The sequence below is a fragment of the Coturnix japonica genome, chromosome 1 (assembly GCF_001577835.2).
Source record: "Coturnix japonica isolate 7356 chromosome 1, Coturnix japonica 2.1, whole genome shotgun sequence".
Lineage (NCBI taxonomy): Eukaryota > Metazoa > Chordata > Aves > Galliformes > Phasianidae > Coturnix > Coturnix japonica.
Window position 1 is genome coordinate 20286556 of NC_029516.1, and position 72089 is coordinate 20358644.

Consider the following 72089-nt stretch of genomic DNA (forward strand, 5'->3'; position numbering starts at 1 on the left):
CCCTGTGAGCACAGTCTCCTTGGATTTGGTGTGATGACTCACATGAGAAGGTGTTTGCAGAACAAGGTTTTTGATGGAATTATTGCTCCATTCATAACTCCCAAGTATTCTTTCTGTTTCCTCTGTGTGCAAAATCACATTGCAGACACGCTATAACTGACTATACACACTAGGAAGGAGAAATACGTATTTAATTAAGAATTAAATATGTTACCCCTTTAAGTTGTCTTCTATTTGACCTTCTAAAAGAATGCATGAGTTTTCTGAATTTGTTAGTGGTGTTTGATACACAACAACCCTCATTGCTCAGCTCTCATTGCATGAACCCTAAATGAGAAATTGACGTTGCTGTATTAGCAGTGCAACATAAATTAGGAATGCTGCATACCTGCTTGTTTATCTCGGCAATTGTAGAACACCAGTCTTAGGAAGCACTGGCAGACTGAGTAGGATCTTGATCTGCAACGCTTTGCTGTTTAATCCTTAAATGCTCTGAAGATAAGAGTTGATCCCTGATTTCTTCATATTTTACTTTTTAATTACAACGTGTGCATGTTAATGAGGCCCTGCCGTTTGTGCTTTCCAGTCTGTCACCAAAAGTATAAGCCAGAAACTAGACTGTGCCGTGGAAAAGTTTCAGAAGTTGATGCTTTCATTTGGCCACAGCTTCCTCTAGGTTTAGCATCCCCAGCCTTCCTCACCTGTGTGCTGAACTTGCTGTATATCAACATTCAGCATACCAGGCAATTTCTTCACCTAATCAGTTGGCATGAATGCATATTAAAGAAACTACTTTTTAGGCCTTTTTTTAATGCTGCTACAGGCACTGGCAGTTTCTCTTCAGTGCACCTAAGTTGTTTGTCCGCCACTGGCTCAGGACTGCATATTCCCTAATTAGTATCCTATCCCAGGCCTTTATCTCTCACTGTAGCCTCAAGGACACGTGGGGTTTCAGAGCAGTACACTGCAGAATGTCTTATTTCACCAAATCTTGAATTCCCTTCCTTCTTTGAAAGTAATAATAATAGTAAAGCAACAGTGATATCATTTAGAAATGATATATTATGAGACTAATTACTTCACTTAGAGAATGTCTATCATCACAAAAAAACCTTTCAGAGTAATTTTGAAGAAGGAAACAAAACTGTGATATGTCTACAGAAATATATATTTAAATTTCTGGAAAAAATGAAATGTGGAAATGATTTCTCTCAGTAATGGGAGAGTGCTGGGGTAAATTAAGAAGAAAAAAAAAAAAAAGATTGCATATCTAAATCAGCAATGAATAAACTGCATTCACCCTCAGAAAACTTCTACTTGATATACATGTAAGAAAGTGCCAGATCACTGTAGATGTGCATAAAGCTTATTTCAGTGGATTTTGTTTTTTAAAATCTTTATCTGGACTGATTAGGGTGAGCACTAATGTACAGAATCTGTGGGGATATTTGGCTGTGTAAGTTTTCTGATTTATTTTCACGTAGATCATTCTTAAAATCCTTTTCCTGCTTCAGTAAGTGTAGGATGAGGGCTATCATCGGCAAAATAAAAGTAATCATTATAAAAAAGATTGTGTAGGAACAGTCTCTACGTTATTGAAATCTTTCAAAGTGAAACTATGCTGAAAAAAAGCTTTGGCACTGCCAGATACAACACGTGATGATACAACAAACTAGTCTAAGTGTAGCAAAAAGGAGCATACGAAGGAATAGTACGATAGCTTCAGTACACAAAGTTATCTTAGTACTGTTTGTTCTCACACAAAGTTTTAGTATATCAGGTCTGCTTTACTTCATTCTTCATTGAATTTTTCTGTATGACTGTGTAAAAAATCAGCTCTGATTAAAGGAAATGACCCTCAGTTTTGGCAGTGAAAACTCTGGTCTACATCAAATGAATGTAGACAGGTTAAAACTCTCAGATTTGCAAAGTCTCAGAGAAAAGTCAAGAAAGAATTACCTGATACTTTTGAAATAAATCCTATCTTTAGTTGTTTCTATTTTGGCAATCTGTATGTTGAAAGGAAAATGAAAGACAGACCATGAAGGGTGAGCAGAAATGCAGAAATAGGATTCCTCCTACTAGTTTTTTTTTGTTTTGTTTTTTTTTTTAATTTTCACATCTGCTGTTCAAAATGTTGAGATTCATCTCATCAGATGTAGACAATGGAGCTGTCTGTCGCTAAGCTAATTATGCAAAAATTCCTACGAAGACCTTAGCTCCACTGGGAAAGAGACAGATTTTGTGATGAAATGAATCTCCTTAAAGTAGGTGTCCTGTCTAGGCCGGATGAATCACTCATTTTGTCAGTGCAAGCAACACCGAAGGCTCTTATGATTTCAGCAGCAGACTGTTTGCCTTTTGTCATGGTTTTTACTAAGAGAATTCCAAGTGTTGGCTTAGTCATTCTCCTCTTTCTGAGAAGTTCACTAACGACACCACATAATTTACACACTCAGAAAAGTAAATGTCTGGCTAAACTCACTGGGACATGTGCAACCCTGGATTTTGTCACCAGCGCAAACTTTTCACAGTTGCTACTGTAGCAGGGTAATGATGCCTAATGAAAACTGGAAAGAAGACCAGAGCAGTGGAGGACTCCAAAATTATATTAGAGAGATTTCTCAGCTCCTATAGTCGAGACCTAGCACCTTGCATTATAAAAGGCCATGAAAGGCCACAGGTGCATTATCACCATTACAAATCTGTGCTTCAATAATTGCAAACCAGTTATCAAAGCAACAGAATTATGTGACTGAAAGGATCATCCTGCTGTGGCTGCCTTCCTAGCCAGCTTCTTCATCCTAACACAAGCCACCCCTACCCTATCCAGTCCTATGCTGTGTGGTTACACCTTGGTTGTGTCAAATTAAACAAAAGGAAAAACTGAAATTATCAAGAGTCATATACAGAAAGAAGAACATTCAGTGGCATTAATCTTGCACTGGAAAAGCTCTCTCATTACAAGACAGGAGTTCTTTGTCCATGTCTGTGAATAAGCGGCAATATTTTTCCATCCCAATAAACATCAGAAGATATTGCTCTAATGATAACATGGCTCCTCTTACCCCTTTTTGGTAGCTTCTTCACTGTTTGGTCACATGAATCAAGGTCATGTCCATTCATGTTAGGATTGCTTTCAAAATGCGTAAATTCATTCACTGCTTTCTCAAAGGTGCTTCTTCATGAAGACTTCCAGTCTTGGAGGCCACATGAATTATGGTACATGCATTCACCCCAAATCTTCATTCATTAATGAATTATTCCAATGAAGAATCAATGAATGTCAGTGAAGTAAAAGCAAGTTGCTTGTTTGGATTAAGCTACTATGTGTTATTCAGTGTGAAGAGATCAGATGAGTCTTTTCAGTTAATATTATTCTGTTCTTGTGACTATTTCTCTCCACATTTTTATTGCATAGGCAAGTTCTAACTCTGAATATTAGAAATATTTTTGTAATGGCAAGGCCTTAATTAGCTCTCCAAATGCTCTTGAGGATATTATCACTAATACTGGTTATAGTTAAATAAGCTTTACTGTCAGTGTGTACACTATGCTTGCCACCAAATAATGAGGGAAATATATCCTCTCTTCTTGGTGGAGGTCACTGAATTCATGCAATACCTTATTACTGTTAGCAGACACAAATAGCCTGAAAATTTCTGAAGAGTAACTAGAGTCGTTTTCATTCCCTCCAGCTCACCTTGGATAACATCTGAGGTCCAGGAGTTTCTTCCTTTCTGTTTCTCCCTTTGGCCATGCCACAGGATGTGTTCAAGTTGCTCATATTAATTTTCAAGAAGTTTTACCTTTCCTAAATTTTATGTGAAAAATGTGGTTTAGGCAATTTACTTATTCTAATTTATTTTCTAATCTAAGGAAAAATTAACCTTAAAATCTTTCATATTGCTGCCACCCTAGAAGAACATTTATTCCCTTCGCTATAAGTTTAAATCATTTTGGAAGGGTGCAAAAATTTATCCATGTATTTTTTTGTGGTTCAGTAATTTACACTGGGATTTTCTTCAAGGTAACTGTTTCTCCTATGAACTCCAGGTAGTCCTAATTCTGCTTGATATTTCCTGTGCTAAGCACACACTGCTTCCATGATATGCAGTCTACTTGAGGTGGGAAAGACTTCTCCCTCTTGCCCTATTTGTATTGAATTCACCCCTGAGACTCCTGACTGCTAATAGTGACATATGAGAGCACATAGACTTGAAAGGCAATTCTGCATGAATATTACAGTGCTGGAGAGTAGAAGAAAAGCCTTAAAATCTGCTTCAATCCCTTCCACTTCTGGTATCATTTCATTTAATTCTAAAGAGTATGTACAGATGCTTTCTTTCTGTATTCAGGTCTCAAGGTGTTGTGTAATGTCTGTATTAGTCATCCCATATAATCCTTGAAATTAATGTTCATTTGTGTCAAAATTTCTGGTGTATATGTTCTTATACTTTAGCTGATTCATTTCCTAAACCACACTGAGACAGTATGCATACGAGATAAAATTTTTAGAAATGGTGTTTGGAGTGTTTGAGCAACAAAAGTGCTGCATGTGGTCCATGCTGCCCTTCCACACTCAAAGGAGAGGACTCTTATTTACTTCACAAAGCTTGAGGATAACAGGCCTCAATTAATTAAAGTACAACACAGCTTCATCCTGGGAAACTGTGGAGCAATTTTCCACATTATGTTTAGACAGATTCATGGTGAGAAAATCCACAATGGGAACAATCACAAAAATAGAATTTTTACTCAGGAGTTTCCTTAGCCACAAATCACTGGATGGAGGGGAAAGACTCTGAAGAGGAGTGAGCATATTTTATTCCCACATTTCTCTCTTGGAGTCTACTAGGAAGATGAGGTAAGGTGTTAGCTGAAGGGTATTTTCACATATGGTGAGCCTAAGAGTTCTCTCTTGATTCTGTGTGAAATCATAGCTTCTGTTGAAACTGGACATTTTGCAGGTGATTCAGTAAACCTGACGGGCTGAGAGAAGCATCAGCTCCAGTGTCACTGGTCCTGTTGAGCTCAGTGTGAATCAGATGCCTTACATTATCTACAAATATTTTACTTCTAATTTTGGAATGAATAATCCTTGAAATATTTCCATCGTTCCCTTGCAAAATAGTATTTCTGGTTCTTCGTTTTAATTCCTTCTGCATTGCTTTGGATCAGTTTCATAGCAAAGTAGGTATTTTTATTGTGCCATGACAGCTGGTGGCCCAGCTAGTATTGTGTACCAGCCCTCGCTGCGGTGTGCCATATTGGAATTTGAATGTAACCCATAAGCAGACAGAATGACATACTCTGGAAAAGCACGTCCCTGGCTTCTCCTCTTTGTTTTCAATATGGCTATCCCTGAAATAGGAGTATTTGATCCCCCATCAAAATAGTTGTTTATGTTTTATTGCTTTGATTGTAAGCTGTGCGTCTCTGTTAGCTATGTATTTAGACCAGCTTTCAGATTTTACTGAGAGCTTATATTTCTATTGTTTTCTCTTCCCTTCTTGTCTCTTTTAATCTATTCTGGAATGTTTGCTTTTCTTCTGTTGAATGGCAATATCTACCTCATTCTTTTTCTCTTTAATTTGCCTCATCCCTTCCAAGAAAGTGCTTGCATTAACAAAACAGAGATATTAGATATTAGAGCTGATATTAGAAATGATGCTTAAGGGAAAATCTTTCAAGTGAAGAAGTATACCACCATTAACCCCAAATTGTCCTCAAGTGGAGAACCATGGGAGCAGCCTGAACCATGCAATATTATTCATGGAAAAGACATTTTTTCCAACTTCTGTGGAATTATTGCTTAAAAAATACAAATCTCCTTGAAATAAGATTTCTACATTAGTGAGATATTTTATAGAGAGACTTGAAAACAAAATTTCATTTCATTTTATTATAAAACATTTCTAAGACTAAAGAACTTTCTTTTTGCACAATATTTTTCTCCATTTACTAAACAGAAATCAGTCTCCTGAACAGGCTCTCAGATGCATTTTTTTAAATAGCGACATTGTTTCACACAATGTGTAGCTCACATTAGAATTCATAGGTATTATCCATGCAAATGCTCACTGCAGGGGGAAGAGACTATGGCATATTGATCCTATTTTTCTTTCCTGGAAAAAAAAAAAAAAAAGAAAAAAGGACTAGATGGAAGAGTTAGAAATAGTTATTCATTGGTCAATGTCACTACGTCTCAAACTAGAAAACCTAAAGGGGCAGATCAGAGAGGTAATAAATTTATTCATACTGTTGAAGCTTTTGAGAAAGCATAAAATGGGAGGAAATCAGGCACAGAGCTTGATTTGCTCAGAAACAGGATCAAAGTTATACCTTATTAACTTAATAATACACTTGCTAAGAATGCGCTCAAGGAACAGAAAGATCCAGGACTGTGCAGACATGAGATTTACTCGCTAAGATGATGAAGATAAGGGAAAATGAAAATGAGAAAATGTTCAGAATGAACCCAAAAGAAGAAAGCCTATTGATGAGTTTATAAGTGATCAAAGCATGTGTTCAGAAACACTGAGAAGTACCTTCTCTCCAAGAGAGAACTCACTCATTCAACTTCTCAGTGCCATCATCTGTCCTAAACATTGAAACCATTTTATTAAGCATATGAATAACATAATCTTCAGTTGGGTGATTATGTCTTAAAATCAAAATGTGAGTTAGTGTAGATGTTGACTGTGGCTTATAAATCGCTCTGCTCCATGCATCCCAATCACTGACTCTTCTAAATATAGCAAACATATATTTTATTATGCAATGGAATAACATTTCCTAGCTGGGTGCCTATGTCTTAAAACTGAAATCTGCATTTTCACATTTAAAGGTTGACAGCTGCAGAGGCTCTAGGAACTCTTAGACTTGTATCCTTGATACGGAGGCTTTGCAGTAAATGCTGCTACTGGCAGGCTCTCGTGTTTGTGCTCTATCTATAATTCTGTCAGTTCAGTCAGCTGTTGTAGGAAAGCAGAAGCAGCAGTCTGCTGCAAAGCTTTTTTTAAAACCACTCCACATTCCTGGGGTGAAGATAAAGGGGGGTGGAAGGAAAATGCTGTGTGTGTATATGTATAATATATATATACATATATGTAGTAAGTAGTGGGTAATTTTGAAAGGACCTTGCTGAACAGCCGGTGTAAACTGCATGTGAGCTGCTTCTGTATAACTGATGCAGTTGAAAATCTGCAAGGTAAAAAAACTTAATGAAGCAACATGTAATTCCATCCTCAATTTGCAGCAGAAATGAATGTGGTTCCAAGGAAGTGAAGCACCATCCTCATGAATGCCTGTCTCTGCAACTCTGATGGGTGAAAATTTGAGAACGTGAAGTAATAACTTTTTTGATTTAAGGGATTAGGAGGCTCTGTAAGAGCCCCCTTGTAAGATCAGGATGAAATGCAACAGTGCCTGGGACATTCTGGTTTGAACTTGTTGTTTCCAATTTGCCCAGCAGCCTGCTGAAAGAAAAATGAACAGCTCCCCCACCTTCTGCATTAGCCTTCTCTCACCATGTTCATTAATTTACATTTGTCATGAGGACTCATGCTAGCTGTAGCTCTGGGTTATTCTACATCACCACCTAGGTCTGGCTGGTTTCCTGGCATCACACCATTATTTCTATAAATGTACTTTCCATTTGTCCTTAGAAGGCAGATCCCATGTGCAAATCAGTATAGGTTTGATCAGTTAATTATAAGCCATTTCGTGTGGGTTTCCTTTGAGAATGCTGGAGTCTGCTAATTGGTTTGTTTAAAGAGTAATGTAGTAATTATTTGTCCTACTAGTTTGAAGGGCTGACAACTCTATAAAGGACATTGTTTCTTGTTTAACACTCTTTTTTGCATTAACAGTGAATTTGAAGCAGCTAGAAAAGGGCTGGCTGGCTTACTGATACCTGCAGCAAGATTCTTAAGCCCTAATACAAAGGGGCTTCCAACTAAAAAAGCACTTTTGCTTCTATTTTGTGTAAATCTTTCTTTTAAGTAATATTTTCATCCTCTGAATTTTATGCTTTTATTTTTTCTCAACTTACATCTTTATTATCGTCTCTTTAACTTCCCTCCAGGTTCGTTACTCATAACATCCTCCTGACAGCACATTTCACAAGTTCCCAGGCTGGCTTGTGTGATTTCTCACCCAAATTCTTTTTGTAAGGCATTCTGCCATTCAGATACAGTAGTTCTGCACTTTTCCTTTGTTTCATTCACTTTTTTTTTGGTTGAACTGACCTAAACCATTGAAATGCTAAGTGATATTTTAAAAGTCAGTCAGCTGTGATCTTCTGAGCAAATATTATTTATTTATTTATTTATTTATTTTTGTACTATCACATATTTGGTAATATATTTTCAAGTAATGAGAAGCTATTGTGCTAAAAATTTCATAGGAAACCACTAAAGATCTTAAGTAAACAAATAACTGTTACTTGAAACACACTTCATCCAAAGAGATTGTCTAAATTGGGTCACTTTGAATAACTGGAGTTGTGCAGACTATTGGATTTTGCAATATGATGCCCATATAAATTTCTGCACTGAAAAAATCACGTTCTGTGATTTAATGTGTGCAGACAAGCCTTGAGCAACAGAAGTGTTTGTCACGTGTGCTGCCTTATCACCTGACATAAATATCCATGACAACTAACTACTAACTGCTTTTATTATGTTTTCCAAAACTAGAGTGGAGGCAGCGTCTGTGGAAGTTATTGGTCTGTTTTGCAGAGTTCTGAACTTTCTGGCATGATGGAGTAGTTTTTTTGCAATTCGTTGCTTTCCCTGACTGAAGATTTTCAGAGCCATCGATTTCCATCTTCCATCAGGATTAATTTACACTGAAAGAAACCTCTGAGACTTCATCCTCATCCTCATTTTTGCATTCAGTGTGCTTGTGTTTATCTCATGAGGAGCTATGTTCATTCTGCATGCAGCTCCATGGACTGGGCATTGCTCTGTAGTGCCGTTCATGGTAGAGATTCCTCTGTTACAAAGTAGTTACTCTGGAGAAGGAGGCATCATACTGTCATTTCCCTGTGGCTGCCAATACATTTTTCTCTTTATTGATGTCTCCAGTGGATTGAAATCTGTGTCTTCCCTAGCACTTGAACAGCATACCATAATAACAACAAAAAACCTGAAAAAAAATCATCCTGGAGTCTTTAGAAAATGTATCTGGAAAGCATTTCAATCAGGCTAGTCACCCTGTCCATGACCTTTGTTCAAGGAGACTGTCTTAGTCTAAGTGTGGAAAATATGTATCTAATTTATCCTTAAGATTGTCCTTTGAAATTTAAATTTGGGTGATATGATGAGTACAAAAATAGGAAGTGCAGAATCATCTACTTTATCGATAGCCTTCAGTAGTAACATTTGTTATTGCCAGGATTTCTCTACTCATATAAAGGATCTGAGCAGTTGTATAGACTCTCCCTGAACACCTTTTTCCTTTGTGGTTTCAATTAGCTATACTTGAATTGTAGCTCCTCTTCTTCCTTTGCATGCAAACAGTGTTCAGCTGCAGATCATTATTAGACCAATTTTATAAGTCCAAAACCTATCCATACCAAACTGCAGTGCTTGACTTCTCTATAAGTCTTGTATTCTTTAATTTGAGTAAAGACTACAGGTTCACTGATGGCATACAGGGAATAGACGTATGTACATCTTGACAAAGACCAGTCAGAAAGTTAGGAGCAGAGATAATAACTGGTGTCTTTGACATGATAGAACATTATATGGTTGTATAAGCATCTGACTGAAATATTCAATACTACTCATTTGTTGAGATGCATTTCTTGGATATTGTACATTTCTACAAACAAACTTGGAAACTGGCTACGTGTGCATAAAAAATTGCAAAGCAGATCCAAATACCTCATTTCAAGGAGTCTTTCTGTCTGCCCCTTTGTGGCATTCAACCAACCAATATCAGCAGATAGTTTCTCCATTATTGTGATGTAAAACCTGCTTTGTGCTGCTCAACTTGTAGGTCAAAAAGGACTGGAAATAATCCAATAGAACTGGGGATTTCTAGGGAAGATGTAATGTATGAAAAAAGTTATTAAATTATGTTTAGAAATACCTGGTTTTACTTTCTGTGTTCCCTTCAAAAAGTGCTTTTGTCAGAGTTTTATACTTGTTATTTTGAAGGGATTAAAATATTTTTATTAGGATGTTTCATTCTGAGATTTTTCCTCACTAGGATGAGACCTTTGAGGCATTGCACTGGGATATTGATCAGACTGTTATTACCATTCTGTGTTATTTGCATCATCTAGGGAGTGCACTTTTTCTGAAAGCTAAGATAAAATTAAAAATGAATTTGGTTCAGTGATGAGCTGTGTGTGGTCTGCATTGAAATGGAAGAAGTCCCAGACAGGTTTCCCAAACGTTTCTGGTATTAGCATTAGGCTACTCAGCACATTCCAAGACAGAAGTGCCCACCTGAATTATAAAAGAAAAGAAATATAAAATTCTTGAAATATAATTACAAAAATGGGATGATATTAATAATAAACAATAATGATAAAGTACGACATTTATTTGGAAAATATTACCGATGGTTAAAATTGAACAAATGCAAGGAGATTCAAACTGTGATTTTCATGGCCATGTTAAACAGTTTTTCATTCTGAAATCTCACTAATTACATATTATTTCATTTCTATTATAAAAGAGATGTAGCTATTCTGTCATTCCAGCTAGATATTTATTTTTAACAAATCTCAATGAACTCAGCAAAAGTTAAAGCAGGAAGCACATCAGGGGATTACTCCTGCAAATTCAGTGCCAGCTGTGATACGCTTTCTCTTATATCATGTGAGAACAACATGATTGATCACTTTTAGCGGCTTTTTATTTTAGAAGATCTACATTTTTCATTAATCAGTGTTAGAGCAAGACACTAATCACTGAGCATCTGAGACTAATATAAGAAAAATGGAAATAAGCATCTCTGTGTTAAAGACCTCAAAATGTCTTGGGATGCAAATAAAACAAATACAGGAAGAATCTGCATAATCTCCTGAAAGTATTATCTAGGCAGAGAAATCCAACTGTTCTCACACATTCTGACATGATGAATTTTAAAATAGTTTGAGAGACTGCAGGATAGCTGGACATTAAAAAAAAAAAAAAAATGGGTTCCAGAATCTACGTATGATTGTGCTTATTTTATATCAGTGTTTGTCAAGTGTCTGAATGAAAAGATCATTACCTTCATTAGAAGAAACTTGAAATTTAATTAACAGGAAAAATTGCTCTGCATACTAGAGGAAACCCTGTTGTCAGAACAACCACCATCTGGACTTGAAAAATCAAACCAGGGCTCTACCATGGACACAGGCAGCAAAAATCTCAAGCAAACTCCAGTGTTAGGCAATATCAGAGACAACAGATATTATATATACTTAAGCCTCTCTTCATTTATCACTGGTCTTATGAAAAGTCTGAAACTCTGGTGCCTTTCACCTACATTTAAATGCTCTTTATTTAAATTAGTATGATAACCACAGGGACAGTAATTATCCAGGAACAAGAGGCCTGATGTGGAGGTATCTATCACTTTCTGTGTGCTACAGCTCACATCCAACTCCTGATACCACTGGCATAATGGCTGTCTTCTCAGAACCAATTTTGCACAGAGTTAGATGCAGAGAAATTGTGCATACAAGAATGTAAGAGCTTGCAGAAAGATACAGAATAATGAGTTTTTATTTTATTCTGTTTGAGCTTTGTCCTAGAATTGTACTGCTTATGCCTAATTATATGTTCCTCAAATTTAGCAAAGTCAGTAGATCAACTGTTACCCAATGGTAACTGTAACCCAAAGATCACTTTATAGAATCAACCGTATCATATATGCAAATGAAGGAGAGCAAAGCAATACATTTGGTTTCTCAGAAATGCTTCAAATAGCTCCTGATGGCAAAAAAGCAAATGTTGCTTCCTTGTGCAGCCACCCAGAGCATAGTTTCTGAGATCTGGTAATACCTTTTCATAATATTTTGCCGTCTGCCTAAACCTTAATTACATTTCTAATCCTAGTGCTTCTCTTTTGCTTTCTCTCAAAACCTCTGTAAGCTCAGTGTCATGATATTCAGTGTGGCTGAATATTCTAACTTTATTCTTTAGCATGACAGGTATTCTTACTTCTTCCCTTGGCTTATAAATTCACCTAATAACCAGGCATTGCACTGGAAGGACTTTGGGTTTCTCTCATTCTTTATGCTGTCACATCCTAGCTTTAGCCTTGAATGTACTCCAGCTTCAGCTTAGTTAGGACTATGGTCCCTACTGCCCTGGTCCAGTCCAAACTCTGTGACGCAGTAACCATGATATGACTGACCTTGCACTGAAAGGTATTAGTAGTTGTCACATTGAATCTAACAGACAGCTTAAGGAGCTGTTTTGTCTTAGGGAGTCTTAGATTCTTTCATTTGAAATCATTATCAGTTTGTAATATGGCAGTGTGAGTGAAACTTCAGTGTACTAAAGGGCATTCTGACCTGCACAGTCTTAACAAGAAATCAGCGCAGAAATAACCAAATGTACGTGAAAAAACTGCTGAAATTCAGTAAGTGACTTTTAATCATATTTTGAGCTACAAAACAACTCCTTGCCTTTACAGATGAAAAGTAATAATAGCATTTTAAATTAAAAGCATTACATATATTTGTTTGCTTGTTTTTATGTTATTAGGCTCTGCCTTAAATAGTTCAATCCTATTAAAAAGCAAAGTAATCCTCCACACCAAGCAACAATACATTCTTGTTAGAAAAGCTTGGTTTGCAGTTTTGGATTCTTGAAGTAGCAGACAGAAGAGCATAATTTACAATAATGGAAAAGTAAAACAATCACTCTTTACTTGAAAGAGTTATAGCAGCTTCAGCAATCCTTTCTGTCCATGTAGAGAGAGATACCAAGGGCACCAATAGCAGTTTCATCAGGATTTTCTGAAAATGCCTGAGTTTTGTAGGAGAGCCTACTATCAGCTTTGTCCGGATTTTTATCTGGATCTTTATCCAGGCTCACAAAACTTCAAGTTGATTGAATTGCTTGTACACTAATGACTCAGTCCTAAGATGCAATTTCAGCATGAAGGTAAGTGAAGAATAGCTGGGGTTGTTATAAGGCTGGACGAAGTCCAAAGAAAACTGCCGTTCCTCAGGAGTCCGTGTCTGGCATTCAGCACTCTGGGCCTCTCCTGAACAAACAGTCTGTAGAGGCAGTAGGTAAAGGCCCATTGCTGGAGGCAACCCTTTCTGAACATATGCTGAAACTGGGGATCTGGAATAAATGCTAATTAAAAATCCTGTTGCAATTCTCCTAGCAATTAAATGTTTATTTCCATATTTTGGCTATATAAATCTTCCTATTTCATATTTTGTTTTTATGAAAACATCAGATCAACTGCCTATATAACTTGTTCATTAACTTGTTCATTAACTTGAGAATAAATCTGACCGCTGTTTTAGTGATATGGTACACTTCAAGTGCTGTCTTATGAAAAGATTTTAAAGAAAGAATAGGTAAATTACTACCAGAGAAAATACGATTTTTTAAAATTTTTATTTATTTATTTATTTTTTCATGAGTTGGAGCTGGATTTGTGCTTTCGTTTCAGTCAGAGTATAAGCTGAGTAACCAGCAATGACAACAACTTTTTGGTTCAGATATTGGACAAAATGTCTAGAGGTGAAGTGTTACCTGGATCTGGTGCTCACCAGTGTGGAGGAGATCATTAAAGCTGTTAAGATGGGAAGTAGTCTGGGTTGCAGTGACCATGCTGTGGTTGAGTTTGTTATCTTAAAGTATGTAAGCCTGACAAAGAGTGGCATCAGGACCCTGAAGTTTGGGAGACCAAGCTTCAGGCTGTTTAAGAAATTGTTGGATGAGATCTCATAGGAAGCTGTCCTTAGAGATAAAGGAGTAGAGCAACGTTAGCTATGTTTTAAGTATGCCTTTCTGAGAGCAAAAGAGCATGGCATCACTTGGCAAGGACCTGTTGGTCAAACTGGGGGAAAGGAAGGGCATGTATCGGCAGTGGAAACCAGCATGAGTCACCTTGGAAGAACACAGGGATGCTGTCTGGACATGCAGAGATGGAATTAAGAAAGCCAAAGCACAGATGGAACTGAACTTAGTGAAGGATGTTAAAAAAAAAAGGGGGTTCTAAGGTTACTTTAGTAAGAAGAGCTAAAGGGAGTGTACTTCTTCTGATAAGTGAGAAAGGAGAACTGGTTGTGGGTCCAGATGGAGGCCAGTGATAAGCACTGTCCGCCAGGGGTCTGTCTTGGGACCAATGCTCTTTAACGTTATCAGTGACATAGATGTTTGGGTTGAGTGCACCCTCAGAAAGCTTGATGATAACACAAAGCTGAGCAGTGCAGTTAATAAAGCAGGAAGTAGGGATGACATCCAGAGGGACTTTGATAAACTTAAAAGTTGGGCCCATTTGAACATAATGAGATTCAACAAAGCAAAGTGCAAGGTAACTCCAGATATGTATACAGACTGGGAGAAAAACTTTAGAGTTGCCCTGTGAAGAAGAACTTCAAGGTCCTTGTAGATGAAAAACTTAACATAAGCCAGCAGTGTGTTCTTGCAGCCCAGAAGGCTGATGGTATCCTGGGCTGCATCAGAAGAGGGGTGGCCATCCGGGCAAAGGAGGGGATTGTTCTCATCTGTTTTGCAGTTGTGAGGCCCCAGTTGGAGTACTGCATTCTACTCTGGAGCCCCCAACACAGGAAAGATATTGAGCTTTTTGAGAGCATCCAGAGGAGGGCTGTGAAGTAGATCTAAAAAGGCTAAAATATTTCTCCTATGAAGACAAACTGAAGAATATGGGCTTGCACAGCCTGAAAAAGAGAAAGCTATAGGGAAACCTCATTACAGCCTTCCAGTATATAAAGGAAGATTATAAAAAGGAGGGAAATCAAATTTTTACATGAGTAGACAGTAATAGGACAAAGGGGAAGGGTTTTAAACTAAAGGAGGGAAGATTTAGATTAGATGTCAGTGGGAAGATTCTCACTGAGAAGGCAATGAGGTGCTGTAACAGGCTGCCCTGAGAGACTGTGGATGCCCTGTCCCAGGAGGCATTTAAGGCCAGATTGGATGGGGTCCTGATCAATCTGATATAGTACTTGATCCAGCAGCTGGCAGCCCTGTCTGTAGCAGGGGTTTGGAACCTGATGATCCTTGAGGTCCTTTCCAATCCAAGCTATTGTTTGATTCTATGGTTGCTATTGCTTTTTACCACTACATAGAAGCCAGTTACGTGTCTGGGCAAGCATCCAGGATCTAGGGGCCAGTAACCATGGGGGAAAAGAATGTAGATATGTGTAAAGGGATTGTGGTAGCGAGGGAGAAGTTGCAAAACTGAGGTAAACTGCTCAGGATGTGCAGACTGGGACTAGATGGGGGAAAGGACCATAAAACAGGATGGTGATTTAGTGAGGGAAAATGGCTGTGGAAGAACACGTTGAGAGGACTGCAGAAGAGATCTCTGCTGTGATGTGCACAGAGGAGTCTGTGCTCATGCGCATGGTCTACCAGAGCTTTGGGAGGGATCTGCTTCTTCACAAGTTCTCCCATGGTCTGTGTGTGTCATTGGAATTTTTCTTCCTTTCCACCCTGGCCCGTGTATTCTTTCTATATTTTATTTTTAAGAAAATTACAAGCCCCCCCCACACATATAAAAACATACAGAAAAAAAGACAAAAACATATATCTGCAGTTACTGCAAAAGAGCATCAAGTTTTAGTGCCCATGGGGGCATCTCTGCAACAATCCCTAGGTGCACATGAAATATGATTACAGAGGGTTGGTAATTTTCCAGGAAATAATTAATGAGATAGCATCAGAAACTGCTGATCCTTCTAAACTGAAATGGTTTGCAGAACACTCCCAGATTGAATGAAATGCAGTCAAAATACAGTCAGAAAAATTTCCTGCCTTCTTCACTGACAACTCACTAGGAGCTTAAATGTAAACATCAGAAACATCTGTGACTATGGATGTCGTCTCAGTGCCTATGTGCCCAGATCTCCTGTCTGTCATTTCCTGGTTTCTTCATGCCACATATAGAGGTCCTGTGTCTCTCCCCAGGGAGCCTTGAGCCCCACTCTTACAAAAACTTTGTTTTAAACTTCGATGTGAAGGAAAATGTCTGCTATGCAAAGTGGAACCCAACAACTCCAGCTTCCAGTGTGTCCAGAGGTCACCTTGGGGCCTCTCTTGGGACCAGTGTGTTTCCAAATGTCTTTAAAGCTGTAACATTAAATGCTCTGCTTGCTTTTTAAATTTTCTTTCAATTGAACTTTGAAAATACAGATATTCTAAAAAGGAACAGCCATTTTCAGGATTATGAAATACCTTACTCATTATCAGCTCCAACTATGATAATTACCTAATTCTTTCCTATACTTTTCAGCCTTATTTTGTTCATAGGATAGATTGTAGCTACTTAAGGAAATGATACTTGGGATTTGTTCGGTTGTTTAGTTTATGACCCTTTGGATATTCACTGTAAAATGCTGTTAAGGGAGAATTAGTACACTCAGGGTCTTTTCATCAGTGAATCTAAATGTTTCACAGGTACTAATGAACAAATTTTTAATTATGTAAATACTGAATAGTTGATACAAACTTGATCATTTTTTGTCTTTCACGTGTTCTCTTTTCCTCTTCAATATACTTAGTGCATGTGCGGAGCTGAGAAACTATGCTTCAGAATCCAAGTGCATGAAGTGACCAGAATAGATGCCTCCTGGTGGACCAGTATACTTTTCACATTTTATGAAATTTCATTGAATGAAATGGCTATTCAGAGTAAAATAGTAAATAGGTAGTTATGCTATTGCAATTTATACTAAGATTTCCACTGCAAAATGACAGATCAAATGGAGCAGAAAATCTGAATATTCTCAAGCAAGAATAAACACAAGTGCTAAGTGGACCCAGAACAAATACCCATTGCACAAGACAGATTCCCCAATAGGCATTACATAAAAGGTCTTGGAATTTTTCTTTATTCCTTTATTTCCTTTATCTATATGTCTCTTTTTTTAAATTATTATTATTATTTTATTTTTATTATTATTTTTTTTCATTCAGTGTACTGTAGAAACAGGTTGTAAGGTGCAGGCAACACAATGGAAAACATATATATGTGTGTGTGTGTGTGTGTGTGTGTGTGAATATACATACATACACATAATCCTCTGAGTATATATATACATATACTTATAAACATATATGTTTTCCATTGTGTTGAGCTATAGGAAGTATATATATGTATATATGTACCTGTATATACATATGAAAAGATCTTTCCAGATAATGGAATTGGAAACAAGATCAAACAATGATCTTTCACTGAAAGGGTTCTTTTGCTATTTTATTTTTTCCTGGTTTTATTTTCTCAGACTTTCTCATACAGGATTGGAAAAAGAAATATTTGTTTAAACTAGCCTAGAAAAAAATAGCACTGCTTTGAAAATAAGATAGAGCATCACCTAGGCATGACAAAACTAAGAACAAAAGTTTGCTTCATTGTTCCATTAGGAACTTTTATTCTTTCATTGTGCTTGAATTCCAAATTTAGGCAAGATGAAGAAGTGAAGATGAGAAATCATTAAGATAACAGCGGGGTATTCTGGGTAGAACCAAAACTTCACTTTGGTGCTTTTATCAGCCAATAAGTAACCCATGTTTCTCTTTCGGCAATGCAAATTACCAAGTTCCAACCTTTGGTCTGAAACAGACAGGCAAAATATGCCTAAATTTCTGGGAAACCCTGGTTGTGGACTTAATTCTCACTGTCATATTTTCAGATATGATGAAGTCTGTTCCTGTCATTGCAACCTTATTTTAGCACTTCTGAATTTAAGCACCTCCCTGACCAGCATCAGTAAATGACTTGCACTTCATCTTCGCATTATGTTAGATGACTGGAAACATCAGCATTAGATTCTAAAGCATCCAGCTACTTTCCTTTTGCAACTACTAGTTGGTTCTCATATCTGTTCTGCCATTTGAAATTTTTCTGGGTTTAATTAATTAATAAATATTCTGCTTCCTATGTTGTACCTGCAACCTTTAAATTAAAAAAAACTGAAATACCTGAACATGGTGTTCCAGTTCTTATGACAGTTTTTAGATTATCACAGCAAATAATACAGACTCTCATGTGTGCAGGTACATTTAATGCTGCATACAAATGAGTTAACTGACAGGATCTTCCCTTAGTGTTTGAAGTCCCCCCATCTCCATGTGTTAGTTTACATTGTACTCCTTCATGCAGGTTTGCATCTGACTTCACTGAGATTCTTCTGATATTGTTTTCCATTTTTCTTAGCTGTGTTAAATCTTTCTGATATTCTTCATTTATTTATTATTTTTTTCACATTAGTTTTTCCTAATTAGACTCAGCCTGAATCATTTTGCATTCCATGTAACTCTTAGACCTCCCTATTCACCTGCTCTTCCAGGGCAGCAGTAAACATTCAGCATCATGATTCCTCCCAGAGCTACAGGCATCTGCATTTTAACCTACTCCTTGGGCTTTCTCCTGACCTGTCATTGATCTTTTTGTATCACCCCACATCTGTGGCATCCTTTCTACCACCTCCTGGGCAACACTCTCATTAAACTATGTAGGCTACTGAGCATGCAGCATGCTTTGTTGTGTGTAACCCCGGAGACCACTGCCTTCAGATCTGGCAGCAGCAAATATCCAAGGCCAATATTTCTGAATTTAAGAAAGAAGACAGAGTGCAAGAAGAGAGGTTAGAGAGCTCTTTGCAAAAGTGAATAAACACACACCAAAACAGCTCCTGAGTGACATGTATAAAGATTTAGTGGTTCTCTTTAAGCCAAACGTCTTCCAAGACTGTCAGGAGCTCATTAAAACCAGGGGAAGGAAGCAATAAGAGGTGAAAGAGGTGAGCACAGCAAGGGGTAAAAGCCTGGAGAAATGAGCTCACAGATGGGTGAAGTATAGACTATTAATAGGCCTCTGAGAGAGGGAGGTCAGACCTCTGAAATAGATTCTTGTAGAAAAAGAAGGTGAGGCAAGGTTGGTGTAAATGCATATATAGCATTGCCCTTAAAAGAATGTTTTGTCAGCACTAGATTTTAATCTCTGCTTCAGGTTCTTAGTGCTTCTGTAGAAATATTTTTGTCACTAGAAGGTTTGTTTTAAAATTCTAGATGTTCTCCATACAAAATGCTTGCACTTAAAATAAAGGAGAGAATTTAAGTTGCTGACAATTAGCTTAATTGAACTGAAAAGCTGAGAGGATCCTAGGAAGGAATTTCCCTGGTGAGCTTGGTGGAATGCACTGGGGTTTAAAAGACAGGATTAGAAACAAGTATTCAAAACATCTAGGAAATGTGAGTGTCAGGGGAGCCTTGGTAGCCCTGAGGGCAGAGTTCTGCACAGGCTACAGCTCATGTTTTACACTGCTGTGGAGCTCTGGAATCTGCTCAAAGCAATAGCAGGGTAAATTAGAGTTACTAAAAGTAAAGCAGAGGTCTTTATTAGAAGGAAAGAAACAGAGCCTGTTCTGAGAAGGCTGAAAGGAAATTCGTACCTGTACTGGGAAGAATAGTGCAGAAGTATGCCAGGTTTCTAAGTTTGGCAGACCTAAATATCATGATATTTTTACTTTTCCACTTATGCTCTACTTTAAAAGGAATGCTGTTATAAAAAGCAGACTAAAGAATTGAATGGGAAAAGAATTTTTAAACAGGGTTTCAGCTCAGATGATCAATAAGAAAATTATTTGGGGCAAAAATGAGTCAGATAGGTTTGGAAAGCAGAAATTACTTGTCTGCCTTCACACAGTTACTGAACTGCGGAAGTTAAGGGTTTCACCACTGCAAGTATACAGTCAGACAGTGCAAAATTGACTTAAAAGTTAAAAATATAAGCAAAGCTGCGTCACAGGCTATGTGAAGGAGCATCATACTCTGGTTGCTTATATATCACAAGAACTGCTCTGGCATGATAAAAATGACAAAAATCAAGCCAGAAATTATGAGCAACTGAGACTAACTGGTCATGAGGATGCTTTACTTTTACTCAGCATATTCATTATTTCTCCCTTCTTTGGAATTCAGAGTAAGGGTTTTGCTGAATTAAAATTCAGCTTTTCAGAACTTCAATTGTAAGGATTTTTTATTATTTTTTTAGTAATAGAGTGCATGCTCTTACCTCTGCTTTCTCTGATTATTTCAGTTTTAGACAGACTTAAAGGAGAAGTAATCTTTCTGGCTTTTGGTAAAGAAAAAAGCAGTTCTGAATTGTTGGCTTTATTTTCCTCTAAAAGCAGTTGAAAATGCTATTCCAGTCAGTCTCATCAAGAACTTGGATAGCAAAAAGTAGATTTGCCGCAGCTAACCTTTGGCAGCAGATGAAGTGAATGCTGAGGGCCAACACTTAAAAGGTGAGCTGGGCTGTCATCTGAAAATGCTGCAATTTGTTCTCACCTTCACTGGTTCATCTACCAACAGGTAAAACCTGAGTGAAATTTAGGAGTCAAGGCTCTGCTTTGGGTACTGGGCTTTTAGAGATAGATGTGACATTTACAGCTACTATTACTGTGGTTTTACAATCCAAAATAAGATCTCTTTGAAGATGTAAGTTCAGAAATAAATGTTTCAACTCATTAAGAATAACACTGTCAACCTGAGATAGCTGATCTGTGCAATATAGACAATTGAAAGAAGACAGCACAAGAGTATATTGAGTAGCTGAGTATAAAGTAAGTGTGAATGAGAGCACTTTCAGGCAGCAGACAGAACGCAAGTTAGTTTAGCAAGAAGTTTAGGCAAGGAGAACCAAATTCATCCCTTTCATAAGAAGCATGGTGGGTCAAACTATTCCTGTATGTCCCGATTCTGATATAGAGGTTGTTTTGGACTGTGACTGGAGTTAAGCAGTATTGTCAAGCATGCACTTAACAGAGAAGCAGTATTTGCCAGAAGATGACTGTGACAGGGACTATAACTTCTCCTACCGGTAGTGTATGTTCATTGATTTGCTGAAGTTGATGAGATTTCTCTCTCTGCTCCCCAAAGGTGCAGCTTGTGCCTCAACAGTGAATCAGATACAAGGCACAGAAGCAGTTATAGAACAGAATAAGGGCTGTGCTTCAAATAATGTCTAATTTATATTCTGATTTTGAATAAATTTAAGAATGTGCTCATAAAATTGAAAATGTCAGACATTGCTATTAGTTTTGTAGCAGTCAAAACATTGTATGTTCAAAAAAAAAAGAAGGATCATTTCTCCAGAATAGAGAAGGAATGGTAAAAAAACAAGAACTCATGATTACCTGCAGCTCCCAAGTATGACGTCATTCAGTCTGATTAATACAAGCACCAGTTTACTGCACAAGGATTCTGCAACAAGTTGCCTTCTTTCTTTGCTGTCAGACATTTTGTTTATTTTAACATGATACTGAGGCTAATAGACAGATGGTCAAATGGCAGTGCTAACAAGCTATTGCTGTGAAAATTGGTGAGAATTAGTTACGGAAGTTCTTTTACTGAATATGTAGATGCAAGCTCTGCTGCTTGACACATCTAGTGCAAGTGTTGTATATATCTATGCTTATATGCTTATATATACGAATGCTTTATGTTTTGGAGTGATCTTCTCTAAACACAAACTTACAGGTGAACTCTTTACAAGAACTTTTAGTTTTCCAATGAGATATTGTATAAAAATGTGAGAACCACCTCTCTAGAAAATCCAGATTTACAAGGTGCTTGTTTTTATCTCTTAAAATATCTATATAAATTGTTCAGACTTTTCTAAAGACTCATGTCTAGTTGCTAGTCATATTTTTGTATTTTACTGTAAACTCTACACTTCTGTTTCTCATTTTCTGTCTTGCAGGGCCTGAAGGCATTATAATTTTTAGAAAAGAAGCAACACTAACAGAGCATAATTTGAGTGAATATGATTTCCATCTGTATTTATTCTGATAACCTTCCTGTGTGACAAAGCATCCATTTGCCTCCCACCTCCCTTTAGATATTTATAAAAATTAATCAGATCTCCCTTCAGTCTTTTTTTTCTCAGGCTGAACAGACCCATGTTCTTCAGTCTTTCCTCATGAGGGAGATGCTCCAAACCCTTTCTTGCCTTTGTGACCCTCCATTGTACTTCTTCTGGGAGATCCCTGTCTTTTTTGAACTGGAGAGCTTAGGTCTGGACACAGTATTATACTGTGGTCACACCAGGGCAGAGTAGATGGGGAGGATCCTCTCCCTATTGACCTGCTGGCCACACTCTTTGTAATGCACGTCAGGATACCATTGACCTTCTTGGTGCACCTGTTGTGTACCACAACACCCAGCTTCTCTTCCACAGAGCCTGTTTCCAGCAGGTCACCTCCTAACCTGTACTGATGCATATGGTTATTCCTCCCCAGATGCAAGACTCTACACTTCTCATTAAACCTCAACAGTTTTCTCCCTGCCCAGCTCTCCATTCTGTCCAGGTCTTGTTGAATGGTGCTGCAGCCTTCTGGTGTGTCAGCCACAGTCTTCCCAGCTTTGAATCATCAGTAGACTCTATCCCTTCATCTAGGTCACTGATGAAGATGTTGAATAAGACTATACCCAGCACCAGTCCCTGGGGAGCATTGTCAGTTCCAGGACTTGTGTATGTGTGCAGCTTAGGTTTTTTTTTTCATGTCAGGACTTTATATTTGGTGAATGTAATGGTGGTCTACAGCTTTCTGGGTTGGTACAGAAGTAGACTACAGAAGTGTAGTCTCATCTGTGATGAAGAATTTACTAGACATATTTTTACTGTTGCAAAATATCTGGAATTTAGAACATATTATCTAGTTATACTTCAGTGAAACTAACTGCATAATCTCTTAGATGAATATATTTTCCCTCTGGTTGTTTCCAGAGACCCGATTCTGACTAAAATGCTGTTGTACCATGCTGTGTTATGTAGGGTGACATTTCCTACTGAGAGGATGTGACATTTAAAGATCCCAGTCCTGCAGAAATTTACATTTGTACTTGTCTTTTAAACCACTAAAGTGAAGCTACTCAAAGTGGAGAAATCCCCAAGGACCAGAGTGTACTTCAGTAATTACTGAATACATTTTCAAAAGCCACAATATACGGTAACCTAGAGCAAAAGACAACCAAGAGTAGTAAGATAATTCTAGCATATGTGACAAATATGAAAATTTTAGAAAGCCATTCTTCCAGTGACTATTATTACTGAGTGAAGACCTGAGTGATGGGGTGGTAATGCTTCAGCTGTAGCATGGCTATGCTTGAGTATCTGTGATTGCTGCAAGAAATTCTAATGAGGCAAGTCTGAAATTACTATAATTATCTGATGCTTTGGAATCATATGGGTTTTCACAAGAACGCATCAACAGACTCGACAGCACCAGAATTCTGTAATGGATTGTACATATTTTGAAAAAACCTTCCAGAGAAAACAAACAAACAAAGTACGAAAGTAAAAAAACAAAATCCCAAACTATTACAATGCATGCTGTTTAACATATATAATAGATATATGACATATATCTAGATACATAGAACAGTTTTTGCTGGAAGGGACTGTTATGATTGTCTAGTTCCAACCTGCCCGTTATAGGCAGGGACATCTCCCTCTAGACCAGGTTGCTCAAAGCCCCATACAGCCTGACCTTGAATGTCTCCAGTGTGGAAGCATTCACAGACTCTCTGGGCATCCCATTCCAGTGTTTCATCACTCTCACAATAAAGAATTTCTTCCTGATATCTAGTCTAAATCTAACCTCTTTTGGTTTAAAACTGTTTCCCCTTGTCCTGTCTCTACATGCTCTAATAAAAAAGTCCCTCCCCAGGTTTCCAGTATAGAATCATAGAATCACCAAGATTGGAAAAGACCTCTAAAATCATCCAGTCCATCTATCCACCTGTCACAAGTATTTCCCACTAAACCATGTCCCTCAGTACAACATTTAAGTTTTTCTTGAATGCCTCAAGGGATGGTGACTCCCTCACCTCCCTGGGCAGCCCATTCCAGTTCCTGACCAATTGCTTGGTGAATAAGCATTTCTTAATGTCACCTGAATCTTCCTTGGCACAGTTTGAGACCATTCTCTTTAGTCCCAGCCAATTATGTGGGAGAAGAAGCCAACTCCCACCTTACCTCAACCTCCCTTCAGGTAGTTGTAGAGATCACCCCCGATCCTTCTCTTCTCCAGATGGAACAATACCAGCTCCCTCAGAGCTCCTCTCAAGGCTTGTGCTCAAGACCCCTCATCTGGGGAACCAAAGTAGGTCAGGATGATGGTTGCCTGTGATGCCTTACTGAGACCTGTTTCCAGTCTTCCCTTAAACTGCCTCCCTCTGATAAACAACAGTGGGGGAGAGGGTTCCTACTGGCAGGTTTTATACATGCAGGGTGTGTTCATGCTGCTACTCCTGGCTCTACCCCAGTGACGTCAGAATGCCTCTGCTATATGGAGAACAATGGTGCCTGGCAGCAGCTCCCTGTCAGGGCTATCCCTCAAACAGCCAAGGCAATTCCCTCCAGCACCTTCTTTTCCCCAGGATGAAGAGCTCCAGCTCTCTCAGCCTGTCCCCACAGGGGAGGTGATGCAGCCCTCTGATCATCTTTGTGGTCCTCCTCTGAACTTTCTCCAACAGCCCAACGTCCTTATTCTGTTGGGACTGGACACAGTACTCCAGGTGGGATCTCACTAGAACAGAGTAGAGAGGCAGAATCATCTTCCTTGATCAGCTGGTCAAGCTTCTCTTAATGCAGACTAAGAGGATACAGTTGGCCTTCTGGACTGCAACCACACATTGTTGTCTCATGTTGAATCTTTCATCAGTCCACACCCCCAAATCCTTCTCCTCAGGGTTGCACTCAAGCCATTCTCTACCCAACCTGTATTTGTGCTAGTACATCTCTATGAGATTCCTTTATCATTTTAACTGGTCACACAGACAGGGAAGAAAAATAAGTCTTACCCAGTAATATATTTTTACAACCTAGGATATGTAATTTTTCCTCATCTATGTAAATAGCAATATCTCAGGTCTTTTACCTGAGGATCTATGGAGCCTACAAGGATTTTCAGATTTGTACAAGCACAACTATAATTAGTCCTGAAGTTTGATTAAATACTGAGTATGAAGTGTATTGTCCATCCACATGTTATCAATTTCTTACATTGCAATGGCAGTAGCTTGTAAATAAGTGTTATTGAAAGGACTTGGACAAGAGTTCCAAACACACAGAGTAGATGGAAAGGTGCCATTGCAGTGCTTTTGTCCTCTATTCTGGATTATGAGGCTGAAACATATAAGGTGTCATTTCTTCCTGAGATTAGTATGTCTGAATTATAAAATTGATATAACTGCCTGATCAGTATATTAATCCTTAGAATCATAGAATCATAGTTGGAAGGAATCTCTGAAGGCCATCTAGTCCTACTCCCCTGCAAAGAAAAGGGGTATGCACAGTGAGTTCAGGTTGCCCAGCACCTTATCCAGCTTCACCTTATAAGTCTCCAGGGACGGGACATAAACCACATCCCTGGGCAGCTTATTCCAGTGCCTCACCACCCTCACTGTAGAATATTTTTTCCTTACACCTAAACTAAACTTACCTTCTTTGAGCTTGAAACCATTTCCTCTTGCTTAGTACCCACAGATCCTTCTAAAGTGTCTGTCCCCTTATTTACTGTATACTGTCTGTCCCCTTGTTTACTGTAAATACTGTAGCTCCCCTTTAGATACTGAAATGGCACTATCAGGTCACCTTGGACCATTCTCCAGGCGGAAGAGAATCTATATCAGAAGCTCATGACACAAAAGTGCTGTAAGTCAACTTACAGTAGTTTAAGTGGAAGTTAGGATCTTGCCCCAAATGTGTGCTGGGAAGTCATGCCATCTCTCTCACCCAAATGTAATGGAAATCACCCATCCTATATATAGAAGATATCCCAGCCAGGTACAGCAGAGCTGCCATGTGACCATCTTGAAGCCATTGGAATTCAACTCCATCTGTTCAAAACATTTCTGTTCTTCCAATGAATGTGTTGAAACAACATGATACTGAACTGTCTTTGCCAAACATGTAGGCAGTAGATGTTTCAAAAAGTAATCTAAAGATAGTTCTGGAATCAATGACTATTTTTACAGTTCCAGAAGAGCTACTGTATATGAGATAAACACCAATCAGGTAACTGTGATACTCCTTTACTTGATAGGAAGCCCAACTTTATGCCCACGTTAAACAGATGCTCCATTAGGTTGCAAGTGTGAAATCGTGAATGTTATTCAGAAGAGCAACCTAAGTAACCATGAAAGCATGAATATTTTGGTCTGTCTGATGAAGGCTTTACAATCGTTAATGGCTTTACGATCTCTTGCCTCCAACTGAAGCAGTAGTTAGACCAATTACCAAGTGACACCAAGGTGGTAGGGTGGTAAAATGGCGATTTATTGAAGCATACATGACCTTATATAACCTACGTCCATTTCGTCTACTCCCACTGTATTACACGTCAGTAAGATTCTTCCAGAATATGGGGGAGGGCCTGTCACGTCACATCTCGATAAGATCCACGTGTTTCGCCTAATACAACAGTCTGTGCATTCAAATGTAAGTTCAGATTTATTACAAAATCAGCTTAGGTAAATTCACAGATGGGGTGCTCACAAGACACTCCATGAGTTTAGTGTTTATGTGAAAGCTAACATATCCAAATCATATGGAGTAATAGCTGAGACTTTATCCAGGAGGAGAATGAGAGGGGATCTTATCAACACTGATAAGCATCTGAAGGGTAGCTGCCAAGTAGGTGGGATGAGGCCAGAAGCAGGACAGTGGCAATGGATACAAACTGGAACACAGGAAATTCCACCTAAAGGTAAAAATGAGCTTTATTGTGAGGGTGACAGAGCACTGAAACTAACTGCCCACAGAGGCTGTGGAATCTCCTTCTCTGGAGATATTCAAAACTCGCCTGGATGCTTTAATCTGTCTCACTCTAGGGAATCAGCTTTAGCAGGGGAATTTTACTAGATGATCTCCAGAAGCCCCTTCCAACCACTACGTTTCTGTGATTCTGCAGTCAAAAACATGTAATTAATGCTTTTCAATAATATTACTGTTCATCTGCTGTAACTCCAATGGCACATATGTGCATCAAATATGTTACTGGATATTTGTCAATGTAAATGCAATTAATGCAAGATCAGCTCAAATATTTTGAGGAATGACTGATAACATTCATACTGCAGTTAAACATGTAACAGGTGGAGAGAGCTGGAGGTTTTGAACAGAATAGAGCATGGGATGTTGTCTGTGGTGTTAAAGTATGGAGACTGGAAGCTTTAGTAGGTTGTTTTAGATTTGCTTTCCCATCAAAGCTTAACAGCAGTGACAGGGATGTCAAGAATGAAATATGGAATAAGATACAGTAACCACCTCAAAGCTAGATTTATGAAGACAAATACATTTACAGCCCTATCCTTCTTACCTGCCTAGATAATCGAGAAAGTTTTAGTAAGAAATATTTACTGCCTTTGAAACCATTAGTACTGCACTGAACTACAGCATCAGATTTTAACTTTTATTGTGGGAATACAAGAAAAAATGTTCAGAGCAGCAGCTGTGGAACAAGGTAAACAGCATTTCCAGTCCCTTACATTCATTATTTGCTCCTTAGTTGTTTTGCATATACTGAACAGATAATTGGATTGGACCATTTGAGTCATTGACTTCCCTGCAACTGTTTGTAATTGCATGAGAACTGCAGTCCAAAAGAGTTTCAGAAACATTCACTCATTAAAAAGAGGGCAAGTGTGGTGATTGCATCTCTTTATTTGTGTGGGCATACTGGAAGTACTGTGCCCAGGCCTGGGGCTCCCAGTGCAAGAAAGACGTGAAACTTTGGAGAGGGTCCAGAGAAGGACCAGAAAAATGGAGCACCACTTTTATGAATAAGGGTTGAGAGAGTGAGGCTTAAGCAGTTTGGAGAAGGCTTTGGGGAGACCTCACTGCATCGTTCCAGTACTTACAGGGAGATTATGAGCAGGAGGGAGAGCAACTCTTTACATGGTCCGATAGTGACAGAGCTAGGGATAATGTTTTTTTACTAAAAGAGAGGAGATTTAGGTTAGGCATTAGGGAGAAAATTTTCACTCAGGGTGGTGAGGCACTAGAACAGGCTGCCCAAAGAAATTGTGAATGTCCTATCCCTGGAGATGTTCAAGGCTAGGCTGAATGGAGACCCTGGGCAGCCCGATTCAGTGGGTTCAACCTGTTCATGGAAGGTGGCTTGGAAATATATGGTCTTTAAGGTCCCTTCCAACTCAAGATATTCTATGAACTCATGATTCCAATGTCACGAGCTTGACACCACATGTTGCAAGGCATCTCTAGAAAATGATGTTAAGATTAACAAGCTAACATTTCTGGAACAACAGGGTCACAGCTACAACTGTGATAAATACAAAAGTGAGCATGTGCTTCTGAATTACTGAAAAGTGGGAACTGAGAGAAGTGTAAAAGGATTCTGCATGCAATCCAGATCTGTTTGTGAGAGGAAAAGACCAATTTATTTAATATCAGCATTCACTATACTAAATATATATTGGTGGAAGTGTCCTCCAAGAACTTTTCCTTAACAAGTCAGCAAACTTTCTCTTTTGAAAGTGCTTTCAAAGCTTATTATGTACTGATTTTATAGAAAGGATTATTGGAAAGGGAAATCCAAAGGAATAACAGCCAAGTTTGTTCTCTGTAATGCTTCTTGGAGTCAACTCTCAGGCCTTCATAATCCAATATTTGTGTTAATTTTTGAGATTTCTGGAAGAAATGATTACTAATTATCTGTCTTTTCCATTCTTAGATATCTATCTGCTACAAGGAAAACAAATTTAATTCTCTGTACTCCACCTTCATTAGTGTGCACTGACATTTTCATTCTTCAAAGCCCCTGAAAGTTCTTGATAAATACTACTACTTTTCAGAGTGACAAAAAAGGTGAACATATAACTGAGACATTTTGAAATGGCAATAAAATTTACTTGGTAGTTTACTTTAGCTATATGTACTCTTTATTACTCTGAACTTACATATTGTCAGGAAGGAAGATTTCACCTATGCAGCAGATAATATAATTCCAGATGAAATTGTGGGGAAAAGCTTGTAAAATTTCTGTTGGGCTAACTCTTTACCAAGAACAGGATAAGAAGGATTTTCTTATATTGGCTAAGCATTTCTTCCAAACCAGTGATTGCCTACTCTTTATAACTCATCTTTCGGCAAAGGTCTGAACAGCTAGTTCAAAAGAAGAAATGATTCAAATATCAAATTCTGAAATATATCAGAAGGAAAAAAAATAAATGACACATCAGTTCCCAACTTGGATGGATCTGAAATGATGTTGTTCTGAATCCAGAGGTACTAAATATTGGAAGTAATTATTTAATTCATCCCAGTTTAAAGATATATCCTAAAGCCACTGCCATGAACACAGTTCCCAGTAAAATTCAGTGAAAAAGTTTTGGTAAGTATGGTCTGACTTGAGAGCTGTGGAGACACAAAGCTCTTTATCTTCATGGCACTCCTATTTTCAGAACTTGCAAATAGCCAAAGCTTTAATTTATTCTGTGCTACAGTAAACATCCTGTATGCATGACACTTCCAATTCCTTCCAAAGCCTTTGCTAAGCTTTTATATGTGCTACTTTATATAACTCCAAGATAAGCCTTTTGAAGACACATAATATAGGATGAAGTATGGTAGTAGCATGAGTCAGCTATAGTGATGTATTTGAAGAAAAGATTTGTTGACAACCAGAACAAATGGTCACATCAGTCTTGGCATTTTATATCAACTTGATGGCATTTAGTTCCAAAGCCTTAGCAATTGGACAAGGGCAAATATACTGGTTGTCATGACCACCGTCTCAGGCAGTGTTGGTTGTTTCCTGTCAGATATTGGTAAAGCAGCAAGAGGAGATATTATTATCATTAATTTTAATAGCTTTCTGTGTTTTAGTGCACTTGATGCAGAATAGTAGAGAGGATTGTGTGTTGAGCTCAGTTCTACTCTTGTCGAAACCTGTGTAGAAAATGAGGTTGGATTTGGAGATTGACACACAATTAAAGAGGAAATGGAATGTTCAGATACACCAAATGTGTCATCTCAGGGAAAGGAGGGAAGGACAGGAAAGAAAGAAACCACAGTTTAACTTCCCAACGAGTGGCTTATTGACATCGGAATGGTTTATTTCTGATGCTTCTATACCTGTTCAAAGATGGGGCAGAGAACAGCAGAAGAAATATTTGTTGTTGGGAGAGAGAGTAACTGATTTTGTAAGTAATCAGGATGACTGGTGGAGAAGGAGGAGAGAGAGGGATTAATCCATTTGGTCCTTCAGATGTTTGAATCAATGAAGTAGCAGAGGTTTGGAGACTGACAACTAGACACAAAGATCTTGAACTAATTCTGTGCTCCCTTACACCTAAAGGCAAATACTTTCTTTTCAAAAGATGGCATTTGTATGGAGATTCTTCTACTTCACATACTGTTAAATATGTCACTGGTACCTCCTGAGATATCATGGTGGGATAACTAGTAACTGCCAGATCTTCTGAAGGTCGTTATGAAAATAGAATTCTACTATCATTGTCCATTAAATATATATGTAATATGTATTACAATTTAGTATTAATACATGTATTCTAGATTATATTTGTAATGATGCTTGGATTTTGGACATTTTCTCTCTGCTCTCCCAGCTGTTGTGCCTTACAAGTGTTTTCAGGAATGGGGTTCACCTGCACAGGAGGCAATTCATCTGGCCAGTAGTCTGCTATTGGCAAGATGCACAGTACTACTACCATGTACAGTTTTTGCCTTTTAAAGCACTATATACCACCATTCCTTTAGGATTCAACTGAAAATGGGCCACCTGAGCTCTAGGTCCAGCAACATTTTAATCCAGTGCTGTGTTAACTGCTCATGAACAGTTAAGAGCAGTCTGATTTTGTTTGCTGACTGAGGGGAAGTTTATTTATCCCCAGTGATGAGAAATTAGTTCAAACTTTCAACTTATTTTTGGGTTCTATGTTATTAAGTTGGGCACAGTTGTTCTAATGGATCTGTCTATACTGTTTAGAGAGGATGACTGTTTAAGGAAAAGGAGAAATTCTGGGGCTTTGAAGTTAAAGGAAGAATGTTCAGGCATAGGGCAGGGTAGAGACGCAGAAGTTTATAAAATGAAAGAAAAAATGTGATTTCCACTGAAGAGTTTGTCTGTAAATAATCGTACACCATCAAAATCTTTGCTATCCACTCTCTAACCAGATCTACTTTAGGCTCAAAACCTACTAATGCATGCTTGTGAAGGGACTGAAAGAACATTTCTTTATGTGTCCTAATATCCTGCTTCCTACTATTTTTGAATGATTTTACACACGTTCTTTTAGTAAAGAAAAAAAAAATCCTTAAAAATGGTATCACAGTCTCGTGCGGGTTGGAAGGGACCTTAGAGATCATCAAGTCCAGCCCCTGGGATTCGAGCCTCCTGTGTAGCAGAGCGGCACTTCTACTACTTGCGCCACAGGGGGGATTTGAACCCAGGCCTCCGGTGTTGCAAAGCGACGTTCCTACCACTGCGCCACCGGAGTAGATCTCTTTTTTTTTTTTTTTTCTCTTTCTTGTCAGTGACTATCTTTTGTTGAAAGAAAACATTTATATTTCTGCATTTCCATTTTGTCTCATCTATAAAACATTTAAAAGGTACTAAGGAGGGAGAATATCCTTAAATTTCATTTTAATGAAACCTACTGGTTTTCCTATCTCTTCCCACTGCAGATAGTATCTATATCCTCTCAGAACCTTGTTTACCTTTTCTGACAAATATTCTCTTCTTTGCCAATCAACTTCTTTTTAACCGACTCTTTTTTCAGTTCTAACAGAAAGTCAGACTGTTATGTGGAGATCATTAAATCCATTCCTTCTTACCTTCCATCCCTCATCCTTCCTCACCCCCCCTTTTCTTTAACATGAAGAGAACTTTGCAGAAGGCTCTGGAAAAAGCATCTAAACACCAACTCATTTATTTTCTTGCTTATAAAAGCTGAAATAAAAAGAATACATTATACAGAGTAACTTAAAAAGATCTTAACGACAACTGAATGTATACAGGCATTTTTCCCTCCTGACTTTCATTTAAGAATCTGTAGTCTATAGTCTTGAAGGCTGCCGCAGTGAATACTTACTATATCTTCTCTGTTTTTTGTTTTGTTTTTTTCTTCTCTCTTTAATTTTATACAGTTTTTGCAACCGTTAAATTTCTGTGTATCAGAGGCATCTTGAGAATCAATATAGCACATTGCTGACTTTCTGCCTGCTCGTAAAAATTCTGATCTCTATGTGTTTTTTTTACTGCACTACTGATAATTTCTTAAGTGACTGAAGGCAAAGTACTATAACAAGTCATGCTTGAAAATAGCTAAAGTAATCTAAAATTATGCCTTTGTTTACTTTTCATGTTCTCTTTTCTTTTGCTTCCTTAATTAGAGTCTATTTCTAGAATTCTGTTCACTAATAAAATTATACATATAGGGAAGGCAAACTTAATTATCTTACCCTGGACTGCTGTGGGCCCCTCTTTGAGGGCTCTGGCATCTCAGCTCATGTTTTCTCCAGCATCAACTGAAAGCACAAGCTGTCATTTAAGACTGCAGCCCAACATTCTATGCAGCTTAAAAGCTTTACTGACTGTTCATGTTATTTGAGATGCATTTAAAACCTGATCTTGCTTTCACCTGGGAAATGATAGGAAAATCTAATGAAACTGAAGTACTTAGAGATGTAAAAGTAAACATATATGGAATGATATGCAGGACTGGTATATTGTACAAGGAGAGGTTTTGAAATATCTTTCTGATTGCTTGCTCTTTCTGCCTACTTCTTTCCTCATGAACTATTTAAAGCATTATCACAATAATATATACTGTTACAGGTTGAACGTCTGCAATGAAAGTGTGGTTTCTATAAAATCACATTAAATCTAAGTGTTTCCTTTTGGAACAAGTGTCTGCCTCATGGCTGTTTGGATCTGTGTTTGAAATGCATTTTCTTGGTTTATACAATTGAAACATGGATTTAAATTTAATTTTAGTGCATATAAGATAAGTAGTCCTAATGCTTCATCTCTTTTCTTATCCAAGGGAAGGACTGTCTGACCCTCTCTCTAGGATGACCTTCAAGTCTATCCTTGTTGAAGACAGAACATGTTACAATAGTGAGTTTAAGTTTTGATGTAGTAGCATTTTCCATTTGTTGGGAGTTTTCAGACAAACACCATAGGATGTGCATTCCTCACATACAGAGCTCTTCATGTAATTCACTAGTGTCATTAGCTACTACACAAGGAACGCAGTGCAAAGTAGAGTTGTCTCAGACTTTTTCCAAACAACATTAGTATTCACTTTCAGCCTGACAATGTCAGCTTTTGCTTCTGAGTCATTAACACATATAAAAGCCTTCCCATAGAAATTTGTAGGCTTGAACAATATTTATTTTCCACAAACCTTTATTTCTCCTTTCTCTCTTTTCCGTAAATGATTTGAATATAAATGAATGCCATATTCTCCTGATGACATTTCAATACATCTATTTGTTTATTTCTATTTGTTTTGTCCTAAAAAAAAATTTGATTTTCAACTATTTTTTTCTTTTGTTTGTTTTCAAACGCAAACCCATTCAGTGAAGAGGGAACTCATTAACAACTCAGGTATTTTGTTGTTACTGAGGAACTTGCTCCTTTTAACCTTAAAGAACAGTTAAGTGCTGGGATAGTAGACCAAGTGTGTCAAGACAGCAGAAGTAATCATGGAGCCCTACTTTTATTCTTATTATGCATGCACTTCTGCAGTGTACCTGCTGAATGCAGCACCATCATGCAAGCATATTGCAATAACCTTTTCTACTTGTAATGCAGTTTCTTAATAGTGGTTAGGAATGATCTTACAGTATTTTAAACTCCACATCCTTAACCCCAGAGTTTCCAAGAAAAAAAAATGCAGTAGAGACCAGTTGAAATTATATGTGCTACAGATCACCTCTCTGTATTGGAGCCATGGTGATTCTTCCAAAAGCTTTTAGTCGGAATGTTAAACAAGGTAAGAATGTTTCTGTCTTCTTCTTGACGTAGAGGCCTGTTTTCTTGTCTGTAAAGGCACTTCCTTCCTCTTTTCTCTCTGAAGGAGAAAGGAAAATATATTTTTTCCTGAAATGTTTTTCCTGTTCTTCTGATCTTTAATTTCTGAGGATAAATGACAAATGAAGAAGTCACTGCTACATTCTTCAAACAGGTTTTCAATTTTACGTGACGTGTTTACTTTTTATGCAAAACTAATTAAATTTTTCTGCCATATATAAGAGCAAAATACTCAACTGTATTTCCAGAAATAGTGCTACACCTCCTAAAAGCCTGCCATTTTGTATTAGAGAAGGCTGAACACAGTTTCTTAGGAGCTATTGTAGTCATGAGGAGGGTCTACATGCACTTTCTTTTGGGAAAGAAGACTTCACTGACTGGAATCAAGAGAAGCATGAATGGCTAAGCTGGCAGGTGACGGAGTGCCACGTTAGACTATACTGAATTCTTAGTTGTTTATGTAAAGTAAGACTAATAGGAAATAATTGTAGCAACCAGCAGGGATATCATTTCAAGCCATATAACAAGACAGAAAAAGAAGGAGATGGAATGGAAAGTTCATTGAATTATTTGACTACAATCACTTGCAATCACTCCATCATGAATCATGACCCCAAGACACTAGGCTCAGAGCCAACAATTCCAACTTCTGAACAGCAATCTCAGGATGTCCCCATAGTTAGTGGAAATGATGTGACAAACATGAGATAAACAGGTAAGTCTACAAATGTTGCCATCAGTGTTTGCAGGTAAACATAAAAATTTCCATGTGAATTACTAATAGGCGTTTTCCCCCCATTTTATTTATTTTTTTAATTGGGAAATGCATTTGGCATATCTCTAAGTCTGAGGGTCAGAAGATTTGTCCTTCTCCCTTTCATCATTTAATTAATTTGTTAAATAACATGCTCATGCTGTCTCTTTCTCAGACTCATACGCAAATATTGAAATATTTGAGGTACAGTTCTGGAAGTAAAATGTGTACTTGTTTTCTAAGTGTTCTACTGCAAGTGAAGACTTCAGTCCAATGGAAACGTAACCTTCCAGAATAAATGGAGAATTTATTGAGCTCAATTGGAGATGACATTTGGTTAATCCTCTGAACATCCTTACAATTCTAGTGCCCATGAGAACACCCCAAAAAGGAAAAAAAAAAATCCCTCTAAGTGTCAGTTGTACTTCTCATTAGTATGATTTGGGTCAATTATCATTACCTGAAGACAGCTCTAGAACCACATCACCTATAAAGCTTGGCCTGTAGTTGCTTTTTTGAGCTGCCTTTTTAGTATAATTCGTTACAGCCAGTCTAAATATTGTTTGCTAAGATGTTTAATTGTTTAAATTAAATTTAATTGCTTAAATATTGTTTGCTAAGCCTCAGTGATGCAGTTCTCCCCCAAGCTGGAAACAATATTTTAGGAGCAGAAATGATCTAAAGAGGGAGACCGACTAAGGGATCTGAATCTTTTGGCCTATTTACATGGTCTGATGTGGAGCATGCTTTGTGCTTGCGAGAAGGGATAAGAGAAGCTACACTTAAAGTGACAACTGCCCTCTTCATTCCCACCAGCATTGTGATTATAATATGCTCCTGAAAGGAGCTGCCCGCTGACATGTACTGATACCCTGATTACTCCAGCAAGGATTGTGTGTTGACCTACACAAAATAAAAGCTCATTCAGTGCACTGTAGATATGTACACTCTTTTCAGATGTTCTCATCACAGGTTCAGGCAGTGCACTTCAACTCAAGTCCTAGTTTAGCCTGAGTACTTCTGTAATTTGAGGTGAAAAGCCTTAAATGCTTGTATTTCATACTCATGGTTATCCCCTGCAGCAACTTTGAGGGCAATAATAATGTAGACACTTCAGAACCATTTAAAATCATAAGTGATGCAAAAGTGATTAATTATGGTAATATACTCAGTTTTTTGCTTTATTTTTCTTGGAATTATATATTAAAAATTGCGCTTTACTTGTAAATGAGCTTGATCTTTCATCTAATAGTCCATCTCTTATAGTCATGTAAGAAGCATTTTCAAGTGTCATATGACTTACAATGAAAATGGTAGTTGGGGAAGAAAAACTCAGCTTCAGCTGATCCAGATGCCAAATCACTGTCTCCAGGCAGAAACACACGCATACTAAGCACTAAAAAAAAGCTTCAATCATGTAGAAAACATTGCAATTCCAGAGAAAAAAAGATGAGTCTTGTAGGTTCTGTATCCCAATTAGCTTACCCAAAACAAAACATATCGTGTGCCCCGGTGGTGCAGTGGTAGGAATGCCACGTTGCAACACTGGAGGCCCTGGGTTCAAATCCCCCCTGTGGCGCAAGTGGTAGAAGTGCCGCTCTGCTACACAGGAGGCTCGAATCCCAGGGGGTTGGACTTGATGATCTCTAAGGTCCCTTCCAACCCGCACGAGACTATGATACTATGAGACTATGATGATTCCAGTGACTGTACTGTCCTGTGTGTTCTGTTTGAACCAGAAACAAATCTAAATACCAGCAGCAGTTTCAGTCACAATCTTTTTGATGGTTTTTGGTTATGTATTGGTTGTTTTTTTTTTTTTAGTAGTGGCTTCTTTCTCGAATGCATTTTGAAAGAGTTTTATCTTTTAACATTTTGCAGTAAAAATGAGTAAATCTAGAAAGATAATTCCATATGTTTTTAAATATATCACACTTGCTGGGCGGTATTTTGCCAGCAAATGAAGAAAGCTTTTTCACTTTGCCAAAGTAAAATACTTTCAGTGTAATGTGCTTTGTCTTGAATTTTCTTTCCATATTTTGTTCTCTCTTTCTTGAGATTTTAAAGTTAATCTAGGAATTATGACTTCTTAGAGTTTAATTTTATTAGGTTGTTTGTAGTTTTTAGTCTTATCCAACTTCTTCCTCAACTTATAAAATTTGTCTACAATATTTACAGTTCAGCATTGGGGTGGTAACCAATTAAGGGAAAGAAATGGAAGTAATACAAATGGAAATGAAAATGCAGATCCTGAATTCTCAAATCATTGTATTTTTTTGGCTGCTGGGGAAGATGTATTTCTTGAGCCAGTAGCTTAATATTAATTGAATCATGAAGAATTTACATCTTACCAGGTCATATTACTCCATTCTAGAATAAGAAAATGATGACTTTGCCTGGAGTAGGCTCAAAAATGTGTAAAAGCTGTCATTAGAAATATAAATTCCGGAACTCAAATCCCAAGTAGCAGTAACCTCCACAGTCTCGTTATGGTAGGACGAACATTAAAGCACGAACACCTCAGGAACTGAGATGCCAGAATCCAACACTCAGATCTCACTGTTTTATGAAAAAAATAAATGCTATTATCCTCATATTCAGGAAGGGGGAAAGTGGAAAGAGAAGATGTGTAAAAAAGATCCAAAAAAACTCTACTGAGTGCCTGTGTTGTGCTCAGGTCATGAGTCAAATGGGCACTAGCTTGTTCTGTTGCATGAAAGATGTAATTTTTGTATTATATTTGATCCAAATATATGTCAAAAAAAAAAAAAACAAAACCAAAACCCAACCAACCAACCAACCAAAAAAAAAAACAACCAACAACAAAACAAAACAACAACAACAAAAAAAAAAACACCAAAAAACAAAAAACAAAAAAAACAGGCAAGAAGAGAGAGCAAAAGAGACAGCTCTTCCCCAAGCTGTGTTCATAAGGTATGGCAGATGGATTCCTCCTTGCCTTTCCCTTTTATACCTTCTCCACTTTCTACATCATAGAAGGCCAAAACAGAAACTGGAAACTGTTATTTTCAAGGCTGTGCAAGCTGATGTTCACACTTTCATCTGCTGTGATGAGTTTCATTCTCAAAAGGCACTATTCACCTGGTTTAAGTAGTAAAAATTATACAGTAAACCAAGATTTTTTTCCTTGCAGCTTAATGAATGACTATCCCTACAATGCTTGAAGTAAAGGCTCAGAAAAAGTGTATGAAATACAACACAATTAGTATAAAATTCTAATATGTAGTATATCAACAAAAGAAAAATCTTTAAACCAAATGTGAATATCTTAGTTTTCAAATTTTAAATAGTTTAATTAGGGCTATATAATGCAAGCGCTAACTTTGTTACATGATTGACTAACCCTGTGTTTAACAATTAGAGCTGCTATAACAAACATTATTACTAAGTTCCTATTAATCAATTCTGTGTTGTAATATTTTCCTTCAGTAGTACCGAGTGCTCAAGTGTCAAGGAAAAAAGGCAAAATGCATCCATTTCCCCCACTATGACTATGGAACTTTCCATAAAATCATTATTTTCCAAGAATTTGAATACTTTCAAAGATTTACATCTTCCATATTGACCGTGATAGTGAGCCAGCAAAATGAAACTAAAAGATTTCTCTCTCTCTCCCTTTGTTTTTTTTAAAATGCAATATATATATTTGCATTCTCTTTTTCCATCTTATGCATCAATGAATGATTTATTGGCACTTATCAAGAAAAATGGCAAAAACTTCAGCAAAATAGGATCCAAGTATTAGTTAATCTACTCAAAACCAACGTATCCCATGAACACATTCTTACAAATGCTTTCACCAAAGAAAAAGGAGGAAAAGTGAGTTTCTTGAAATGTAAAAAATGCATTAATTCTCATCTTTTGAATTAAAATATGGCCTAGAATCAAAAAGTGGAAGCTGAATGAAGTTCTCACTGGATAACTATTTGTGAGAATGGTTATATTGCAATTTTATGACAGTGGTTAAAATAAATGTATAAATAATTCTCCCTGAAATCGTTTATGTTCACATTCTGTCTCTGCAAAACAACAATTTTCACAACAGAAAAAATGCCAAAAACCTGCTTTGAATTTCAAAACTTTAAGTCTCCCTCTGTTCAGAATAAATTATGTTTTCCATTTTGAAATATATAAATGTCACCAGTGGAGGGAACCTATTCTTGGAAACTGTTTTGGACAATTTATTTTTACTTCTGTTGTCTCCTACCTTTAAATATTTAGTGAAATGCTGAACTTCTCAGTTGCTCAGTCTTTTTTGAAAGTGTTTTTTTACAAATAGTTCCATCAGTGTCTGATCCTTCGTTGGTCATGTGAAGGGTTTACTCATACAGTTTTGTTCTTCCTGCATTTATTTGTTTGAAGTATTCTTAGATTCTCAGTATGTTCTCAGATTTTTAAAAATCCATTATCTAAAAACATTTAATTACTTTGAGGAACTACTTTTCTCCTCAGGGTGTGGAGATACACTTGTAGATTAACCTAATGTATTGTGTTTTAAAGAGGGTTTATCCAGTTATTTGCTTTGCACTTGTTCATTTTATGGACAATGATAACTGTGTGTAGAACTGTAGTATCCACCGGTGTTACCTGATTTTCTTGTCAACAAAGAAACTCTAAATATGCCTAATGCTCTCTTAAATGAGCAAATTGAACGTCTTCATATGAGTACCTCTATGCAGATAAAGAATTTTGAGAGCCTAGCTATTCATTTGTACTATTCAGACATGTTTTGCAGGTTTATTTGCATGCGCATGACCTTGCATTTCTGTTTAAAGATGGAAATCAGGTTGATATGTATCGGAATTCCAAAGTTAAATCAAGTCAGGAATTGTTTTACATCATTGATGGACTAGGTTGATGCAGGAAAAAAAAAAAAAAAATAGAAAAAAGAAATTTATGGGATCTAATTTGTTCTTCAATACTTGTTCTTTAATTACTGTGTACGCTGCTCCTTGCAAAATAATTTATAGTCTGCAAGCTGGAAAAATGCATCACCACTTATTTAGCTCATTCATTAGAGTTTGGCAAATGAGCATCAGGTTCACTATTGAACAGAAATTGAAGTTGTCAGAGCAATGCACTTGGGAACTGGTTGTGGAAAGTAAGACAATTTTGTCTTTAATGAATATTATGTGATCATTGGCTTTGTTGTTCACATGGGACAAAGAAATCACCTTTAGTAGATTACACAGCTAAACCAATTTACATAATAACATCATATGCATTAAAAATACATTGCCCTTGTGGAGGCAGGGTTCAACAGTTGGAGAGGTAAAAATAACCTCTGCAAACCAGTATTTCCCAGTAACACAGATCAGCAGGGATCATGGAATTCTCTTAGACACCAGCTTTAGTAGATTTTAGCACTAAACCAATTTCCTGAAGCACATTATGCACTTTGAAAGAGTTTGCTTTTTGACTCATATGTGGCTCTCAGGAGGCAAGTTAAAATGTATTTAATTCTATTAAAACTTCTCCTACTAACTCATATCACAGGGGATTGTGTAATCCTATGAAAATGGTCATTATGGAGGAAATTTGATCAGTAAACTAATATCCCTAAATAGACTGTTATGCTTGGAGCATACATATGGATAATATTAATAATTCTACGTAGTCAGCTGTGACTTGTATCCGGTACACAGGTAGGTTCTTGAGAAGAAAACTAGCACAGCCTTGTATTAGTTTCAGCACATATTTTGGATCATTATATCAATCTCAATTATGTTTGTGGATCATTTATTTGTCTATATCACAAGGAATAAAAGTGCTGATGTAGATCAAGGAGTGGATTCATGAAATGATTTTAGATTCTTTATGTTCTTTCCCACAATAATTAGAAATTATATGATTTATTTCCTCTGTAAATAATGGTCTCCAAGAAAAGAATTCAAGGTGCCCTTCTCAGTTACCAGCTGAGAGGATAGGAAGCAATCAGATGCAGAGATATTTTTTTTTTAAACCAATCTTTAGGATACTGAGGAAAGAGTTGAGTAAATGAATTCTGTCTTGTACATCCAGCTGTAGATTTCAATAAATTTCTTCTGTGCAGCCCTGAGTATGATTTACCAGTTCTTTATTCTTGGGCAGACCTGACTACCTGACCTGACCTATTACAGACCTGACTTGTTTTGGTTTTGGCATGTTCTCTTTCAGATTTCCTTCATATCCCAGCTTTGAAGTTCAAAACCGTTTAAAACTTTTTTTTTTTTTTTTTTAAATAGTATTCCTTCTGTACTAATTATTTATATATCCTAGACTTTTCCAGTGGTGACCATCATGACAAAATAAATTATTGGGCTCTGCAGTAGAGTTAATGTTGATTAATCAAAGGAATTTAACCAAACTTTTTGTCTTTCAGAGCAAAAAGAAAAAGGAAATGTGAACTCCAAAAAGTAATTTTAAAAAATGAAAGGCTGTACAAATAGAGTTGTGGTGAGAAATTTTGATGTGAGCTTAATGTATTTGAAAACAGCCTGACCATACAAAGTGTGATGGATTACTGGACTCAGCTTCTACTTCAGTGCTTTTCTGTTAGATACCTGTGATCTGTAAATTGTGCTGAGCAGCAAAGGAGCTTTTTGATTAGACAGTAAGACTATGATCTATACCTGTAATATTACATTTGCAAGGAAACATTAAAGGATTTTTGTTCTTTTTTTTCTGAAATAATACTTTCTTGGTGTTTGTGTTCAGGTTCAGGCTCTGGAAAATGGCACAAATTTTGCCAGCTACAGTCTGATTCGTTTCTTAGGATGTGAATACATGGTAGATTTATTATCACTTTCCTATCCTTGGCAGTGTGGTGGCCCATGTTCAGAAGACAATGCTTGGTTAAATATTTTAAATGCATTTAAATAAATAAATACTTCAAGGGTAATTTTTCATAAAGGCAGAGACAGGTATCCTCTCTCTGGACAAGCCTGCCCTAGATTTTTGACTGGTTACATTACCTGTAGTTGCAACCCATTTTAATTTCCCTGAAGTCCCCAGCTGAAGAGGTGTCCTTGCCAAAGCCATCTCTTGCTCCAGAGCTTTTTTAGAGAACTGAAGAAAATAATAGTTTCAGAGACATGGCCGAGGAGAATTAAGATGCCAGTGAGCCCATTAAAATGTCAGATATTATCTCTCATAAGTGACAGAAGAAGGCTGACATTCAGCCTTTAAATTGTTAATCATTAATTTCAGAAAGTAAGTCCACTGTTCCCTCTCTTAAATATTTGTGTGGAAACATACCTACCTGACAGACCACAGACAAACTATTTTGGTGGAGCACGTCCCTTCCATGTGATATAATTCTCTGCCAACGCAGCCAATGCTAATTTCACCCTCTGACTGCTTCAATCAGCACAAACACCACTTCACTACTGCTCAGAGGTGCCCATCATTTCATCCAGTCATTGTAGCAGCTGTGAGTGTCTGTGTCACTTCCTAAATCAGGTTATAGAAAGAACGTTTTTTGAGAGGCATATTTCCTTCAACAGTAGGGATGGAGATTTATCATTACATGTGACTCCTAAAAGACGAGGAGAGCTATTTGAGACACCTGGAACTTAGTAGGATGAAGAACATGTGGGGACAAGAAAGGAACAGCACTGAAATAAGGACAGGAATTCTTAATAGGGAGAAAAAAAGGTTACACTGGGGAGAAAGAGAGGGAGGTGTGGGATGGAGGGGATAGAGGGGATGAGGGGAATGGCAGAATTCCAGAGGTAGGTGAAGAGAGCTAAAGTTTTAGGAAACAGCAGAAAAGAATGAAAAATGAGTAGGAAAATGTGAAAAGTAAAGTCCAAATTTATTAAAGAAAATGGAAGAAATCTGTAAATGGAGGAGTCATTATTAATGAGCCAGATCCCACTTTACAGCCACTTAAAATCATTATGCTAACCCAATCATTTCCCTCTTCACCCATGTCCTTCCATCCAATCTGCAGTCCTTCTTTCTTTCTCTGCAACACCTTTCCAGAGCCACATGTATTCTCAGACCTAACATGTCCATGCACCTCTCCATGATTTTTCAGCCACACTGTTTTGTTCCACATCATTTCACTCTACACCTTTCCTGTTGGCCCCATGCTCTTGTGGGAAAAAGATGGTGTTGGTAGGTAGATCAGCAACCATACAGTCAGAGGGAGGTGTTCAGCAAAGGGCTCTGGAGAAGCTTCCTGGGGATGTGGAGACTGTTGACATGCAATCCTGGTGGGGTTGGTTGTGGAGGTGTGTGCAGGTTGTGAGCAGAAGAGATCTGTGTAGGGAGTTAGGAAGAGCTGTGTCATACAGGATGTGGGGGCCAGTGAAGGAGGGATGTGTGTGCTGTGAGAGGCCCAGTCCAGGAGATGTGCTGACTCTCCTTTGGGGTTCAAGGAGAGGCTGCAGTTCTGGGCCTTCCAGGAGCTTGGAAATGGACAAGAAGGAAGAGGCTATAGAGGCCTCACATCCAAACATCAAACCACCAAACATAATTAAAAGCCCATCTGGATACCTGGTACATCTCTCTTCTCCTCAAGAGCAGAGAAATGGAAAAGCCAGTATCTGAAAAGCAGAGTATATATATGGACCAGGGAGTCATTCTTTTGACTCGAGTAATAAGATACACTTTCAAAGGTGGATATATTCTACCTAGTACTAGAATATGTGATAGTGAGCACCTCTCACTACCTAGAGATTTCCTCCACTAGAACAAACTTCTAGGATTGGTTCTCCCATCCTGTTCCTCTCCCCTTCCATTAATACTTTCCTTCCTCTCTTGGTGTTCTTTGCATCAAAACAAGGACAAAATAAAAATACATTTGCTGTATTTGCCTTTATTAAAAGACATTTACCTTAGCAAAGCCAGGAAAAACTTCCTATGGTGAGCAGCTGGGACTGGCTAAAGGCAGTGAAGATCAGTGCACTGCACTGCTTGGAATCATAGTATATAAACACTACACTCTAGCGTAGTGAAGATTTAATAAACTTGTTTGAGTACTGTTAGCAGACTTGGGAATTTCAGGATCCTGAATCTTAAATAGGGATGAGGACAAGAAGGTAAGAGGTGTCAGTGTGTGCAGCAATGTCACACAAAACCTCCAAAGTTCTGACAGCTGTGGTATTCGTCACTGTGTCATTACTACAAAAATTGCACCTACTTTGAGTGCTTTCTTTTATTGCCACTTAAAAAAGCACTGTGTATCATATCCCCAGTAAAATTTTACATTCAGATCTATTCAAAGATTGACACGGTATTCTAAGAGAAATATGCCTTTCAGTATTTTCCTGGTAGCAATCTAGTTTTACACAATAATATTTTGAAGGTTGTGTTACAGTTTGGGCCCATTATGATGTGAATGGAGAAGCAAATGAAACTTTTGTCAGCTCTGGTTGCAATGACACTGATTACTGCGTTGTGAATAACTCTATCTGCATTTGGGTTTTGTTGTACAGAAGGTGAAATATTTATTTATTAAAAAAATAGCTGCAGAAATGTACTATATATACAGCAAGCAGTGTTTTGTGGAAAATCTGTGTTCAGAGAAGATCTTCTATAGGCATACAATGAACTCATTTGATCAGCTACGCTTTTTACGCCTACTGCTAGTTTCTCAGTTAAATGAATGAAATTATTTCCATTCTATGGAAGATGGCAACTTCTTAATTTGGATGCTTGCAGAAAAAGCTCATAGCTTGACCTCTGCCCTGGTACTCTTTTCTGCCATTAAGTGATTCTACTGAGGTCAAAGATTTTTATTATTCTTACTTGTAGGTACATTTAGAGTGTTTGTAAGCAACTCTGATGGTATGATAACATCAGAATGTGAGAGTAAGAAATACCAACTCTTCTAAAAAAACCTTATTTTTGGTCATGTGATCTGGTAGTGATAAAATATTTTATACTCACTGTTTTCTCAAGTGCCTCTGTGAGCTGGAGCCTACAGAGGCTACAGTGACCAACTGCTGGAGTAGTTGCTTAACCTGGTGAGTATATGAAACCCCTGAAAAAGAAAATTAAGCAGTATTCCTGTTCTGGTTGTGAGGATAGCATACTTTCACCTTACTTCTTCTATTGTTTTGTGGATCACACAAGGCTAAGCAAACCTTGTGTCCTGGATCTGTAAAAATCAAGCATCTGAGGCTGCAGGAGTACTCTACTCATTGTTTTCTGCCTACTCCTTCCTCTCTTTCAACACTTCCTTCTTTGCTTGCACTTCTGTGGGCATGAGCCACAACCATTGGAAGACCTTTTACCTTTGCACTGGGATTGGCCACATGTTTCTAAGATCTGCAATGCAGAAATAGGGTCTGTAGTTGAAGGCATGTGAACATTCATCTGATAATGCAGACTGATTTTATCCATCATATTCAATTATATTTTCATTGCTCTATTTTGTAGGTTTTAGCATTAGGATAATCAGTGAGAGATAATCAATTTCTGCCAAGACCTATTAATCACTGGGTTTGTCATGAGATTTCAAGACAAAAAATACATAATAACACTTCATTATTCCATTCTGCAGGTTCTACAGAGACTTACTGCTTTGGCTGCTGCCCTTTCTCTGTGTGACTCACAGCTCTTAAAAAGAATTGATTCAAAGCCTGGTCACACCACTTTTTTAGAGAAAAGTTCAGGGCACAGGAAGACAGGGGTTCTTAATTGTAAATTCTAGTCCTACATGACAGGCTGGACTTCATTTGAACTCTTGACTAATTTAACTTCCATTTTAAAAACAAACAGTTATGATCAGTGGTCTGCCTAAACCCTTAGTATCTCTGTATCAGTGCTGATACAAGTTGCTGTTCGTTCAAAATAAAAACAAAAACAACAACCATGGTTTGGGAAAGTTAGATGGGGCAGAAGGAAATATAGATTTCTTCTTCAATATACCACTGACCTGCCAAGCAAGAATGGCTGTGACCATAAACATCTTAATAGCCACCCAAGAATATCTTACAGTGATTATCTGCATCCATACTCACATCAGAATACAACAGTACACTGTTTTCTCTTGGGAAGATATTTTGTTTTTGAAGACATGTCGATAGAAAAATTAATAGCAAATATTGCAAGTTTTCTGAAGATAAGGAATTTTACTCATTCAAACTGAAGTGAAAATAAAACCATGTTTCTTCCTTTAGCCTCTTCACCCCCTAAACTATATTCCATTTGTTATCATGAGAGGAGGCATCCAGTCCTGTCTCAGAATCACAGAATCACAGAATTATCAAGGTTGGAAAAGACCTAGAAGATCATCTAGTTCAACCATTACCAATACTTCCCAGCTAAATCATATTCATCAACACAACATCCAAATGTTTCTCGAAGACTCCCATGGTTGGTGACTCCACCACCTCCCTGGGCAGTGCATTCCAATGCCTGACTACCCTTTCCGAGAAGTAATACTTCCTAATGTTCAGCCTGAATCTCCCCTGGCGCAGCTTAAAACCATTCCCTCTAGTTCTATCACCGATTACATGAGAGAAGAGGCCAACCCCCAGCTCACTACAACCTCCCTTCAGGAAGTTATAGAGAGCAATATGGTCTCCCCAGAGCCTCCTCTTCCCCAGGCTTAACAATCCCAGCTCCCTCAGCCTCTGCTCATAAGGCCTGTGCTCCAGACCCCTCACCAGCTTCGTAGTCCTCCTCTGAACATGTTCCATGGCCTCAATGTCTTTCTTGCAGTGAGGGGCCAAAAACTGGACACAGTACTCGAGGTGCGGCTGAACTAATGCTGAGTACAGGGGGACAATTACTTCCCTGTTCCTGCTAGTAACACTGTTTTTGATGCAAGCCAGGATGCTGTTGGCCTTCTTGGACACCCGGGCACACTGTTGGCTCATGTTCAGCTGAGCATCAATCAGTACCCCCAGATCCGTTTCCTCCACACAGTCCTCCAGCCACTCCACCCCAAGCCTATAGCGCTGCCTGGGGTTGTTGTGGCCAAAGTGCAGGACCCGGCATTTGGTCTTGTCAAATTTCATCCCATTGGCTTCGGCCCAGCTCTTCAGCCTATCCAGATCCCTCTGTAGGGCCTCGCTATCCTCAGGGAGATCGACACTCCCTGCCAATTTGGTGTCATCCGCAAACTTACTGAGGGTGCGCTCAATGCCCTCATCCAAGTCATCAATAAAGATGTTGAAGAGAACAGGTCCCAGCACCGACTCCTGGGGAACACCACTCATGACTGGTCTCCAACTGGATTTAACTCCTTTTACCACCACTCTCTGGGCCTGGCCGTCCAGCCAGCTCCTTACCCAGCTGAGAGTGTACCCATCCAAGCCACGGGCTGCCAGCTTTTGCAGGAGAATAGCATGAGAGACAGTGTCGAAAGCTTTGCTGAATTCTAAGTAGACCACATCAACAGTCCTTCCTTCATCCATCAGATGGGTCATAGGATCGTAAAAGGAGATCAGATTGGTCAAGCAGGACCTGCCCTTCACGAAGCCATGCTGGCTAGGTCTGATCTCCTGGTCATCCCACACCTGCCGTGTGACCTCCCTCAAGACAATCCATTCCATTGCCTTCCCTGGCACCAAGGTCAGGCTAACAGGCCTGTAGTTCCCCGGATCCTCCTTACAACCTTTCTTGTAAATGGGAGTCACATTGGCAAGCCTCCAGTCTTCTGGGACCTCACCTGAGGTCTCAAGGATTTCTTTTCCAAACAGTACAGTATATAAGAAACTCTGTACAATGAAGACATTATTCTGCAAATATATAATAGCAATAAATAACGGTAAGCCTGAATTAGCTTTGCCTGTTAATTGTTTTTCTGTCTCCCACTCTGCCCTACTTCTCTATGGACTGCAGGCTACTGTAAGGACCCATACATCTGCAGTTTTAGTCTTGGCTTTTTCTCTAAAATGGTTTATCTAGGGATAGCAGTGGGTAGATTGCCTTGTAACATTCCAAAGTGGAAGTGCACAAACTGTGCTTTTAGCAGTGCCAGCAATGTAGTTTCTAGGACATAATAGTTGTGGTGATTGCAGGTAAGCACTTCTGCCCTGTAACATTCTGCAGGAAAACTCACCTCAACTGAAACTGCAAAACGTTGTACTGCAGTGGGAAGGTGAAAAATCTCCCCAGTCCTGGCATAATGGGTGATTTGCTGCCAAACCTCAGCAGTTCTCCTGAACAATGCAAGGCAAGAAGGAGACTCCAAGGCATGTTTCGCTAATCTTTTCACAAAACCAAGCAGCCTCCAGGCACGTGGACCAGCACTAACAGTGCAGAGAGGTGGTTGCCAGGGCTACGCAACATGTCAAATGAAAAACAAAAGTGTGAGATCTGCACTTTCAGCATTATTCCAGTCAAGGTTTTTGCCTTACATGCTACTTAAATCTGTGATGGAAGAAAAGGTATGTCTTTGACAAGCATGCAAAAAAAAGAACTGTGTCATAGCTTACAGCTTAGTGTAAGAGGCAGCTGATCTGCAAACTGGAAAGATACCAAATACCCACCCCTACAAGTGAGACTGTAGCTGTACTCTGAATACCTGAATGGAGCTGTCTCAGCTGGAGGAGTCATTCTGGAAAAGAGAAAAATGTGCTAAACCATATTCAGAAGGGAAGGGAAGAAAGAGGTTAGCATTACAATCTCCATCCCACCTCATCCCTTCCCCCCCCCCCCCCCCCCCCCCCCCCTTTTTTTTTTTGTGGGGGGGCAGGGAGGCAAAGGAGTGTTAAAATGCCTTTCTTAGTTGTAAAACATAATTGCAATTTTATCTTAGCTGCACTGCAAGATTTACACAGAGATGAGCTCTAGATAGGCATTCAAAAATATAATAAACCTTCATAAAAATAAGACATTCTTTTCTTTATCCATCATTACCATTACATCACATAAGAGTAGGGGAAAGGCATCTTCATTCTTCCAAGGAAACTGTTCCGTGATAATGACTTCAGAAATTCAGGAACAAAGTGGCATAAAAAACTCACCAAATAAGTCCTAAACCTAGGGACTCCAACCAAATCTAAACTGCTGAAACACCATTTTCACCTGGATGGCACTGAATTAGGTAGGTGAATTCAGTTCCCTCTACTGACTGCAAAAGCGCCTCCAGGACAATTTTAAAAGCTTATGGAACGTGCATCTAAGCCAGGTGAGATTAAACCCACTCTGAGATTTTAAAAATAAGTAAGATCTAGTTGATAAGGTCACCTAATATCTAGGCCAGACCATGACATCAAGCCTATTTCTTTAGCTCATAAAGAAATAAAGACAATTGATTTTAATTTTTGTCCTAGGCAAAAGTTAAGATGACTTCATTTTTTTTTTCTTCAGGACTTGGAAGGGACAAGGATAATGAAGGGTAATTCTGTCTCTCTCTGATACACATGCATAAAGACATGGGGCTGTTGGAAAAAGTCCAGCAAAGGGTCATGAAAATGATGAACAGAGTGAAGCATCTCTCCTATGAAAAGAGGCAATAGAAACTTGGACTACTGAGTCTGGAGAAAAGGAAGCTTGGAAGGGATCTCCTAAGTGTCTCTAAATACCTGATGGGAGGGTACAGAGAGAATAGACCCAGACTCCTTTCAGTGTTTCCCAAGTGCAAGAGGTAAAAGGCACAAACTGGAGCACAAGAGATATGTCTAGATATATATCGGGAAACACTTATTTCCTGTGAGGGTAATTGAGCACTGGCACAAGCTGTCTAGAGAGAATGTGGAGTCTCATTTGAGATTTACAGAAGCCTCATGTACATAGCACCCTACTCAAGGTGTCCCTGCTGGAGCAGGCATTGAATGAGGCGAACCCACAGGTCCTTTCCAGTCTTAACCATTCTGTGATTCCTTCTTTATGAATCATAAACATCTTCCTCCCTGTACTGTCTTAGTCTGATAATACTCTTTCCTCCATCTGTTTATTGAATATATGTAGATATTATGTAACTAAAGGATAAAGTGCCATTCAGTTGCCAGAGACTTTTTTTCACCTGTTGAAAAATCAAGACAGCAATAGCGGATCATTTACTTAAATTAATGAAATGCAACAGTGACTCTGAAACATCCATTTATTTCTAAGTCTTAAAAAAAAAAAAAGAAAAAAAAAAAAAAAGGAAATCAGTATAAACTACTGGTGCCTACTATAATATTTCTCTTTATTTTTCTCCACACAGCATTTAGTATGATAGATGAACACAGGAGAAAGGAGAGAAAATGACACTCTCAGGAAATATGATGAACAATACAATTGCTCCATGCCTGCAGGAAAAGAAAGTCTAAGAAGTTCTTTCTCTATTGTATGTGTATTGACTGTCATCAGATTCGATGGGTTTGTTTTATCTTCATTTTTTCATTTTGAATTTGGGAATATTTGAAGCTGGGAATGTCAGTGAGATGCACAAAATACAGACCCAAGCAGAACTTTGTGAATCTGAAGCCTAGAAAATTTTCACTGAGATCTTTGTCAGAGGACTGTCTCTAGGAAAAAGCAAAAGAGATCACGTCTGTAGCATACTGAAAAATCTGGGCTTTCTAAAAGGGTTAGAAGATATCTTTCATGTCCTGATGGTGTGTGAGCAGCTTCCAGAGATGGTGTGGCTAAACCCAGACACTATCTTTGTACAGATCTGCAAAGTACTGTCATATGTACTCACTCATTTCTTTAGAGTAAGACCACTTGTGCCTTGTACAATTCAGCAGTAAGTCGCACATCTTGAGCCAAAAGACTTGCAGTAGGAAACAGCTTCTCATGTACCACAGTTTAAGTTTTTCTTGTAGCAGTGATGTGGCTTTTCCTAGTGCAGTACTCCCTGAGCAATAGTCATGTCGTCTTTTTGATACAACACCTACTGTGTATCTCACACACTCCAGTTATCATCATGGCTTTAGTTTGCCAGTCAAATACGAATGACATTTATTTTTTGTACTTCCAACTTTGTTTGTTTGCTTGTGTTATAAGCTTGTTTTGTTTTTGTTTTTGTTTTTTTTCCAGTTTCAGTGACCCATTTTCTTATGTATTCCTGAGCCTTGAGTTATTCTTGAGATGAATTGCTTTGGAGCATTATAAAGATAATTTATTGACATGTTGTTCCTTACAGTGTATTGAAAAATGCCTGTCAGATTTCTTACTGAAGCCACATAAGGAACTGACCACTCTGTCATGTTTGTCATTTGAATCTCATCCCAGTCTCAAAGCATTTTGGTGCTATCTCAACACAAATGTAGTACTCTTTTCTCACTATCCTATTTAGCACATAGTAACCACAACAACAAAGCAGTTTAAGAGCTGCTTCTGCTTAACTGAGGTATCTTGATGCAACACATTTAGCAATAATTTAAAAAATATATATAGGAATATACCAAAAAGGAAAAAAGTTACCATAGCATTGCTGGAAATGTTTGATACAAAATGCCTCATCTATGCTAGTGAATTGACCATAACTAAAGAGTATCCCCACACACTGGTCTGCTGCTGTTTGTTTTCCACGGTTGCTGAGGTGTCCCCTGATACGATTTTCACTTATCAGCTCACATTTTCAGAGCTGTCTAAAGAAGTTGTTGTAGATAGGAACTGTTCCAAGAAGATAGGTTAGATGAAGCCATTCAGTTTTGGAGTGAGTTCTAAAGTATGAAACCAAGCTATTCTCTTCTTGATACCATAGAACCACCTCAGGCACGTCTATTTACCAATATAGGCATAGTCAGTGTAGGCAGGAAGAATTTCTTGTTTTTGAGCTTATGGTGGCTTACGTGTGCAATGCATCTTCTAGACATTAAATCTGGTGTAGTTTTCACAGATTTTAGCTGTTGTCATAAAAGTTGCTACCCTCGGCAAGATGCAAGAGAAAACAGTTCTGAAAATGTTTGGAAGGAAATTAGTTTAGGAGAAAGAACAAAAAGGTTTAAGATCAACAGTGGAAAACTGTTAAATTTAGGTCTTGTCTCCAGTAGCTTAGACAGGTTGAAATGGTTTTATAGAATGGTTAATGATTTCGCCATTATTATTTTCCTTTCTGAAAGTGAGCTGGACTCTGGCTCTGTGGCATCCAAAGGATACAAAACAAATATCTAAATGCCTTTTTCTTCTTTTTCTTTGCCCACAGCAGAGAAAGTCTTTCAGCAAAAGTGAACTAGTTTTATCTTAAGCACTTCAATTTAATTGGAGGAGAAAAAAAAAAAAAAAAAAGAAAGGAAAAAAAAAGCAGAAACTGTCAAACAAAGGAAGGTTTTCATCTCAAAAGGTTTGCATATGATCACTTTGCTGAAATGTTTTCTGATTGTAGAGCTCACATGCATGTTCAACATAACAAAAATTTCACATTTTAGTTGATCTAAATTGCATGTGAATTTGTTGAATGTTAAAGAATACAATATAATCCAGAGGTTTGGTGCAGGATTTTACGAAGCTGTCTGCAGAAAGCTTGGGTGGAACTCTGACTAATGAAAGGAGGACTTCACTGTATACTCTCTAAAATATCATAATTCACACCGAGTGAAGGAAATATGTATTATATTCCAGATAGAAAGAGTATTACATTTAATACAGACAGCTTGAAGAAGATAAAAGTCACTCACAGAATCACAGAATCACAGAATGACCCGGGTTGGAAGGGACCTCAAGGTTCCAACCCCCCTGCCTGGCAGGGCCACCAAACATACACCTTTACTAGATCAGGTTGCCCAGGGCCCCGTCCAACCTGGTCTTGGTCTGGGGCATCCACAACCTCCCTGGGCAGCCTGTTCCAGGACCTAACTCTCTTAGTAAAGAACTTCCCCCTAACGTCCAACCTAAATCTTCCCTCTTTTAACTTAAAACCATTTCCCCTAGTCCTGCTATTATCAGCCCTTTCGAAGAGTTTACTCCCCTCCTGGGGGTAAGTTCCCTTCAGGTATTGAAAGGCTGCAATGAGGTCACCCCTCAACCTTCTCTTCTCCAGGCTGAACAAACCCAACTCTCTCAGCCTGTTCTCATAGGGGAGGTGCTCCAGCCCCCTGATCCCCCCTTTGTGGCCCTCCTCTGGACCCTTTCCAAAATCTCCATGTCTTTCTTGTACTGAGGGCTCCACACCTGGACACAGTACTCCAGATGGGACCTCACAAGAGTAGAGAGGGACAATCACCTCCCTATCCCTGCTGACCACCCCTCTCCCGATGGAGCCCAGGATCCCATTTGCTTTCCGGGCTGCCAGAGCGCACTGCTGGCTCATGTTAAGTTTCTCGTCTATCAGGACCCCTAGGTCTTTTTCTGCCGAGCTGCTCTCAAGGACAACTCCTCCCAGCCTGTACAGGTGCCTGGGGTTCTTCCGGCCCAAGTGCAAAACCTTGCACTTTGCCGTGTTGAACCTCATTAGGTTCACCCGAGCCCAGCTTTCCAGCCTGTCAAGGTCCCTCTGAATGGCATCCGTTCCCTCCACCGTATCGACTGCACCACTCAGCTTGGTGTCATCAGCAAACTTGCTGAGGGTGCACTCCATTCCCTTATCGATGTCATTAATAAAGATGTTAAAGAGCACCGGTCCCAAGACAGACCCTTGAGGGACACCGCTCGTTACCAGCCTCCACCTGGACATAGAGCCATTGACCACCACCCTCTGTCTGCGGCCTTTCAACCAATTGCTTATCCATCTTGTTGTCCACCCATCAAATCCACTTCCCTCCAATTTGGAGATGAGGATGTGAGATGTCACTGAAGAGATATTTAAAGTTCTTATGTAAATAAATAAGAATGCATTTAAAATAAATGCTAGAAAATTGGTATATCCTCTGGAAAAGAGGGATGAGCTTTAGCTGTTGAAAAATACAAGCATGAACATTCTAATTATTCTCTTGTGATATAGCAGTATATGCAGGAAATGGTCTACTATTGCATTTTTTGTTTAGCTTTTTAAGTTGTTACTGTAGGCACTTGTTATAGGTTTTAATTTTCTTTATTCTTTGTGGGAATGATGAATTAACAATCTATAAAACCAGGAAAAGCTATACACTGCAGTATAGTTATAAAATGCTCAGGGGAAAAAAATAATAAAAAAACCTTTTAGTACTGAGATTTTTGGGAAATCCAGTGACAAAGCTGTTCGATTTTTCACTCATTCTTTGAATATTAACAAAAACTCAACACTATGCTGAATGTCAATAAACAAAAAAATAAAAAGATTTGAAAGATTGTCCATACTGTTAATTAAGGACACTGTTTCAGCCTCAACAAGACAATTTTTCATTGAAATTTTTAAAATCTATGTAAATTAACTCCTGGATTTAAGGACTGTGACGTATGCTAGTTGGTGAATAGCTACATCTTATCTAAGGAGCCCTGAGAGGGCTCTGAAGCAAGCCATAAATTTGCCTCACCATTTACTTGCTTAGTGCCTCATACAATCAGCCTTTTAATTCAGTGATTATTCATCTATTTTTATTTATTAAGCATAAAAGCAAATTTAATATTGGGAGTTCTAAATGATAGTCTCTTAGGACTATTTCAGGCATGGCGTTTCTTGAAATGATGGAAAGAGATGTGAAAAATCCTGCCATTCAGTGGGGGTACAAATTTTCATTCCTTTGCATGGTATAAATGACCGAACAGGATAAAAGATGGTAAAAATGAAGGGAAGATAATTGGACTTTGGGTGTCAGGTTTAAGAAGTTTCCTGGAAGTATTAGCACCTGTGATTATTTCAGAAATTTGTTGTCTACCCATACTCATTTAGCAAAATAAAATAAAATTACAAGAATAACTACAGGAATACACTGCTCTTCTGAGGCCTGTGAGCGATAAGCTATGAAATAACAATATAATAATTCCTACACAGTGGGGAAAAAGCCACAGGGTCTTGAAAGACTGAGGTCTTCTTTTCATTGCATGAACATTTAAAGTCAATTTTCAAGTGATAGACAACTAGGCTGAAGTGTTTTTTAAAGTGCCTACAAATGTTTATTCATGGATGCCATGCACTCTCTACAGCTATGCAGGGAAAACAGCTTATGCATATGCAAATAGCACTGAACTCTGCATTTGTATGTGAAATTACCTGATTGGCATTTCAAATCACTGTATCTTGTGCAGTTATAAGAATTACTCGATTGTCCCTATTTGAAAATTCAGCCTTAAGGCATATTTTTGCTAAAAATAGGAGTATATTCTAGTGTTCTTTATCAAACTTTGCTTTCTTCCAAGATTCTTTAGCAATACCGTATGTTACTTGATTGAGATTGTCCCTGTAGAGTGGTAATTGTGTTACAATTGTAGGGCACATATTTCTTTTGATGTAGAAGCCCTTTACAATAAAAGACATTAAATATAAATGACAGTATAATCTAGCCTTGATAGAAATAAATTATTCATTTTTTTTTTTTCTTGAGTGTCTGTATTTTTCCCCCCTTTTCCTGTAGCTGTTGAAGCCTCTGCCATTTCCCAGCCTTCTCATTTGTAGATTCTTGGACTTAACCTTATAATAAGGACGATTGACTACACTACAGAATGTTAAAATGTCAGTTCATCTTTTTGTGCAGGAGTTTATGATGTACAGAGAATAGTGACCATTGACATCTAGGATCATATTTAGCTCAGTGTCATGAATGCATCTAAGCTTAGGTGCTTGTAATCAGTGGCAAGTTAAGGCTCCATGAAGGTTCCCATACTCAGGGCTCTGAAGCCATCTGACACCCTAGGGTGTCAACAACATGATATGGTACTATGAGAAAGGACTGGAGATGGATCTGTTTCATTTTGAAGAAATGAATGTAGTCCAGTCAAGATACCATAGGGCATCCTAGGTACCTATCCACAGACAACAACACTATCAAGTTTATTGGCAGTAAAGCCAATGAACTCTGTGAAATGACTTAGCTGGCAATGCCCGATTTCTCAGGATGGGCAAAGTAATTGTTTGCTACTTTACATGGCTATATAAGCCAAAACTTCAGTGATTTCAGTTGTTACTTACTCAAGGAAATTCAGTTTCTTCTTACAGCTGAAACCCATTCCCAACATCTCAGGAAAAATAAATAAATAAGTAATATATATATATAATATAGATGTCAGAGAAAATTCAGACAAGGAAATACATATTAATGATCATCCATATAGAAGCTTTCCTTAGGTATTCCAAATGTGTCTTCTTGTAGATCAACAGATTTTAGCATTCAAACATAAAATGAAATAAGGATTAGTATATTTGACACCTTGTATGTACGTATATATATATATATTCCCATTTTCAGTTTTTCAAAGAAATAAAGGTTGATTTTTATCTCAGTAAAGTTACAACAAATTTGTCTACAGCCCATCTGAAACCCGTTCTGAAACCAAGTATTATCCATGGCCCAAGATCTTCTTATCTACTTTTTTTTTTTTTTTTAAAAAGAGGATTTGGAAGTCAGTTAGATAAAGTACACAGCCTACAGACAGGAACTCCTAGAGACATTTTGGAAATGTCTATTCTTTAGTCTAATACCTTAGTGAATTATTATTACTATTATTTTTATTACTAATTTTATGGAAATTATTTTTAGACTCAGTTTTCAAAGTAGCATAAAAAGATGGCCAAGATTTATCAGGGAATGAATCAATAAAAAATATTTAGTTAATGATTTTCATCTCCTTCTTCATTTTATCAACAAAGAATTCTGCAAAAGCAGAAGAGTCTAAGTTATTTTAGATTTCCTTCACACACACAATCACCTACATATAGCTTTGTTTTTATTAATTATAAGCTATCCAGTTAGGCCTGCAAGTCCAGGAACACTGAGGTTGTTATGCAGAAGGTCTTGCTCCAACAGCCTTGCTTTTAAAGATTAAACAGCAGTCCTTTGTGAGGATTAATGTTTGTGCAAGAAACTTGCTCAAGTATCACATCTTCTGAACTTTTGATTTGCACTGTGCTGCATGAATAGCACTTGAAAGTTATCACGGCACATTATGGCTTCAAAAAGTAGTTCCACGCCAAGATTTTTACTCAGAGTACTTGGAGAGAAAGAATATGCAGAGAATGAAAGACCAGCAAAGCATATTGTGAAGGGTTTAATAAGCAATTTTCCTTAAGTAAGGACGGATAAGGAAATAGAGGAGCTGATGATAGATAATTGACTTGGAGATATGAAACAGCAATCAGTAATAGCTGTCAAAATAAAATTGAATATAGACCTATGTGAACTAAAAATATTATCAAGCTTAACTAAGTTGATGTAATTAAAAAAGTTATCTGTTCTTCAGGTTGAAAAACACAGTGTAATTTAGCTCAATTGTATCAATCTGTGACATTAACCTGTACAATTTTTTATTAATATATTACTCATACTATTGGTATAGTTACCTATGTTACTATAAAAACATATTTCAGAAAGTCATTATTGTAATATTACAAAAATGATCTCTGCTTAGACTCCCATCTTTTACCTGGTTTTTGACAGTTACTTCACTTGAAGCAGACGACGTGTTGTCTTCTGAATATTAAAGATCACTTTACTCTTGTTTTTTTTTATACTGAAACACAACACAAACTGCCACCTAATAACTAACATCATCATCACTAACATGAATTTTTTTCCCTCATTTATATTGTCTATATTTTGGAATGATTTTTCTGCTGATGAATCCCAAGTTAGAGCAAGCATCGTTTTGCTGCTGCATGAATAGAGTGTCAAGAACTACAATAGAACAATTATTTCCTAAGTTAATATTACAGTTTGAACTCTGCACAATTTAAGACAAAGAAAAAATTCCAGCTACTTTATAAAATGTTATTACTTTGAATTGTGTAATTTCAGAAAAGTACTTAGCAGAAGAAGGAGTAGGCTTCACTCTCACAATGGGGCATTAATAGTAAAAATAGTCTTATGCATGTCAAATAAGTTTTATCAGAAGTGTCAAAATATTAGCTGAATAAACGTGTGTTCATTGAAAAATTGTTCCAAATGTCAACATTGCATACAGTAGTGAACTACTGTAACCACGCAGTTTAAATTTGTACCACAACAGTGTTTTGTTGAAATCTGAATTACTGAAGGCAAATTCATACTTGTACACCTGCTAATCTTCCTGTACTTGCACACGAGGAAAGCATCTGAATTTCAGCGTCTGACGATGGTTTATGAACAATCATACTGTAAACCAAACAGTGCAGATTTCACCTGTACAAAATTTGGAAATTTGGTTGGTTGATGCTATGGTTCTTTCTGGATGCTTCCAGTGCTTTGAGAAGAATGGAGACCAGTCAAAGTCTAGGATCAAAGGTCAAGATAGTCAATAGATTGCTGTCTTTCATAGGCTGCCTCTTGTTCTAAAAACATAAACTGGCATTCATTCTCACGAAAGGGAGAATATAACTGAATGGTGCATCACAGAACACAAAAGTAACAGGAAACCACACCAGTTTAACTGTTTACATTGTGCTTTTACCTCAGCAATGTTATGACCCTCTAAGAAAAAGCAGAAAAACAGACAGATACACTGTGTCCCTGGAAATGATATAAATGGGTTGATCTCCAGTTACGAAAGCATTTGTTCTTGTTTTTTATGGCTGCTATAAAGTCTTGCTTATTCTCTTTAGAAACATATTTTCAGACTGGAAGCTGTTCAGATTTAAAATGATAACACTTGAGTTAGTATCTACACTCATTACTGAGTTATACAATGAGGGGGAATATTTTAGAGTGTTTATTAATACATATTTTCTCTATGAACCTTTTCTTCAACAAACATCAAGAAAGTCTGTAACATTCTGACACTAATTTTGAAATATCTTCAGGTACTCAGAAATGTTAAAATCATCTAATACAAGAAACTTGCAAGACCTGGTCAGCTTTCCCAATATATTTCATTTTCTTCAGTTGAAATCTCCTAGGTGCAAAAATATGTTGTTATTGTTGCTGAACATAAATAAAAGACAGAGTTTTAAACAGGGAGACATTTCTGATCCTAGTGCAAAACTTCAACATTTCTTTTACTTTCTCCAGTCTCTACTTGGTTGTTAAATCACCATTACATTTTTCAGTGTGAAAGGTACATCACACATTTGCTGAGCAAGCTGGGCTGTGCAGAAGTGTATAGTGAGGCAGAGAAGCAGAGGACACTGGAGGGGCAATAGGGTCAAGAAAGTCACTTCAAATTACTCCATGTGCTTGTTCAGTGTATTCCAAATGCTACAGCAGCTGATGAAGCCTGGTCATATCACTCTGTATTGGTTTTACAAAGCAAGGTTTAGTAACAGGGAGCTGAGGTTTCAGGGTGGCCTCAATTAGAAAGCCAGGAAATAGAATATCCATAATACTTTTCTTCTGAATTATGTTACCTGACATGTAAGGCTTGAATATTTGGTCAGCTACCATCTGATGCTATATTAAGAGCTGTATCCATGCAATTCTGCAGCGTATGGATGCTTACTCTTGGTGCTCCATTGTTGTCAAAGTTAATGCCCACTACTAGTTTAGGGTTATGCAGTGATACATGCAGTAAGAAGGAAAAAGAAAATATCAAAATCTGGTAAAGACCGCTGCAAAAATGTATGTATTAAACTTCACAGAAAAGTTGCAGAAATCTTCCAAAGGCTTTAAGTGTTGTTTAAGGATGTGGTAAAAATAAATAAATAAATGAATTACTTAACTGGGGCTGCTGTTAAGGAGGACAAAGTCTGATGTCATCCCCAGCAGTTAAATATTTTGATACTGCTGTGTGCAGACTGATGAAGTTTGAATTTCTTTTTCGTAGTATTATGCTTTCTTTAGTTTAAAATGTTGAACTTTTGTATTAAGTATTCCTCAGACATATCTAGTGTTACGTGTTTCTGGAGTTTACAGTAAAAGTGAAGTTAACTGAACATAAATTTCCATGCCTGAAAGCAGCTTGAAGAAGGATTCGGAGAATCTGGAAGTGCTGTCATAGGGTGAAACAGGCTCTTGTTGATGGCATTGAATAATACCAAAAATAATTCAGCAAAATTGACCGAAGTAGATAGTTTGTGAATCTCAGAGCTGTCTTGACTTGCTGATGAAGAAGAAGCATGGCAAAAGAGTCGGAGATTATACTGTGTCTTAGGAGTCATTTCAACAATACACTTAAGAGCACAGAGACTGCAAACATCCCCTCCGTAAACTCTGCATTTTCGCACCAATCTGATTTCATTTCTGAGGGGTAAGTCTCTTGAGACAAGGTCATCAACTTTGTTCCTGGGAAGAAACATTTTCCAGATGCTGGAAGGAGAGATTTCTCTTTATGAAATAGGGAGCAACAGAAAAAGCTATCAGGCTGTGTGAAATGGCCGCCAAAGGAATTGCTATCAGAGCCTGGGGACTGGGTAAATCAAAACAAAAGACACTAAGTATTACCTACTAGATAAAGAGAAAGAGAAATTACTTCTGGGTGTCATACAAATTAAAAATGATTGCCCTAAAACATTTTTCCATGATGGTGCTACAACAGTATTATCTTCCCTGCTTCAGTCTATTACATTTTTAATTTTGTGCTCATGTTCAGTATCTCTTCAGAGGGCAAAGCACCTGCTACCTGACTAGGTGAGAAATGAAGCGTCATCAGCCTAAAAGAAGCTGGGTTCATTTCATGAGATGTGCTGGACAAATGCAATGATCTCTTCATTGTAAAGACTCCTGAATACTTTTCATTAGCTGTATTTTTTCAATCTGAGATTGAAATTTGTAAGGTGGCAGATTTTAAATAAGAATGACTATGATTTTTCCTCTCCAAGCCTTCACTCAAAAGCACATGCAAATGAAATTTGAGAAAACTTGTCCATGTTGAATGAAGAAACAGCATTAGATTGCTAAATTTACCTTGAGCTTTGGGATGCATTTTCACTGAATTTGAGACTTCCATTTTAAAATTTTTTCTTGAATATGCAGATGAATTATCAAAGAACTTCTTCAATTTTCTCTTGGCTTCAGCAGTAAACAAGAACTTTTTAGTGTAGGTACATATACATTTTCCACTGAAATTGTTTTTTATACGGATAATGATAACATTCATTTACACAAACTGAATAAAGACATATTAGAAATATAAATTGAAATGTGGAAAGCACAACACTTAAACAGAGATAGGAGTTCACTTTTCATGCAGTCATACTACTGAACTGCTGTCACAACAGTGGAGTATGTGAGTCATTGCTTTGTTCTACAAAGACAATTTTATATGTTTTATTGAAACTGTACTGACCATTCTTTCCAAAATTAAAGCTAAATTAATGGTTTCAGTGTTACACACATAGCTTCCAATTCTCATGATACTGCTGAGCAACTTTTTGGAGTGACAGCCCCTTTTCTGGAACCAGGGAAAGACATATCAGATGGGATCTCTGCAGATCATTTAGTCCAAGCACCTTCTAAAAAGGAAGCCTAAATTTGAACTTAGATGAGGTGGCTCAGAACCATGCCAAGTGGCTGTGGTCAGAAACTCCAGCCAAAATTTGCAATGAGCTCCACTGTCTTCAAACTGGTACGGGGCCCGTTGTTATCATGTTTCAAGAGACAGGTTCACACACAGAATCACACAGAATGGCCCGTGTTGGAAGGGATGTCAAAGATCATGAAGCTCCAACCCCCCTGCCTGGCAGAGCTACCAAACTTCCACATTTACTAGATCAGGTTGCCCAGGGCCCCATCCAACCTGGCCTTGAACACCTCCAGGGACAGGGCAATCTTCTTCTCTGACCTGACTCATAAGGCTGAGCCTTCAGCTTAGTCAGAGTTGCTATGTAGTGATCAGAACTGATGATTTGTTCAGTCTCCAGAAAACCCAAGAGGATCTCCTCTTTCCTATCCCAAAAGACAGTGTTTTATTCACTAAGGGCTGTGTCTTGATTTTTTTCTTTGATGGTGAATTCATGTCACCATTACAATGGACTCCCATGGTGGCTCTGGCTCATAGTGGTGACACTACATCTCATCACCAGTAATGATGTGATCCTGTCACCTTCAGACTCCTAATGACTCAATAGGTCCTGACAAACTTGCATGCAATGTTCTTTCTGTACCTAAGTGAGCACAAACATGACATTCCAACATTGCCATTAGTGTTTCCAGTACATTGAAGCTGATATTCATCTCTGTACACAATTCCCTGATCATAATCCACTAAGTCATGCAAATAAGCTGATCAAAATGTTCTTCATTTTATGGTGTGACGGCTTTGTGTGGCTGTCCAGAACATGACTTGTCTTTCGCATTGCTGTTGCTGCTGCTGCAATGCATTACTCACTGCCTCATTTTACTCACATCCACTGTTTATTCTCCACAAACATTCAGCAGGCATTGATAAACAGCAATGAGTACCATTTTTTTCTACATAGAGGAATTCAATTTTGAATCTTTGCTTGATACTTCCATGTCAGAGACCGTTTTGTCAGGGTGCCCCTCTGCTGACATCTGTCACATGACAATAACATGTAATGGAATATTGGCAGGAAGCTTCAGCCTCTACTACCATACCACCAAAAAAATCTCTGACGAGATGGTCCAATTTAATAAAATAGGAGGTATTATTTTCAGAGCAGATCAGGTAATGTGAGCCGCTGCTGAATCATTATATTTTTTAAATGGGTAGACTTCTGGATACATATATAGAAATAGAATTATCTGAATAACCAAGACAGACTTTTGTTTGTTGAGCTGTGCTAAGTGCTTAGGAGATTGTGGTCAAGAACACCTCTGAGCGTTGTTCCTTTCCTGTTCTCTCTTTACTACCTTTACATGGGAGGGTGACTCTGGGCTTTACTGAGACAGGTTTGGATCCCTTCTGAGGAAGAAATAAGACAGAGCATGTATGTGTTCTGACTCAAACAGATCTGACAACTGGAAGAGTCATAAGCTTTAAAGGAAGACTTCAATAAGTCTCCTTAAAGAAAAAATGGTCTTGAAGCTTAAAGTGCTGGTTTGGTATTTTAGAAGGGAGTCAGGGCATGCACATGAGAGTAAACAATTTTTAACTACTTGGTTAGACAGACCCTTACTGAACTGCTGAGTGTTTCCGTGTTTGACCATCATTTGATCACCCTGTATAAATAATCTCATTTGAATTTATAAAAGACGGTAAATTCAAAGGATGACACTCTTTTACATCTGTCCCCTGTTGTGCCTTTTAATTTCCTCTCATGATACTTTGGATCACAACTTCGGAAAAGATGAGCAATAATATCTGGGCATGATGATAAAGAAAGAGATGTCTGTTTCCAAACTGACAATCAGGACTGTGTCTTTTTGTTCAAACAAAAGACACACTGGCTACTGTGAAAGTCAGGCAGGGTCTTAATGGTTTTTGAAGAGTGTATAAACATGAAAAAAGGCAGCAACTTTGCTTAGTGGGACAGAAATAATCCAACAGTGCAAATGAATCATGTTGCTTAGGCTGTAAGAGTAACAGAGGGGGTCTTATGAAGGAAGAACACAAACAAAAGTCTTCCACATCAAATTTTACTAAGCTTTAGCTTAGTATATATGCCATTTTTGCCACAGCATTGTATACTCCTATAGCTGTAAAACTCTGCAGGAATGTTTACTTATATACTTAGATGATTTAGTGCTCAATTCAACAGTAACTAGTATTTTTATCATTCAGGCAATTATTTTTCCTCCCCTTCAATGCTGCCTGTTAAATATTAGATAAAAATTACTAGAATATTTCATTTTAATATCTATAGTACAATAAAAAGTATTTTCTTATTTCTCATAAAGTTAATGATTGTTTCCAGTCCTCCCCTTTTCATAATTTACATACAGAATGGGTGCTTTACTGTTTCTATGGGAAGTGTGAGATGATGCATATGAATTAATGAGATTCTCTGAGATGTGCCATTGCATGTAATATTCAGCACACTCTTATGATGGGAAAAACTTACCTAGCACTGTCCATTTAAAAGTTAGTTAGTAATCTGTGTATTGTTTCTCGGGGGCCACTGGACAAATATAGACAATTTCAGGAAATAATTAATCTAAATTGATCTAATCTATTTTAGGCATTTATCTTGTGAGGAAATTACTGTCCTCCAGCAGTACCTCTGAGTGCTGAGGGATTCTATATTTCTACCTTTCTGACATCTAAATTTAGGTGAGGGAAATTCCTCCTCAGGGCCTAATATGTCTTTTTTCCTTTTTTTCTGTGTGCTTTTCCATTTCTATGCCTCAAATTTTTCTCTTACAGTAATTTCAGGCACAAGAAACCACATGTGCTGTCATGATTGTTGATTACCTATAAAGTTTCCTTCACAGAATTATTTTGTTCATACAATAATCTGCAATGAAAAGTGGCAGTAACAACATGAGAACATGGCACTAAAATATTTAAATGAATATTGACTCTTCAGTACATTTTTTGCAGGAGTGTATTCTTTTCTTTACCTTCTTTACATATTTTCAGTCGTGCTCTCAAGAGCTAAGGCAGAAGAGGTGGAAAAGAGATGGAAGAGGTGGCTGCTTTCCTAGCTGTTGCCTTGGTATTTTTGAACAGCTGTGAACATTTGCAGACCATTTCTACGCCTGATAGCAAGGTCAGTGTTAGCTGTTGCCAGTTCATCTGCCTTTGTCTTGCTCTTGCACAACAGAGGTTTCTTACTATTTTCCTTTTTCCTGATCCTGACTATTCATCACTAAGGTGGAAATAATGATTCTAATGGCTAGCAAACCCCTTCCCTTCTTGCCTCCTCAGTGCCCTTTGTGACTCTTTCATTCTCTTTATCATGCCAATAGGAAAATATCTTTTAATGGCAAGGAGCCGTTGAGTCCTGAATTCACTTGATTTTGATTCTCTTGCTTAACTTCTTTCATCATTTCTTCAGAGGAGAAAAAAAGCAGCAACCAAGTCCAGTGAGTTTCCATCATCCAGGATTTTCTTGAACCAGGCTATTCCTCCCACCTTCCTTCCCATTATTCATTTCTTTTGGACGATTAAATAAAACAGAAAAGGTTATTTTGTTGGAACAGATCCTGTATTAATTGTATAAAAGCTGTCACTGTTTCTTTTTGGCTTAGTCTCATCTCTGGTTCACAGTAGCCAGCTGCAATTCCTCTTTCACTGAGTTTCTAGCTTCAGGCACATCTCTAGTCACCAAGATCTGTATTTTTTTTTGCTTTTCATAAGTGAACATGACATCATGGTAGCTGGAGATTTTCCCCTGGCTGTAGCTGGAGATTTTCCCCTGTCTGTGAAACCTTTACGGTTGTATTTTTGTTGCCAGTTCAATGAAGACAGCTTTCCATTGTTTCCTCTGCCAGTATCTGCATGTAGAGTGAGAAAACAAAAGGTCCCAGGGATGGCACAGGGAAGTGAATTTGCTTGTCTACAAGAAGTGAGAGCACATAAAGTTTGATGGCTGATCAGCACTGTTTCCTTGTTTCCTTGCGCAGATCTGCCTGCTTGCAGCCAGCCATGCCTGCACCATCAGCACCGTTGAGCAAGGACAGTCCTTGAGTGCAAGCAGTTACTGTTTAAACACTGAGGTCTCTAAAACAGAAGCCTTAGTGAATGCAAAAAAATAAAGAAGCGATTTTACTTTGAAATACTGGACAAATGTTGCATTCCTTTTTTCTTACAAAATAACAGAACAAAAGATTTTGGATTGTTACATAGTGCTTTCATTCTCTTAGAGGACAATAGAACTCACTGAGTAGCAGAATCTCAAGTTTCTTAATTTGCCAAAGCTTTTGAAGTTATAGGACTAACATCATTTTGAAGAAGCAAATGTGATCTGTATCTTCTGTTGTATATAGTGATAATGATGTCGTTAAAAACAAACTATTAAAAATAATTTTCTGAAGTATTGTAATGAGATAATTTCACTGTTGAATATTGGTTTGTATTATTTCTCTTACTAAATTATTTGCATTGTAAAGTCACATGCTGTCTACAGTTAGGTAGCACAGAAAAAATACAGACTCTTTGTTTCCCAAAATTACAGTGCAAAACAAGAGATGAGAAGTAGATTCAGAAATATACAGCACTACAAAAGCAAAACAAGACAAAACAGCAAAAACAACAACAAGAAAAAACACACCCCATCATGAATAAATATATTATGTGATTTATCTAGGAAACTCATTTTGGTTGCTTTTTTGCTAGCTTCCAGGTAAAGGAGAACTATATCAAGTTAAGCACACTGAAAAATATCCTTGTTTAGAGCAGAGAGAAGGGGCACTCCTAAGATTAGTAAGATGTACAAAATAACAAGGTCTTCAGTTTTTTTTCTGTTACTTTCCACAAAACCATTGATTTGTTCAGTACAAAATGTTCTTTATACAAAAATTTTGATATGTGACAAGCTTTTGAAACACTGATTTTTGAAAACATTAACATTGACATTTATGGGCCGTCTGTTGTCTGTAACTGTATGTAGATATTTGCTTTATTATATTAATGAATGCAAAGATTATCCCATGTCTTCCTCTGTTAGTATACAGTTTCTCCATGTACAGTATGGAGAGCTACAGCAGATACAGCCTGAGAATAAATGTTTAATGCAGTTGTTTGTTCAACATAGTATGATCTTACCAACCATCCTCTTCACCAGAGTGAATTTCTACTCACCTCCTGCTGCATGCCATTGGCCTTCTGTTGAAAGTTTTGGAGGGCTTTTGGAGGAGGATCATATCCTGTGAAGGTAGTGAGGGAATGAATACAGCCATTCTGAGCACAAAGTCCTTTTTGTTTTGAAGGTAGAGGTGAACAGAATCATGGCCTTCAGTTATGATCACAGCTATAGCACAACTCTTCTGATGCTGAATATGAAAAAGCTTAGTTAACTGATGTCTTGCTAAGGTTTTGTGTTTTAATTTGGACATAATTGCAAAGGAAAAAAGACTTGAAACATTCTACAGAACTTCTGACAGACTTAAAAAAAAAAAATAGAGAGATGAAAATGTCAGTTATATCTTGCACAAAACTTCAGTCCTGAGTATTTAAATATTCATTCCTCAAACAAAATGAATTTTAAATAAAATTCCTAACATTCTACTCAAAATATTTCAATCTAGTTTCCTGACAGCAAGTTAGGGAAACTGAAGAAAAATTCAATTTAATTCCAGTCTAAAACATTCTTTGATTCAACATATTTTACTGATTTATTTGACTGAGAGACTCAGTCAACCAGGCAAAATAAAATTCTGGACTAATGACTTCATATGATGGCTTGGGGTTTTTTTGCTAAAAAAAAATACTTTTATTAGACAGTGATAGTATCAATAAAAAGGCTTCAGTGCTCAAATGAATTTACATGAAATCTTCCAAAAGTTGGTTTTTTTTTTTAACTTTTTTCACATTATCTCATGATCATTTTTCAGTGAATGAATTTCTGTTATATCACAATGTCAGACTTTATTTTTTAAGAACATAGAGGAGATTAATAAAATGCTGGACAAGCTACAACTGATAAAGAAATTCAAAAGTTTCACTGTAAAATTGAATGAAGTGGAGATAGAAATTGAAGACATGGAGATAACAATCAATGGACAGACCATATTCCACTTGAGGGTACCACAGAAGACTGTAGAACACTGTGAAATTGAACTGATCACCTGGAAAATAAGGTTAGAATAAGAAATATCAAGTGTGAGGGCTAAGAAAGCTGATCTAATCTTTTCTGAGAGGATTGTGATGGTCAGAATGTGGATATCTTTCAGCTTTTTAGAGCATGCCGTGCATTGCCCCTCATCGCTGTAGTGTCATCAATTAAACACATTGATACAGCATTTATACAGAGCACATTTTTCAGCCTTCAGTAGACAAACTCTACATTAAAATGCATATTGGAAGCTGAAATGAAAAATGATCTAATTTTAAGCATTTCAAAGTTGTGAAATTGCAAACTAACTGAAGCCTATTGGCTGAACAGAATTTAAGCAACAAAGATCTAGTTAAACATTTAATGCTATACTGTCAGGAAAAGCCCTACTCAGCTCTAAGAAAGACAGAAAAATTGTCTACAGTATTTTCTCTATTCTGTGTCAAAGTTTAGCTGATTAGTGTTTACTTGCAGATGATGCAGGTTCACGTATTTTTTCTCCCCCAAATATCCAGAGCGTATGGATAATGTGAACTGTATATGGAATGTGAGAAATAGCTTTAGTTCAGCCACTGAAGGGTTTATTTTCAATAATGTAGATTATCATTGCCTTTCTTCCTTCTTCTTAACTGCTCTTGCCATGGAGCTCATTTAGTTGAATTTATATGATGTGATAAGTTAATATTACATTTATTACCATAATTATCATGTCTGATTAATCTCACTTATTCTGGAAAGTTGTGCAAGTTTCTTACTGGAGGGCATACTTTCGAGTTTTAATATTCATGTGTAAGGCAACTGACCTGAAGATTGAAAATAATTAATCTGGTCTAAAGGAGTCTGTGGCAAATTAAAGATAGGTATGCTGGGATGGTTTCAATATCCAGTGTTGACTGAGGCGCGATGAAGATAGATGTCATGTGAAGTCAGAGGGCATGGCAATTGCTAGAGCCATACCCATCAATCTACTCTACTCAATGAGGTTTTAAATGCTTTATGTTCAAAGTTGTCTGAGATGATATAGCATTTTTTGGTCTATGCCCAAGCTAACTTAGGCACCCTATAGATGTAATTTGTTTTGACCTAACATAGAGACTCCAGACAAAACCCTGCTGAAATGAGCTCATTGCAGGATTTGATTAAATAAAATTCAGTACTATAAGCAATGGAATTCCCTGCAAGTGACAGCAAAGGCACACTAGGCATCTTAGCCTAATCTACATGGTAAAACAGTAAGTTGTCTATCTGACAATGATATCATGCAATGATATTTCTATTTATTTATTTATTTATTTATTTGGTGTTGGTTTGTATAAATTTTGATGAAGATGTGTATTTAGATGAGAATAAAAGGTCTGTTTAATTTCTCCTCCATGTATGAAGTAGCGAATTCCTGTGTGCCTAAATTCAATTTTATTTTCACTGACCAGAGAAAAAAAAGGAGAAAACCAATATGGTAACTTACACATACAGAGCGTGGGATCTTTTCTTCTGGTAAAAATAATATTGCTCGTAATATAAAACATGAATTATTTATTATGTTATGTTTGTTCTTGTTGTTTGTTTGTTTGTTTACAGTTTACAAACATTGTCCATTTGGACAACAGAAACATCTGAACCTTTGGTAAGCATACTCTAAGACCATAAGTAGATACTCCTCTAAGAAATCCACTTTGAAAAACACAGACAGTACTGAATTTAACAAGAAGGAAGGAACTAGGACAGCAGTGCTCAATAGTTCTGTGTTTGTGACCTGCTTCTGAGTTCATTATTATTAGCAGCCAACCCTAGCATAGCAGAGGGGAGAAAAAAAAAAAAGCAGTATTATAACAATAAAAGGAAAAGTGCAGATTAATTGTGAAGAGAGTTTGGCTTATTTTCTTCCTTGCAGTGGTTTTATAAAGAATAAGTTGCTTGAATATTGCTATGTGGTGTGTTTATATATCATCTGTGTTCTGTATATTTCAAATATGCTGCACTCCATTTTGCGGGAATCCTTTGGAAAATATTCTCTGATTGGTACTTAATTTACAGTTTCTTATGACAGGAATAGTTCAACAATTTCCATTACTCTAGGTTTTGTTTTTTTTTTATTTGTTTCTTTTGCTGTTTGCTTGTGAAAATTACTGTTCTTATGCTCATGTGGCTTGACATAACATTTGTTCAGAGCACAAAATGCACCAATTCCAAAACAGGAAAGCATTTGAAACTCTCATTATCTTGAGAGGGCGTTTCTATACTTTTTATGCTCCTTATTTAAAGTGTCAGTTTATACAGGTTTACTACACTATTTTAGTGTGAGTTTTATCTTTATTTATTTTCCCTAGCTACTGAAGACTGAAGAAGTCTCCAGGCAACGGCCTTTGTTCATGTACTCAGTGGAGAACTGGTTATGGGGACATTGTGTCCCCTCCCCATCTACCCAGTGTTCTTAAGTTGAAGACTTTCAGGAAAGGGAAGCTATTTATCTTCATGAAGCAGTGGAGAAGAGCTTCTCTTGCAAAGATAAAACACCAGAGAACAGCCTAGGAACTGCTTACCAATCTGGATTCTTGAATGCCTCTTGATCTTGGTGATTTCACCAAAATTTTCAGAAGAAAATAAAGCATCTGAAATATGAAGGTGTGATATTTTGTGAGTATTTTAAATAGTAACAGGACTGAACTAAATTTTGTAAATTTAAACTAAGTTTAGTGATCCATCATTTTTTTAAAATTTAGCCTTTTTAACCTTGGTTTGTAAAGCATGGATGCTGACTTTTGGCTGAGATCTGAAGCTCAGAGCATTCAAAGCCACTTATTCATCTAAAATCAAGAAGCACTGGCATTTTCAAGATACTTCAAAGCCAGTTTGTAAGCAGTAGAAATGTGAGTATTGGTTCAAACATCCACCCATCGCTCTCCAGTCCGAAACTCCAGTGAGTAGGCTATTATTGACTTGAACATGCCTTAGTAAATCAGTTTTGAAGGCTGATAGAACTTGAAGCCACCTTTTTGAGGGAAGAATAAATTCTATGAAGAAGAAATGAATACATCAAACTCACTATACACCACATGTTTTCTAGTATTCTTTATTATAATCTTTTAATGAATGGCCAAAAAGTAAACCTAATAGAAGTAGTAGAAAGTTGTAAAAAAAATTACATTTCATTAGATTAGTTCATAATAGTCCATTTACCTTCCAATCTTATTGTAAGATGACAGTATTTTAACAGAATGCTTTTAACTGAATGGCAGAACTCTGTGCTGTGAACTGTGAAGCATTTATTTTAAATATTTATTGTTTCACTGGGAAAAAAAAAAAATGTTGGTAGCTGTGGTTCAGATATTGTCAGTTTAAATAATCAGCTCTGCCTCTTTAACAAGGAATGCACTTCTGTAAAAGTGAAAACATGTACTGTGTGGATGTCAGGATGCTGAACACTGCTCTTGTGTTAGGTGAAAGCCTGCTGTGGTACTTGTGCCCTGTCAGGTTTCCAGTCCCTTAATCATTGTGATTTTCCACTGTGAAAGATTTGCCACAGCATTTTCTGAATGAGAAAGAAATGATACTGTACTATAGGGTCACACTCTACATCTCTTTAAATTCATGTCAGTACTTCATTTGATTGAATGGAAGACAGTATTAAAACCATCATACGTCTTATGTCAGGGGTTATGCAAAATATTCAATTCACATTTAGGTCTTAATGCACGAGCATATAGTAGTATGGTTAACTTTTCATAATTTTAATATCTCTAATGAGAGTCATGGTCTTTGAGGAGACACAATTTAAGTAAGAAGATGCACACTGAGGTACTAGATACAGGGGAACCCCTGGCCACTCTCAGATATTTGGGACACACCTTGGATCTGCAGACTCTGAAGGGGTATTTTTGAGTGTTTGTACACTCTGAAAAACTCCACTGCTGTAGGGGCCTTCTGGTAATACAGTAAAGGCTGCATTTCTGAGACTATAACTGAAGATGAATTCTGTGGTTGCCTATCAGATTAAATGCTAAGAGAAAGCCACACTTTTCACTCCCTGTTAGTTATACCACTCTGAGATATTGGTATTCTTCTTAGGCCAATTATATTGAGGTTAAAAGCTTTTCTTCTGTTTGGGATGTAATACATTTGTAAGGCCAGTAAATTGTAGATATTACATATGCACGAGGTTTTCACAGCTATTTAGCAATTTTTCTTTGACAGGAGAATATTTATGATATCCTTCTTTTAATCTACATGGATTAGGATCTGTACACCATAAGACAGAGATCTACAGTTAAAAGATCTACAATTAAAAGTCAGTCCTTAAGATTTCCCGTTCCCTTTCCTGTCATAAAAGATCATCATAGATTTTAATGTTGATGAAGTTATTTACTTCCATCGGAGGCTCTTACTTTTATGTTTTTTTTTTAATTTGTTTTATGGTGTCTTTTTTGTTTTTCTTTTTCCTCACAAAGATGATGGCTACATCTAAGAATATCTATTGCTCTGAATCTTATTTTTCTGTCTCATGTAAGCAGAGATTCCTCTAATTTCTTTTAATGATCTTTAGTGGCTTCAGCAAGTTAAAAGCATAGCCCATAATAAAAAAATAGAGGAACTTTATGGTATGACCCATTTTTGTTTATCTTTGCTGATAGCAAAGTAGATTGAACTGTATA

The 72089-nt window shown here is 37.6% G+C and overlaps 1 long non-coding RNA gene across 1 annotated transcript; it reads right to left on the reverse strand.

Annotated features, from left to right (window-relative positions):
• Positions 1-5995: 5995 nt before the first annotated feature.
• LOC107308934 lies at positions 5996-24496 on the reverse strand. The gene is made up of 2 exons (XR_001553007.2): positions 24208-24496; positions 5996-6128 (listed from the first exon to the last, which is right to left on the reverse strand). It is a non-coding gene; the product is annotated as an uncharacterized LOC107308934 (long non-coding RNA).
• Between the last annotated feature and the right edge of the window lie 47593 nt (positions 24497-72089).